Consider the following 72,089-nt stretch of genomic DNA (forward strand, 5'->3'; position numbering starts at 1 on the left):
CCATTTACATTTAACGTAGTTATCAATATGTATGTTCCTATTACCTTTCTTAGTTGTTTTGGGTTTGTTATTGTAGGTCTTTTCCTTCTCTTGTGTTTCTTGCCTAGAGAAAGTCCTTTAGCATTTGTTGTAAAGCTGGTTTGGTGGTGCTGAATTCTCTTAGCTTTTGCTTGTCTGTAAAGGTTTTAATTTCTCCATTGAATTTGAATGAGATCCTCACTGGGTAGAGTAATCTTGGTTGTAGGTTTTTCCCTTTCATCACTTTAAATATGTCCAGCCACTCCTTTCTGGCTTACAGAGTTTCTGCTGAAAGATCAGCTGTTAACCTTATGGGGATTCCCTTCTATGTTATTTGTTGTTTTTCCCTTGTTGCTTTTAATATTTTTTCTTTGTATTTAATTTTTGATAGTTTGATTAATATGTGTCTGAGCATGTTTCTCCTTGGATTTATCCTGTATGTGACTCTCTGTGCTCCTTCACTTGATTAACTATTTCCTTTCCCATATTATGGAAGTTTTCAACTATAATCTCTTTAAATATTTTCTCAGTCCCCTTCTTTTTCTCTTCTTCTTTTGGGACCCCTATAATTCGAATGTTGGTGTGTTTAACATTGTCCCAGAGGTCTCTGAGACTGTCCTCAATTCTTTTCATTCTTATTTCTTTATTCTTCTCTGCAGTAGTTATTTCCACTATTTTATCTTCCAGGTCACTTATCCATTCTTCTGCCTCAGTTATTCTGCTATTGATTAAGTTCCTTGTAATTTCTCCATTCTATTTCCAAGATTATAGATCATCTTTACTATCATTACTCTGAATTCTTTTTCAGGTAGGCTGCCTATTTCCTCTTCATTTGTTTGGTCTGGTGGGTTTTTACCTTGCTCCTTCATCTGCTGTGTGATTCTCTGTCTTCTCATTTTGTTTAAATTACTGTGTTTTGGGTCTCCTTTTTGTGGGTTGCAGGTTCATAGTTCCTGTTGTTTTTGGTGTCTGCCCCCATTGGCTAAGGTTGGTTCTGTGGGTTGTGTAGGCTTCTTGGTGAAGGGGACTTGTGCCTGTGTTCTGGTGGATGAGGCTAGATCTTTTCTTTCTGGTGGTCAGGACAACATCTGGTCATGTGTTTTGGGGTGTCTGTGAACTTATTATGATTGAAGAAGCCTCTCTGCTAATGGGTGGGGCTGTGTTCCTGTCTTGCTAGTTGTTTGGCATAAGGTGTCCAGCACTGTAGCTTTCTGGTCTTAACATTGAGCTGGAGATCTCTGAGAGACCTTTCTGTGTTTGATATTACATGGGGCCGGGTGATCAATGTCTTGAACTCGGCTCTCCCACCTCAGAGGTTCAGGGTAGACACCCGGCCAGAGCACCAAGACCCTGTCAGCCACACAGCTCAGAAGAAAAGGGAGAAAAAAAAGGAAAGAAAGAAATAAAAACTAACTAAATAAAATAAAGTTAATAAAATAGAAAAAAATATATATTAAAAATAAAAATTTATTAAAAAAAAAAGAAAGAGAGAAAGAAAGAAGAGAGCAACCGAACCAAAATACAAATCCACCAATGATAACAAGTGTTAAAAACTATACAAAACAAAACAAAACAAAAAAATATAAAACAGAGTCAGAACCCTTGGACAAATGACAAAAGCTATACAGAGAAAGTCACACAAAGAAGCATACACATATACACTCACAAAAAGAGAAAAAGGAAAAAAAAATATATATATATATAAAAGGAAGAGAGCAACCAAATCAATAAACAAATCTACCAATGATAATAAGCTCTAAATACTAAACTACGATAAACATAAAACCAGAAAGAAATTAGATGTAGAAAGCAAACCCCAAGTCTACAGTTGCTCCCAAAGTCCACCACCTCAATTTTGGGATGATTTGTTGTCTATTCAGGTATTCTACAGTTGCAGGGTACATCAGTTTGATTGTGGAGATTTAATCCACTGCTTCTGAGGCTGCATGGAGAGATTTTCCTTTCTCCTGTTTGTTCACACAGCTCCTGGGGTTCAGCTTTGGTTTTGGCCCCACTTCTGCTTGCAGGTCACCTGAGTGTGTCTGTTCCCCACCCAGACAGGATGGAGTTAAAGTAGCAGCTGATTAGGGGGCTCTGAGTCACTCAGGCCGGGGGGAGGGAGGGGTATGGTATGTGGGGCGAGCCTGCGGCGGCAGAAGCCAGCATGATGTTTCAACACCCTGAGGTGCGCCGTGTGTTCCCCCTGGGAAAGTTGTCCCTGGATCATGGGACCCTGGCAGTGGCGGGCTGCACAGGTTACCTGGAGGTGAGGTTTAGACAGTTACCTGTGCGTGCACACAGGTTTCTTGGTGGCTGCAGCAGCAGCCCATGTGTCTCATGCCCGTCTCTGGTGTCTGCGCTGATAGTCACAGCTCATGCCCATCTCTGAAGCTCGTTTAGATGGTGCTCTGAATGCCCTCTCCTTGTGCACCTTGAAACAATTGTCTCTTGCCTCTTAGGCAGTTCTAGACATTTTCCTGGTCTCCCTCCCGGCTAGCTGTGGTGCACTAGCCCCCTTCAGACTGTGTTCCTGTAGCCAACCCCAGTCCTCTCCCTGGGATCTGACCTCCGAAGCCGGAGCTTCAGCTCCCAGCTCCCACCCACCCCAGCAGGTGAGCAGAAAAGCCTCTCAGGCTGGTGGGTGCTGCTCAGCACTGATCCTCTCTTCAGAAATCTCTCTGCTTTGCCCTCTGCATCCCTGTTGCTACGCTCTCCTCCGTGGCTCCAAGGCTCACCCCGCCACCCCCGTCTCCGCCAGTGAAGGGGCTTCCTAGTATGTGGAAGCTTTTCCTCCTTCACAGCTCCCTCCCAGAAGTGCAGGTCCCATCCCTATTCTTTTGTCTCTGTTTTTTCTTTTGCTCTGCCCAGGTATGTGGGGAGTTTCTTGCCTTTTGGGAAGTCTGAGGTCTTCTGCCAGCATTCAGTAGGTACTCTGTAGGAGCTGTTCCACATGCAGGTGTATTTTTGATGTATTTGTGGGGAGGAAGGTGATCTCCGTGTCTTACTCCTCCACCATCTTGAAGGTATACCCCTGCCTTTTGGTTTTTAAAAAACTTCATTTTAATATATTTCTCCATTTTCATTAACCTCTATATTTGCTGATTATTGTAAGTACCATATGCTATATAGATTTCATATAATATATGTATTTATACTACTTCTGGATGAAGTACTTTGTAGAATTCACAAAATTTCATATATACATAAATAAGTTTCCTATGATGTTTGCCAAGTTCAGTTGCACTAAAACAGATTTTGTTTCTTTTGAGCACCTATTTTGCCACAGGCACCATCCTAAGTGATAGAGTTAAAAAGATAAGTCTCTGCCCTTGGAAGGGAAACATTTTAACCTCTAATGATAACATCATATATTATATTAAAAGACAAATAAAATATTGTGAGAATAAGAACAAGAAATGATTCATCCTTCCCAAATTGTTCGGAAAGACATTGCAGAGGAGGGGATATTTTGTTGAATTTTGAGTTGAGTAGGAGACCGCCTAGAAAATCTAGGAGCAGGGAATGAAGGTAGAAGAAACAGCTGAGCAGGGGCAAAGTTGCTGCAGCCCCAAAAGGAGGAAGAGGGGCAGGAAGTGGGGCCATGGATTGTTTTGGAGCCAGGTAATAATGAACCTGAAAGAAGAGGCTAGAAAATGTTAATCTGATGCCATGTGCATTGGGAAACCATAAAAAAAAATACATACCAAAATTCAATTAAAATAGCAAAGTATATTACCAGTATGCTTTAAGAATTTTATGTGTATGAAGAATAAACACTCTCTGAAACTGGCTTAAATCTCATGACCTTCCCCAAAACACACACACACACACACACACACAGACACACACACACAGACTCACCAAATATTCTTGCTGACCAAGGGCATCATAAAGCCTGGAAGGCTCTCAGGAAGCCAGGAGACTCTTGTTCCAGTCGTAGGAGCCTTATGTGTCTCTATGTTTGCAGATCTCTCCATCTGTTCTGTTCTCTTTCTCCACAGATTGTCTTCTTGACTATGGCAGAGGATGGATTCTCTACATTCCTGAGTTTTCATGTCCTCTTAATAGAGTTCTGTGGAATCCAGTTTGTGATAAGACACTTTGACTATGCTAGGTTGGACCCACTGAAAAAAATAACACTAGGGTGGCAGGACAGGACATAAGTTTGTCTTCTGAAGCTCCTTCCTGTAGTTGAAGAAATATGGGGCATGCTAGATTTTGGTTAAGAGCATAGATGCTAAACATAAATTGTCTATGTTCAAATCCCAGCTTCAGCCTGCTTATTATATAATCTTGGGCAATTTACTTAAGAGCAGAGACTATAAACAACATTACCACCATTTTACTTGTACAGGAGCACTGAGGCACAGGGAAGTTAAATGACCAGTTCAGTGCATGCAGGGATCAGAGCACAGATTTGCAATCTGGCCCTTGACGACAGGCTCTTAACCACTAAGATATTCTGATTGTTAAGGAAACACATTAAAATACCTTATTTTCTTTGCTAACACATTTAAAAATATTTCTTTGCTCTACCGAGGAGTTTAATCAGGCCAGTAACTATCAAAGACAGAGCAGGGAAGGGAGAAAAAAATTGAAAAAGAAGGTACTTGGTGTTTACCTATAAAAAAATATAATTTCTTTGAAAGAAAATAGTATAATGAAATTTTTTGCATCACTTTCTATTAAAATGTTTTTCCCCAATTCATATATTTCTGACTTCAGATGTATCTTTTCTGTGAAAATAGCCTTTAATATATTTCTAGTAAATGACTTGGATAACAAATTCTTTCCTTTACTCTCTTCACATCTGGAAGACTAGCTCACTATCGTATTTCTGGATAATTGTGAAAATATCTAGGCTGGCTTTATAATATTATTTGTCTTTCTTCCTGAAAACCCAGCAGGTGAAGAAAAATGAAGACAATTTGGTAAATAATGGATGCAGACATGACTTATTGTTTTTCTGCAATGAGAAATAAGCACAGTTTATTATGTGACCTTTCTTCAAGTGCCTGTCAAGAACTCAAAAGTAATAAAGCTTTACTTGCAAAGAGAGACTGATTTTAAAAAGCTATACACTTAAAATGTTGTATCTCTTTATTAAAAGCTAATCTTCCATTTGTGTGTCCACAGAAATAATGGTAGGTATAACTTACCCCAAAAAATACGCATGATTGTCTCCCACATAATATATGTCATCCACACTTTCTGATTGCATTTTTGGATATACTTCAGTTTAAAATGCATTAAAAAATAACATGTTTTGTAACATATGTGGTTTCTCTCCCTTCTGAAAGGCCATCTTAGATTCTGCTCTTTTTTCTCTGTGTGGGGCTTGAAGGTAGAAAGATCTTTTGACTTTTAAGGTTGCCGAGTGTCCAGCTTCAGGCTTTTATTTCTATTAATTGGCAAAGTCTTACCAGTTTCTTTTCAAATATTGATACTAGGATTTCCTCTAATTAGAACTTTTTGGAACCACATGTATATAATGCAAGATGTTAAGTGACCATACATATCATAGCATATTGTTGTAAATAAGCTTCAGTAATGCTGCATTAAGCAATTTGGTGTACTGAAAAGATTTTGTTTTGTTTAACCCTCTTGGTGTTCTAAATTTTTAATATTTTCACAAACAAGACAATTTTTTTTAAAGGCATAAACATTTAACACATGTTCCCTTTGTCAGGCCAAGTTTTTATTAAGATCTTAAATAAACACTTTTTTTTTTTACATGGAACGTTCTTATAAAATATAAAAGCAGAAATGCTTTATGAAATAAATACAAAATTAATAAGATTAATGAAAACACAAAAATTGTAACCCAAGTCAGAACAGCAGAGTTTCCTTATTATGGCATGTGGAAGCAAGCTATTTCTATTTTAATTTCTATAAAGACAATCACAATCTATTTTACAAAGTACACTATTTTAAATGTGTATTTTTGATCTTGGCTCTGTAATCAGCAGAATATTGAATTATCTTACTACACAAGAAAGAATGTACTAGGTTCCAGGAATCAAAATTATTGCCAGTCTAAACACATGCACACATACACACACATATACACACATAAAATGAACACACAATAGTAATATCTTTTAGTTTCAAAAACGTCAGAAAGAAGAGGAAGTTTGTTTTGAATTTTACAAACAGTAATCATATAACTTTTAAGTTTACCTGTAAATCTCATAATCTAAAAGAGAGGAAAAATTAAGAAAATATGCATAATCCTTTAATAAAATATGTTCTATGCCAGGTGCAGTTTTGTTTTGCTTTCATATTTTGATGCGACTCTTTGGCTTTGGGTTTAGATAGATTTTCTTAGAAGCTGCATTTTAATTCCATTCATTTGGAACAAACTGGGGGAAACAAAAAAAGAAAGAAAAGAAAGAATAAGGAAAAAAAATCCTAAATAATGAAAACTTCTGGGGATAAGTTACAAAACTTTAAAAAAAATTTTAGAGAATCTGTTTCCTAGCTCTTTTTTTTCTTCCTTAAAATGATCAGCATTTGCAAACCCTTCTCAGTTTCTTTAATAAGAGATAAATTGGCTTATTTTCACTCAGAAGAAAGCTTACATTGCACTTTATTTGTAAACTGACTCAAAACATTTGAAATAAATAATTCTTCTAGGACATCCTAGCAGCAACTGAAAAACAAAATAACAACAAATGTTGTTTGTTGTGTGCTCATTTGTTTTAGCAATATTAAGTTGCCCGCACAGGGTTGTTTTTTTTTTTTTGCTTTCAGAAGAGATAACCAAAAATTGCATTGTGTGTGTGTGTGTGTGTGTGTGTGTGTGTGTGTGTGTGTGTCTGAGAGAGAGGAGATAGAATGCATGTATGCATGTTTTCTCTTTACACACTAATAACTTACTTGGTTAGTCTGATGCCTAACATCGTAGGAAAGTCATATCAAACATAAATGAAGAACAAAGGAATTTACTAAAGCAAGTTGGAAATCAGGCATAAGAAGTCTCTTACAATCCACAGCCATCTAATCACAGAGTAGGTGGCTTTGTGATACAATTTTAGACCAGATATTTTAGGATATTAAAGGTTCAAAGATTGATAAAAATTATGAGTCTGTTTATGTCAATCTTCTTAAGCATATCAATCATTAGGTCTATCACTTTTTTTTTTGACCACTTTCCCCAGCAATGGTGGAAAGGGGTAAAATTGAAATTATAGGAACATTTTAAAATGCATTATCAATTTATATTGTAGCTCTCTGTATTTTCCTTAGTCTATTTTTCTACACCACTTTGTTAACACACACACACACACATTCTGACATCATATAAATAATGGTAACACATAGCCATACAAATTATTCTTAAATCTTTTCTCGATTTCCTTCTTTACAACTAAAAGACAGTGAATGAGACAGATACATAATTGTATTTGTGTCATTACTCATCAGTGCATTCAGTCTAAGGTCAGGAACACTTTAGAAGAAAACACACCTTAGAATTTAGAAACTTATGCCTTTGATATTAGAGCAAATGAAATGTGGCCTGTCTCTTTAATATGTAAATTGATTGAAATTCAGCCCTCCACATTGAGAGGGGCTCCCTGCTTATTACTTTATGACATTTCCAGACTGAAGGTGCAGGAGGGGCGCACATTAATTTGCTTTATGTTTGACTAGAGAGGCTTCCCATACCTATTAGAGCCCACTTTGGGCCCACTTCATTTCAGAGTTGTTGTCAGTCATTTGAGAGTGATATGGCCTGTGGCCTGGGAAGAATAAACACATCATATATTAGTTAAAGCTGTGAGGTATGGGGGTTGCCGAATGCCAACACCTCTTTCTGAGGATAAGGAAGATCAGAAAGTGGGAGTGAGATTAGGGTAGGAAGGAGTATTACAGACCAGAACCCAGCCAGTTATCTTGGAACACCCTCTAGATCAGAATAAACTGAGCAGTCAAAGCCGGTATTTGCTTCATTTTTGTTTTGGTGTATTTTGTGGTGGTTCCTTAGAAAAAGGGAACAGGATAGGGCTCACATTGTTTATTTCTCTTTCCAATTATTACACACTGAAATGAAACAAAACACTGAAGAACTGATATCACAGGCGACCCTGGAACATTTCAATCTTAGCCAGTTTAAACAAATGGTCAGGAATCGACTAATTTCCCTGAGTCAGCATTTGAATCCACACATTTTGCTTTTTACACTCCCCAATGCTCCATTTTACACATTTTTGAAAGTCAATTTTTTTTTTAAATCAAAATTTAGTTTTAGAGAATGGAAGGTAATTTTTTGTTGTTGTTCCAGAAATTATAAGTATGTCTTTCTCTACTCCCTTAGCTACAGAATGAATTAGTGACTACTACATTTTCCAGTCGGGAAGTCCATGAATTACAGCATTTTATCTACTGAGAAGTTTCAAAATTTCAGAAAAAGGAAGTTTCACCCAGAGGGATGTGTTTTACTTTTCCGTATGTTCTACATCAACTTATTCTAGCTTCTCTGTACATCTTGAAGTGATTGCCGGTGAATCCGATTTGAACACAAGCATTTTCACTCATATGGCAGCTGGTTCTCATGTGAGGCTGCAGGATTTGTACTGAGAAGTAATTATTTCCTACAGCTTTAATACTGTGTGGAGTCTTGAGAATCTCAACAGATGTTGACGGACATCTATTATTATCTCACAAGTTGTATGAAGCATCCGTGGCTCACATGCTAACTGTGCTGCTGCCCTGCATGCCTTCCTTGCATTGGGTTCCCTATGTCCAGGAATGGCCTCCTCTCTATCCTGCCCATCATCTTGGTTAAGGAAACAACACATGGCCTGTTTTTATTCCTTGTGAAGGAATCAAGGGAGATCCATTTTTTAAAAGAAAGAACCGGTTTATGAAATTAGAAATTAAAATCTCATATTTCTTCCCCTAAGACTACAAACCTGAGCCTTCGGGAGGGAGTCAGCTACACTGGAGGGCTATTCCTCTCTTCTGCTCTTTGCCTTAAAAAAATCCAAGAGCACATTTTTATGTAGTTAAAAGAAGTGAGGAAAAAAAGGTAAGTTGAATTTAATGGAAATGATTTTAGGTCATATATACATATAATATATATAAATTTATATAAATTTGCTTGATATACACATATGTATATAATATAATGTGTATAAATATATATATATTTGCTTGATATACACATATTATAATGTTATATAACGTTATATAACATTATATGTGTATATCAAGCAAATATATATATATATTTATACACATTTATATATATACATAAAGCAAAAGGATATACAAATGTTTCTGTACATTTAAATAACCCCAGAATAACATTGAGCCACAATGATGAAAACTATTTAGCACTTACAATAACTAAAGAGTAAAACAAAACAGGTTCTCCTAGAAGAATGGAAAAATATAACAGTAGAGAACCCACATTTAAGTTTCATTTTTTTTTCAGATGTACCAAGAATAATGGTTAGAAGCCTAGAATCTTGATTCATCATGATTAATAAATAAATATTATCAGCCTTAATTTCTTTCTATGGATCGCTCCATGTTGGTTGGCTAGGGTTATCTGGAAATATCTAAAAGGGATAGGAGTAAACTGCGTACTTTAAAATATATAACACGCATGCCTGTGTTTGTAGCATTTATAACCATGGTTAACATTTACTTACTGCTTAGATTATGCCAAGTGCTGTGTTAAGGACTTTTCCTGCACCTTAGGGTCCCAACCACCTAGATGTAGTTACGTTTAGCAATATCCACTGAGTCATTTAGTTTTGGAAAATTAGAAAAATAAAATAAGATGAAGATGTCCACGAATGCCTCTCCATACTGACATAGTCTTATCAACATTGCCAATAAGGTTTTATCAGCTTCAGGCATGAGGCAAATCTATCTTATTAGTGTGAAAACTAATGAAAGATCATCCTGACAATGATAATTAATTGCAGTTGTTGACAAGGACTCAGTTCCTTTGCACTCCCTTTTCTGTTGCTCTTTCTTGGTCTTCAGTTCTCCTCTCTCAATCAGACATATGAAGAGTGTCGCCCTCCCTCCCTTTTGAGAAAGAAGCTTTTAGATTAATCATATTATCTTAAGGTTCCAAATCTCCATGCCTGCATGACCTTTCTTCCGTTAGAATCCATTATCTTAAACTATCACAATAATCCTGGCTTTAGGGAGGGAGAGAGGGAAGAGGAATCAAACCTAATAGATGGCAAATAAGATTAATCTATGATCTAAGTGCCGATTACACTTGGCCCTGCCCTTGAACACCCAGGTGTAACCTTGAAATTCACATCCGCTAAGACATGGCAATTGGATTGAGTGTCCCTGAAGGCCTTAAGGGCAGCTGGCCAAACTTCACCCCTTACTCCCCAGCGAGATCCTGAGCTGTCTCAACCTTCAACTCTTTTTTACTTGTGGAATTTGGCAGCTGTGCTTTTTCATGTTTGTTTTGGGATAGCTCACATTTTTTAGATAAAATACTTATTTTGGGTCCTTGATTTTTGTTTGTCAGAAGCACCCGGCCATGGAGGGAATGAAGTTGTACCTGGACCTCACAAGAGGAAAACAAATGATCCAGCTCCTCAAAATCTGATAACTGCACCAAAATAAATTCAAGTCCTTGCTTCTTTCAAAACAGTGACATACTGATCCCTAAAACTACATATGTTTAAGAACAACCAAGAGGAGAGAAAAAAAATCCCCCTTGTAACATTTGTCTTCTGAACTTGGAGCTGATTATTTTTCTTCCACATGGCCTGAGGTCTTAGAAAGGACACCCTTTTGGGAAGATGGAATATGACATTGGGAAATTCGAGCTACTGGTAACATGGACAGGAAAAGGGCTTGTGCTTCGAGAAAACAGTTTCAGCCAAAGAGAAATATCACTGGGTCACATAGAGAAAAGGGAAGCAAAATCGTAATGCATTCTCATTAACAGTTGGCCCTGTCTCTTGAAATGCAAATTGACCAGATAGAATGTTCTTTCATCATGAACCTATGCAGTACACAGAACATTCTGAAACTATGGAAGATACGGTAAAATTAAACCCAAAATGAGAGTGAGAAGGAAAGATAGGTCTAAGCAAAGAGTAACAAGTAGTCTTCAAAAATATTAGATGCAAAACTTGATGGACAGAAAATAGGACCATTTCTTCTGAAAAAGATACCAAAAAAAAAAAAAAGTGCTGGGGATACCCATTAGGGAGCGCATCCCCAAGCCATTCTCATGAGTGTCAACCTTATCTCAATATTATTTCTCTGGCATATTCTCAACCACAGTGTATCTCTCAAAACAGAAAAAAATTTGGCAGGATTTGTTTTGTAAAAGCTTTCTTGACTACTTTAAGAAAAATGGACATGGATTTATGCTCAGTTCATATGGAAACCTGTAGGATAAGGACCTCAGCCCATAGTTCCTGAGTAGTTATTCTGTATTTTCTTAAATATTTATAACTTGATTCCTAAGCTATTAAGAATAAATTCAATCTTATAAGTAATGGTTCCCTTATTTTCTTTCAAGATTAAATTACTATACATTTTTTTCCTCACAGGTTTAATAAAGCAGGTCTAGAAATAAATTTTTCCAGGTCTCACCTTTTGGAAACTTAATTTTGAAGCTCAGTTGTTTTGAAGACACAGCTGGGATGAGGTCCTGGATAGAGATGCAATGCAGGATCTTGGGGCTGTTGTGTAACATATGATTCTCAGTTTGCACAAAAGTAAAAAGAGATATGGGAATAATTCTGAGTTTGTCCAGGGTTGATAGCTGTATGTGCAAAAGTATGTGATGTCTGCTACACAACTGGGTTGAATCCCAGTTCTCCTGCTTGTTAGCTCTGTGACCCCAGGTCAGTTGCTGAACCACTCTGTACATTCATTTCCTCAATTTAGAGTGGGAATATCAATTGTTTTGGTATTCCCCGAGTTTTGAAAGTTTGCTTTACACCATTTCACTTTTATGAAAGACTGCACAAGTTATCTGTTTTTATTAACTGAAAGAAATTTGAAGAGAAGTTTTGCTTTTAGGAAAAAAAGACAGAGTGAAATTAGTATTCAGCATTTGTTTTGCAGAGAGCACTTCTGGAGGCAGCCCACACCCTGGTGAGAGAGAACAGCTCCCCCAAGCTCCTTCCGCAGGAACTACACACCGCATCTCAGCATCCAGGCTCCATAGCTTTGAACTGTGTCTGTGAGCATCTGTGCTTTATCTCGATGTATTTTTGTACATCCGTTAGCAAGTCGTGTTCTAAGGTAATTGCCTCTTCAGTTTACACTATTTCAGTCTACAAAAGTTTTCATAGGAATGCTCTACTTTCAGATAGTGGGGTAAACCAGTATTTACCTTATAGTATTTTTGTGAGGGCTTAAATGAGTTAAAAGAGATAACTTGCTTGGAAGGTATTTAATAGGTAATCTGTAACTGTTTGCTATTGTTATAGTCCTTGATATGGCCATCATGGGGTCTCAGCTGATGATATTATTTTTATTTTAATTTTTTAATTTTTTTGCTGTGAACTTGAGGAGACTGGGAAACAGCAGTATTACTGTTTTTTAGATTTTTGTAAGGCTCACAGCTGAAAAAACATCGAAGAGATGAAGGATTCTGGATGCTCTGCTGAAAACACAAAGGATTCTTCGGGGCCTTCTTTCTCTTGTGTGTTAGGACACTGGCGTTTTGACTGAATGGAGGCTCCCTTGTCAGCTGTCCAGGGAGGGTTAACTCACACCTCGGCAGGAGCCTCATGCCATTAAGTCAGGGAGAGTAATGAAATTTCATTTAATTTGTCAGGAAGAAAGTGCTAATGTTAAAAGGCATTTAATAAAAAAGGGAGAGATTCTTTGAAAGGGAGTCCTTAAGTAATTACTTCAAGTGTCTTAGGCCTCCTCACCAGAATATTTACATTAGTGTCTTACAGAGCCAGTGTGTAATTAAATTAGTGCAGCATTTACATTCCCTGTCTTTTTTTTTTTTTTTTAAGGAAGGATGATTTTATGAGTAATCCTCCTTAAAAGAGAGAGAGAAAAAAAATGACTCGATCTAATAAAATTAGATGTTAGTGTGTTTTTGAAATGTTTTAACTGAAAGAATTGCTGAATGAAAGTTTCGTGTGTGTGTGTGTGTGTCTGTGTGTGTGTGTGTGTGTGTGTGAGACAGAGAGAGAGAGAGAGACGGGAAGAAGGTGGTTTCAGCCTGGGAAGGCTGTGCTCCTTCCTCATTTCCACTTGGAAGGGTGCCATCTTTTATCTTCGCAGACCTGACATGGAGAGTCAGGTCAGCATGGGCTGTCAGCATATGGCTTTGGCTAGCCTTGTCTAGGCCGGGTTCTCCTTTCAACTTCTCTGGGAGGAGAGGATGGAGATGGATGTGTGAGTGAAAGGAAATGCTCGTGAAGCAAGGCGAGGCTGCTCCATCATCACCACGGCTCCTGTGTGCACGGGAAAGCTCAGTCCTCTCACCGCCAACAGCTGGAGGAGATAATTCATGTGCCAGGAGTGGTGGGCAGCCCGTGAGCCCACGGGTGAATGATGGATTTGCACCTCCAAAGCAGGTCATATTTAGGAAAAAGATTCTTAAATATTTCTTTGGAAGTAAACTGGTGCCATTTCCAAATTGATTCATCAAACATTCTCATGCCTGAATTTGTGCACAAATATCACGTGAATGTTTTACTTTTATCAAGTCTGTCTTCTGGGAGGGAGTCGTGGTATGAACATAAGTTGCTAAGTTGAAGACAGGTAAGTAAAGATGGATAAAAGGAGATGTTATAGATCTATCTCATATAGTTTATTGGAAGATTAAATGAGGTCGGGTTATCAGAAAAGTTTAACTATAAAATGTTAATTGTTCTAGCTATTATACTAACTGCAGTTGAAGTGGTTTTACTAAAATGCCAATCTGATCACATATCTCTCCTTCTTACTGTCATTTCAATGGCTTTCCATGGCCCTCAGTGGAAGCTTGAACTTTTCAGTAAGCCATGCATTGCCTCTGCTAATTTCCAAAGATCTCATCCTTCATGAATCTGCTCTTCAAAATATCAGGTCTTCAATGTTTAAGAACTCCCTCACCTCTGGACCTTTACATATGTTTTCCCCTCTTGTCTAGAGCTATGCTGCTCAGTACTTAAGCCACTAGGTACAAATGACTATTGAAATTGAAATTAAAAAATATAAAATTAAATGACAGTGAAAATGGAGTGTGCACTCGGCACATTTCTAGCACTCAATCATGTTACGTGGCTAGTGGCCACCATCTTGGATGGTGCCACTATTGATCATTCCATCCCTGCAGAGATCTCCCTTGGACATCACAGGTCTACAGTGAGCAGAAGATCACTACCTTACGACTTCATTAAATTTTCAGCTTAGATATCACCTCCACAAGGAAGTCTTTCTTACCCCCACCCAGAGCCTTAAAGAACAGTGAGGTTGTCCTCTCCAATATCCTACCATATGGAAGTTGCCTGGGTGCTTGTCTGAATTTCCTGATCAACCATGAACTCAGTGAGGTCAGGGACTTATCAGAGTATTGACCAGCATATATTGCCCCCTTAGAGAACAAATCGTAACAAAAGTATTCATTGAGTATTTACTAGGTGTATGACCTCACTTAATACATGAGTAAGTACTATTTTTCTCAGTACGTAAGTGGGGACTAGTTGTTATCTCTACAGGGTAAATGAAGAGCCTGAGGCCCAGAGAGGTAAATCACTAGCTCAGGTCTTACAGATCTTGAGGAAGAGTGGGTGCTAGGCCAGGCAGCCTAATTGCAGAACTTACACTGTGCACCTCCCTGTTGTTAATGCCCACACAATTTTGTTGAAAGAATGTGGAGTACCCAGGGACAGGCATGAAAGTAGACAATAGTTACTCTTTCATAACAGCACTGTGTTTTAAAATTGTACTAATTTTCCCATCAGCCTGACTATAGAAAGTGTTGTTTTCTTTTAATAAGTTCTTTCCACTCTCTTCCTTCAGCTCTTCACTGGAGTGAGAAGAAAGAAGGCAGAGTACACCTGCTGTACAATTAAGAAACCTAAAGTTCAGAGGGGAAGCAAGATGAAAGCCTAGTGGGTTAACTCTGTAAAGTCAAAGTAAAGCAGTCTTGGCAGGTGTTCAAGTGACATGATGTACAGGAGCAAGGGATCCAAGTCATTGACTTGGATTTTTCTTGGCTCCAATGTTTTCATTTTCTGACTGCCCAAGTCATATTAATTAGCAGTATCAGTTATTTCTCATAGCTGCATGTGTTACTGATGTTGATTGTTAGATAATGAAATAACCAGACATTGTTTTCAACAAATTAAGACAGTATCTATAAGTAGGTCCCCACTCAGACATTAAGCCTCATGATTACTGTATCACTACAGCTACTAGCAAATCAGTATTTTAGTTATCCTCCTTGACTATTATCATTATCGTTGTTTTTGTTATTATTTCAGATTGAATGTTGATACCACCAAAAAAAAAGCTTCTTTTAAAGCAAATGTATTTAATACAAAATTTTGGTTAAGTGGGCTTCTCATTATGACTGAAACTTAAGACTTTATATCTTTCTGCAGAGTCCCAATACATGGGTAAATAGGAAAATGGAGGATTCATTGAGTTCCCAGTGGGACTACATTCTATTTTGTTAAAAAAACTAAAGTATTAAAAGGGGAAACTTTATGTTCTGGATTTTGTACATTCAGAGGATTTAATACTAGGCAAGTAATACTCTATGAAGTTTACATATATTGACCCATTTATTCCTGGTTAGAAATCTATAAGATTATTATGTTCATTATACAGATGAGAAAATTGAGGTACACGTCTATAACAACTTGCCCAAATCATATGGCCAGTGAATGACAGAGCTGGGATTTGAACTTATGCAATGTAGTTCTCAAGCCCACTTCTTAACCACACTGCTTTGTATTGACTCCCCATGAACAGGTCCAGACACATACACATAAGTACATACAGACATTTATAAACACAGGAAAAGTTAAGCATGACCTTTCTAAAGAAACAGGAAAAGTAGAAAGATCCTCCCATGTTTTTATTTGAGGATAGCATCTATGTTGCAAATGCAGTTTGGCTTGTTGGCACATTTAAAAAGAGAAAAACCGGTCCCCATGTCTAAATAGGAAAATACAAGAAGGGATTTCTAGTAAACATTGATGAATTCACCTGGTTCGATAAAGAAGGAGATCAGTAAAAACAAATATTTCTTAATCCTTTTATATACTTCTATTATTATTTTTTTTTCTCCGTAATATAACATCACTTTTGTTCAACAGAAGCAAAAAGCTTTAGTTGATGTTTAGAGAATTGTTCTAAGTTGGTGTCATTTAAGTGCATTTTGATCTTTAAGTAAGCATCTGTATTTGGCTACTGTCTAATATTCGTCTACATAGAGCTAAATTTACAGTCTCTTTTCCCAAACATAAAGAAAAAAAAAAAAGAGTAAAACTAAGGAGGCTTAAAAATATGTTCACAAGTTCCTATTAGCAACTGCTTCAATCAAAACCCAGATATCAGTTTTTCCTCCTCTCGTGTCACTAATGACACTTTACAAATACATGGATTATATTCTTTCTTCCGAGCAATCTATGAAGAGAGTACAGTGGTTCACCCTGGCATTTGGCCAGCTTAGTTACTTAGCAAGACTGACAGAAGATCCAACCTGATCAGGTTGGCTATAAACTGGCTTTTAAATGAGAAGGAATCGAAAACCCAGAGGCTATCGAAAAAAATCCATTCAAGTGAAAGGAAAACACATCCCTGCTTTTGAAGACCCTCAAATAGTTTGAAAAAAAAAGTGATCAGTGTTTTTGACTCTAAAGCTTATTCTAAGGTGGGGAAGAAAAGAATAAGAGCAGACCACTTTGCTTTTCCAAAGCACGCTTTTTGAAAAAGTAGCATTCCACCGAAGGACATAACCTGCTAAACCTTTTAAACACGACTCAAACAATTGCTAGCATTATTTAAACTCCTGTCAAAGAAAACATCAAATGACCAAAAATCATGTTTGCGGTATTTAAACACACACACATGCACACATATTGAAATGGGGGGAATAGATTCAGAAGAAATGATTTGTAAGGATGTGGTTAAAACTATTTATATACCGGGTTCTATTTGTTTTACAGCTAGTGGTGCGCGGACAGCATGAAAGGTTATCTTTGACAAGGTTTTAGCTATTATTTTCTTCCAGTGAAATGGTATTTCTTGAGAAAAAAGGTCTTTGGAACAAAATAACAATAAATCCTGATTTAGATACATAAACCTGCCATTGATATCACATAATATCAGTGTTCTTTCTCACTCGATACAGGCGTTTTAAAGATAAATGGTAAACCTGAACTGGAAATCCATCTGGCCGGCTGCCTGCTCTAATGAATAACCCCACTTTGGCGCATGCAATGTAAGCAGAAAGTTCTCTCCCAGCCTCTTTCGTCTGTCATGAATCTACGAGACAGCCGACATAATATCTGGGCGACAACGGTGCGCTAACAGTGCAGTGAGTTCCATTTTCTTTGCTTTCTATTGATTTTCACTTAATAACTGGCGAAATACTAAACGTCCGCCCTGAGTACCTAATAAATCCTGCCTGAGCTTTTTATTGAGGAGAATTTAATAAAAACAACCATTGCGGCTGAGGGATTTTTCTTCTGGACAGAACATAGGGGTAGGGGACATCGAGGTTGGGGCAAGAGGAAGCCTTCTGATTTTTTTAAGGGACCTTCTCCCCTTTGGAAAAGCAGTACCCACGTCAAGGATGCCTGTGTGTTTGAACCGGGTTCCTTAGAGAAGATGCTGTAAGTTCTGTAGACAGGCTGTCTAGTGAACAGGAGGAAAAGGGATGCAAGGCTTGGCAAAACCCATCCTTCTGGTCCCCTGGTGTCCTTTGATACTGGCCTTCAAGCTTCGCCCAAGGACTTCTTCGTTGTTACCAGTGGCTGTCAAAAATCTATAGGAATATGCACTTTACTATACTAAGTAATCATTATTTGGAACTTGATATTAAAAATCCAAAGCAAGCCATGCTTGCTGAATCCTCAGATACCTTTAACAGAATTCTAGATATTAAAAAACATGGTAAACATCTGAAGGGAGAAGGTACATGCAAATTATTCCATTTAATGCTAATTTGAACCTCACAAATTCACTTTTGGGGCAAAGAGCTGTATTAGAGGTTTTTTAAAACCCAAAGAGAATTGGAAAGTATGGGCTTTACACTCTTCACTATCTTCCTCTGCGTAACTTCTAGAACAATTTCCATTGTTGATGCTTAAGGAAAACCTCTTTATTCTGTTATGTGGCCTTTTAGAGGCATTTCACAGCTATGGCTCCCCCTGCCCCAAACCGTACCCTTTATATTTTAATTGACTTTGAGGCTAGGCTATTTTCAAATCACCAGGCTTAGTGAATAAGTATTTTAGAATCTCTTCCTATGTATACACTCATTCCATTCCATCCTCAATAAAATTTCTAACCAAAAATCCACATATTTAGAAAAATTAAAAATAGAAATCTACTTTAAAGTTGTTGTTGTTGTTGTTTTTTAGATAAAATTTGTGGATTTCTGGTTTGGGTATCAACGTTATAAAAAACACAGTCACTCCAGCAAAGCAAGCCATGACTCAATTATTTGTCAGCAGCTCCATGGCAGCTTTTCCTGCAGAATCCCAGTGACAGAGGCAATATGACATAGTGCAGGTTCATGTCAAAGCACCTTGATTGAAATCCTGGCTTCCCCTCCTCTGAGGTTTGGTTACTTTGTCTATGAAAGGAGGATACTGTTGCCCAACAAGCGTGGTTGACATCACCTTGGCAAAAATCAATAAATGTATGGGTGCTGGACAAATGATGTCCATTTATTTCACTGTTACCTCAATAATGAGCAGTGGTTAATCAATCGGGGTAGGATTTGAAATTGGCAAAATCTCAGAAATCCCCCTTTTTTCCCTCCACAGTTTACAGCTGACTTTACTCTTCTGTGCCTCTGTGTCCTCTTTTCTAAAACGGAGCTCATCTCAAAGTTTTTGCTTAAAAGAAGTCCTGATGCAAACGGTGTCCTCTGGGTGATGATTGTATGTCAATGTAGGTGCATTAATTGTAACAAATGTGGAGGCTATTGATAGCGGGGAGAGGCTGTGCACCCTGTGAGGTGCGGGGGTGTGTGGGGACTTCCTCTCAATTTCGCTGGGAGCCTAAAACTACTGTAAAAAATCAAGTCTACTTAAAAAAGAGAGAGAGAGGGAGGAATAGCAGCAAGAAAACCGACAGTTCCTGCAGGTAGAAATACTCAATAATATTTGCTTTTATTATTTACAAGTATTGTTTAGCAATAACTGAAATCAAGTTGTGACTCTTTACAAAACAGAGCCTGATCATTTTTATGATGTGACTTTCACTTAATTTAGATATTGATGCCTTCTTGTTAATTCTAATTTTGGGGGTGGGGGATGGGGCAGGGTGGGATATTGGAAGCTTTCGTTGTCCAGCTCTTCCTAAAAATAGAGTTTAGTAAAATCTTTAACATTTTCCCCTTTCTGATCATTTTGCTTTGCCACTTTTTCAGAGGAGAGCTTTTTTTTTTTTAGATTCTTTTGGAACCTAGCCTATTCCATCCTCAGCAGAATGTTTTGGTTCCATCTAATCAGATAGGCTGACTGCAGGAAATTCAGCAGGGCACGTGCACATCCCCAAGCTGACATTTTGGGGAGGTCATTTCAGACTTGAAACTCAGGGATTTGCAGGGCGCTGGGTGTTAGCTTCCTCTAATGGGTCCACATAAAGGTATATTGCTATTGGGATAATGTCTTCCACTGCTCAACAAAAGGTTGTTGTACTGAGCTGTGATTGTGACAAATGATTTACTATTAGGAACATTCTGTAATTATTGTTCGGTGGGACCGCAGACCAATACATCATTAACATGATAGACGGCCTTTTATATCAGCAAAAATAACTAAATTAATAAAAATGGCTTCATTCCAAACCCTGTCAGAAAGCCAATACTCAGAACAATCAAGTAGCAGTGATACCTGAGAAAGCCATAGTTTATATCCCCCAACAAATCATGTTTTATGCATAAGTAATAAAATATTTGTATATATAATCTCTATAATATAGATCTGTGTAACAGAACTGATTTTTATAGATATCAGCACTAAACAAAAATAGAAGATATTTAAATATTTTGTCCCAAATGATTTAGATTTAAATTTATGCTTTTATGCAATTGGATTGCAGTTTTAGAATATTAGAATCTGCCTATGATGTCTTTTTTTCAATTCTCAAGCATTGGGAAAAAAATTTAATGAGGATCTTGGAGACTGGAATGTCTCTCCTTGATCTTCCTTCTTTCCTTTCTTCCTTCCCTCCTTCCCTCCTTCCTTTTCAACAACAAACTCCTAATTTATGCTTTCAGTCCTTAGCCTCACGTTTTTTACTCTTTTACACAGAATTAAACATTCAACATTTTATGAGGAAGACAATTTTCCTACACCCAAACACTTCAAAGCCTTCAACATTGCTTCATTCAGAACTGTCTCCCTAGCACCTGATTTAGGCCCTCTGAAAGGACTAACCTGTCAGTAATAATATTTGTAAAGAAAATTAACATAGTAACATTTGATGAAATTAATTGATGGTCGAGAATTTTGGTCTCTGCTAACCTGGCAATTTCTATTGTGCAGAGGCTACCAGAGATGGAGGTCTCCAGGAAATTTGCCTGATAAATTTCCTGTCATCTTCTCATTAGTTCGGTGAGGGAGTTATTGTTACTACCACCTTACAGAGAACGACACTGTGGTTCAGGATGGCTGGAAGGGAACTTGTCTAAGTTCTGTCTCCCATCATGTTCCCACCACATAAACACTCGGGTTTACCTCAAAAACCACAACATACGGAAGTTATCATGGATGGAGAAGGCTATCTCTCAGTTTTGCCATCTCAAACAACCACCGATTCAAAGAAATAAAATCTACCACTTCATCTTTCAATATCTTTGCCCATATTGCTGTGATTCTTATGTTCAAAAACACGTACTAATTGTTTTATTCACTATGATTAGGTAAATAAAAGATTACATTTCTTTAAAAATCTAGATTGGTAAAAAACTCTAGTGTCTTTAAAAATATTATATATTTTTTCAGCATGTTGTTAAATGCAAAATGCCCTTTGTCTTGAATTGGATGAGATTGGATAATTAAGAAAACTGCCTCACCCCTCAAGCATTGTTCAGTGCGTATGGAGTGTATGCAAGTATATGGAAGAATCCAATAGTTGGCAAAGAAAAACAGGAGATATTTAAACTGAAGACTGGGGCAAAGGAGCCAAAAGGAGAGAAAAGAAAATATTTCTAAAACTTAAACTTAACCAGTCACGCCTCATGTTTGAATGACTACTTATCTAAGACATTCTTTCAGAGTTACAGGTGTAATGTTACTTGGACCTCCATCTATTGGCCGGCAGTATGGCTTGGAAAACTTCAACACACAATTAAGTGTCTGGCTTCTTTATTTTAATGGGATCTTAACATGTTGAGGTACGTGCATAGGAACATAAGTTTAATGTTTAAAATTTAAACCCAGAAGACATGATTAGTTGGGCTATTTCCTTGGGCCTAAGTTTGCTAAAATTGAATGTACACTTGGCTTTCAGACATATTTGTTGTCGTTTTATTCTAAAGCAATGAACCATACAATCATAGACATCAGTGGATAAGAGGAAAGAAGGACATGTTTCCAGGTACTCTCTTGCAATAGAACTATAGAAACAAAATGTGGGCTATAAGCATTCATATAAAAACCTCTAAGATATATATGTGAGTAGAAAACACAATTATGTTTCTAGGGTTTTGTACTTTATTACTGACAATAAATTTCAATAAAAAGTGACCATTATAGTAATGGAGATCTGCATGGACACCTAGGACTCAAATCTCCCAAAAAATCAGGGAAGGGATAAAATAGAACTCAACGGTTCCCTTTTCTGCTCTTTTCTTCCTTTCCTACTTTCTTTCAATGTATTTTGTCCACAATCTCCTGTTCAAAAGTCTTAGGGTAAAATGTGTTTCATAGGTCAGAACTGTTAGGATTTTTGGAAGTAACGTGGTGCATATATCCATACATTACCCCCCATCACCAGTGGGGTCTGGCGTGGCATACATGAATATGTCTGCAAAAACACATATGAACACTCACACTAAATGGACATAAAGACTACACAGACCTTATTCAGCCCAGGTTACATTTTGCAACATATGAGTTCAAGTCAGTACAGGTTGGCTCCCATAGAGAGGCAGCCAACAAAACACACACACACACACACACACACACAGACACACAAATAAATAAATGTTGATTTCCTAGAAATTCTTAAATTAAGAAATCACAAACAGGAGATTGTATAGGAGATCTATACAAACCAACATAGAGCATTCTGTTAATATAATTTGAATTTAATTTTGGATAGTTTTTTTAAAGATTTTAATATTTTTAGAGTAGCGTTAAGTTTACAGAAACGTTGAGTGGGATGTACAGAGATTTTCCACACATGCCTAGCCTCCCTCATTACCAAAATCCCCACCAGAGTGATACATTAGTCACAATCGATGAACCTATGTTGACACATCATTATCACCCAAAGTCTATAGTTTACATTAGGGTTCACATGAGTATGCCTTATCATTGCACATTTGTCCTTTTGCATATTTTTATAGGGCTTTTCCATTCTCTGTAGTAGCTTAAAAAATTAGAAGTTGCTGTTTAGTATATGATCAATAAAATACAGTTTATTCACTGAGTAACTGATATTGCAATACTATTGATACTGCAATACAATTGATATTGCCTTTTAGAAATATGCTCTTGTTACTTCATTCTTGTACAGAAATTTTGAATGATCTCATGCTTCAATCCCTGTTCAACTCTACCCAGTGCCAACACTATTTTCAGAAGTGTTCTTGCTTTTTGGGAAAAGGTGCAAACATAGTCTATATTTGCCTACATACAAGATATTTTATTAAATAAAGACATGGTTTTAAAAGCAAGATTTCTATCTAAAGATACTTTGAAAAAGCTTCTTATGATAGCTCATTTCTTCAAATTCTTACAGCGTAAGTGAAATCAGTCTCAGAGGCTGGTTGTAATGGACAACATGGTCCAGAATTATAACTCAGAGACTCTTAGATGATATTAGAAATCATCTTAATTCTGAAAGCAAAATAAGTATAAAAGTAATCCAGTCAAGTACTGTGCAAGGTGAGGGGCAGCATGCAGGTAAAGGATGCAGAGAGACCTTCTCTGGACAGACAGGGGGAGAATCAGGCAATTGTTTTTATCGCTAAAGCTTGATTGAGACCTATTTTAAACCTTGTCTTTTCTGTGTTGGCCTTCTCTTAAAGGAAGGCAAATGCCCTTGAAAAGGCGTCTTAAAAGTATGATTCACGGACTCGGGAAGAATTACAGGATGCAGACAGCCTCGAGTGTGGTGCCTCCCCCGAGAGGAGTTCACATTTCCTTCCTCTTAATCCGAGTGAACCATTAAAAAGTTACTCAGTTCCCTGGAGGCCCTTCCCAAGGAATCTCCTAAAAGGAAATACCCTGCACTGGAAAGGTAATTTACCTAGACAGGATTTAAAAAAACAGGTTCCAGCTCAGAGATAACCAGTGACTTCACATGGGCTGGTGTATTGTGCCTTTTAAGGATTCTCTGTGAAGTTAGTTTACAAATCAGAGGTAGGCAGAATAATAAAACACACACACACAACTACTCTTGTACACTTTATTTATTGATTCCACTAAGCCATTAAATCCAACATATAATAGTTTCACAGCTGTTGGAATACCAAACTGTAAATATGCAATAAATTGATTATGCCTGAAAATAGGCTCATGTCCAAGCCATACATGTTTTGTTTTCTATTCTGAGAATGCTTTTAATTATTTTATCTAGTGGGAAAACTCTTTTCTTAGGGATAGGCATGTGGGAGGGGAGGAAAATTCTGTACTCTGGACCTTAGGGAGTGCTGTGGTAATTTCGTGTCTGAGGTCTTTGGGAAGCTGGACTTAAGAACTTATTCCCTTTTATGGCAAAATAACATGAATTTTTCTTTTAAAGTCCACTGGAAAATGGAGCGTGGCTACAGAAAGCTGCAGCTGTGAATATTTGTGAAGCAGCATGGTTTCCCATTTCTGGCAATTCCCTGTCTCCTGCCCACATTTTCAACGAGTGTCTTACCCAACATTAGAGTAAATGATAGAACAGAAAAGAATGAATGAGAACGTTGGATCATATCAATTCCTAGCAACAAACTCATTTCTTTTCTAACATTTCATAGGCAACAGATAAGAAGTTGAGCCCTGTCTGACATTTATTAGGGATTTTTGCATTTCCTAGGTCCAGTCTCACATTGGACAGAATTTTACTGATGACCATGAGAACTCTGTCACAGTTCCTTTGCTCAAATGGTATCAGGATTCAACATTTACACTCTCAGCTGATTACTTAAAAGTTCTCTCAGCAGAAAATAGAGAGGAATTATAAGCAGAAATGTGGAGAAATTAAAATGCTGGAGCTGCTCCCATGTAAAGAAGACTCTACATGCTGAAACACACAGACAAATCCAGGAGACTGGGCAGGGCGAAGCAAGAAAGCACATTCTCTTCTTTCACTAATCTTTTCTGAAACTGAAGGACTAGATTTTGAAATGTTGGTGGGTTTAAAAAGCAACAACCATAAGAATCCTGTTTCCTCCAGGAACTTCATGTTTCTCAGCTAGGGCAGGGTTCTGATACCATACGTATTTACAAACTAAAGTCAAGCAAGAAAGAAATGTTGGGAATATTTGGGTCTGCATACCTTTAATAAACACAAACTCTTCAGCATAGGAAATGAAATGTAAAATCATGGGAAAATGTATGATTCTATTGATCAAATAGTCACATTTAAATGATCTGATTATAGGGGAAAATGAGGAGAGACATTTTAAAATTGTCCTCGTAGCATCATTAAAAATAGTAAAGCTATTATATTTGATAAGCCATTTGTCCCATTATTTCTTGTCCAATGAATTTTGAAAAAGAGCTAAGAAAAATTCCCCTCCTTATTTTTTTCTTTTCATAAAACTCAATCCACAGGCCTGTATATTATATTCACTTTTTTTTTTTCTTATGTGCTTCCTTTTGTATTTTTTGGCTGCTCTGGTGGAATTTTCTATGATAAGAGGACCACCAATCCAGTGTGCATAGTGTGGGGTTGGCCCAGTTGAGTGGGTCCCACTGGGCCTTCAAGGAAAAGGGCCAGGAATTCACAGGGCTTGATTACTGCCAGGGCTTTTTCTGCTTTTAAGTGAACTATGCTCTTCCTAGTAAATCAACGCCTGGACATTAGAGGTTTAACACCAACGCAGTGAATTGAGCGGAAACTCTCTAAAGAAGAAGCCCCAGAAATGCCTACAGGATATTTCTCCAAGCTTGTTTAAAAGTGAAAAGAAGGTTATTGTGTGAGCTACTATTAGGGCCTTGAACATTTTTAAACCAAGTTCCATAGTGAAATATGGCGTAAAAGTGTCTTCATTCATAAAGGACAAACATTTTGTGTTTAAAGCTTTTTGTTTTGTATTCATAACACATCTGACCACCATACCTATTTTCTTTAATTAAAAAAAAATAAAAATGAAGATATCAGGATTCTTCCAATTCTGATTACTCAATTTACTGTCTATGATCCAATCTAATTAGGTAAATATTTATGGACCACATAGGTCATTAAATGGTTGGGCTATGGGCTGGTGATATGAGAATAAAGGAGATGACACTGGAGTTTGGCCAACTGGCTTTAATGATGAGTAACCAATTTTCTATTCCTATCTTAATATGATTGTCAGTATTTCCTTCTTAATGGGTTTGGATTCATGACTGAGACTGATTTTTCATCTCTCTTTGTACCCATACCCTTTAGTATGTGACCTTGTCATGTGACTAAAGGAGAAGAGTGTATCGACTTGTCCTTTGACTTAGGTTCCCCATGTGGCTTGCTGTGGCCAAAAGAACAAGATGGAAATGATAGTATGCCTCAACAGGCTTTGGGAGTTTCTGCTTTCCTTCTTGTGCTTCTGCTGTGGCCTTGAGGAGCACATACCAGGTTCCAAGAGGAAACTGAAAAACACAGATAATGGAGTCATCCCAGCCAAGCTCGGCTTTGATCAACCAAGCCCCAGGTGACCTACAGCTTCACAAGTGATAATAAACAATGGCTGCCTAAAGCCACTGCCTTTTAGAGTGGCTTGTTTTACAGCAATAGTTACCTGATACAGTAAGACTCATTCGTTATCCATCCTCCAGCATCAGTTGGACACCTAATAAGACCCAACTTCTGTGGCAACAGCCTGAGACACAAAGGGTGAACTTCTAGGGGAGTGAGACAAAGGAGTAGCATATCATATAGATTTGCAAAGTGCTGAGATGAAAGTATATTCTCAGTGCTATGATGAAACCCATAGGGTGTTATGGAAGGCATTCTGGCAGAGGAGAGATAAGTCTAGAAAAATTTTAAAGAGTAAGTAGGGATTAGGAAGCCCCTAGGTTTGGATTTTGAAGGGGAGAAAGATGGAAAGGCATTCTATGTTGAGAAAGCATGCAGCATTTGCAAATATCCTATTGCTGAGAAAGATCCTGCTGCTTTGAGGGTAGAGCGAGGAATCTGACATGGTCAGGAACCATATCTCGCATTTTCTTATACTCCATGAGGTTCTTAACATGGCAAACTCAGGTATAGCTCAAGAATGGCTTGGTGATTTTATTGGTCACTGTCTTGAGGAGACAATGCTTAAGGAAAGTCACCTTAAAAATCACCCAGTTCTCTATCTAAATTCAGACCTCACTTCTTGAGAATGTCAAACTTAGGCAGGAAGCCTTTTGATTATTTGTGGTGTTTTTCTCTTTGCTTCCTGCTTTAATCTTATAGCACAGGGACCAAACTATTCTAAGGAGAACTACTTCCTTGGTATTTTTGGCTTGTCTTTTACCAGGAAACTGGTGGAAGTGTCAGGGGTACCCTTTTCAAGAGATTTCCACCTAAACCAAGGGGGGCTGCATCCACTTCCTAACCATTCAAGGCTTTAGCCATTTGTGGTTTACTCATGTTCACTATTATGAAGTTTTGTTGACAAAAACTCAGGAAGTCCTTAAAGGCACCACAAACATGTTTTCTTAACTGCCAAGTTATAACTTTGCTATTTACATGAAAGAGTTTTTTGGGATTTTTTTTCGTTTTTTTTTTTTTAAGTAGAGATATCTTGAAAATTAGTATGTTTCAATTGAAAAGAAGCTTTGAGGTCACTGGGCCCAGTCCTCTGCATTTACCAAGTTGGATGAGCATGCTCTGGGGGTTAAAAAAAAAAAAAAAAAGGCTGATTCAAAGTCTTATTAATTAAGGACAAAAATGGAACTGGATCTCTTGGCTCCCAGGCTAGTGAATTTAGGACTACACCCTCTTTCATTCCTTTTTTTTTTTTTTTTTAAATGAGAATGTTTCTAAATATTTATTTGAGCAACAATTTTCTTGGTTTTCTTAGAATTATTACCCAGCATCACTATTCATTCATTCTGTTTTTTCCGTTGATTGTATCTATATTGTCATTTAACACAGCCCAAAATTTCCTTACCTATATCCATTCTTTATTAGATTCTTCTCCCATATAGGCTATTATAGAATATTGAGTAGAGTTCAGTGCTATACAGTATACAGGTTTGGTGTTCTAGATCATATGCATTCTTGATTTCTTATATAACTCATATTATCTAGAACACCAAACCTGATCCACAGAAAAAAACTTACACAGAGAGAGAAACAAAATGTTCTAGCGTCTTAAGAAAGAACAAGTGAAAAGAGAAAATGGCATTCAGAATTCCAACAAGAACTGAAGGAATGCGTTTCACAGGTAAGGTGGTTATTCTGCAATGGCAAAACAATTCAGAAATTTGGGATGGAGGTGTTTGAAGTGGGGAAATGGACAGGAAAGGAAGGAGAGGAAAGAAGACACTACGTCTTTAAATTGAATTGAATGTTCTGTGACTTTAAATGAAAGCTCTTCTGTTGTTGCGCAAATAAATTTAAACCACTTAACATGGCAGAGAAGGTCAGGCAAGCTTATTATAGTGATCATAGCGTTACAGCTATTGCCATTGACCGCTGCTCTCTGGAATCACCAATAATCAGAGACCGCAAGCTGTGTTTGCAGAGAAAGGTCATCATTCATTTTTTTCAAAGCATTAATATCTTTTGTTTGTTTGGCTCAACATGAAACAGGAATCGATAGAGGTAATTCACAGAGCAATTAGCCCCTCATCTGTCAAACGGCATCTGGGTGTATTTAACAAAAAGACCTTTGGAAAGGTTTAAAAAGGAAGAAAGTGCCTATACCATCAACGATTTATATTTTCTACATGACATGTTGTGTATGCATCTGTGAAAAGGGGGGCCCTGGGACTAAGAAAATATACATAAAGCATGCTATAAATCTACACTTCAATGTTATGATGTCTCAGTGTTGAGGTAGACCAAGAAAAGCTCGGATTACTTTCTCTCCTGGTTCCCGTGAAGAGGGCAAGTGGCATTGGGGTTTTGTATCAGGGACACACACAGACCTAATACAGAGATTTCACAAAAAGAAGACCTCAAGGAAAAACTTGTTTTGGGCAGTGTAAAGAATTGGAGAGTAAGTAAGTAATTGGAGTGTAAAAGGAATTCTGCCTTCTGGCATCAGATCCTATGACTTTTGTGCTACTCCTGAGACCGGCCACAGCCATGCTGTGTGACCCATTGCAAGGAGACGGCTCCCCGCCAGGTCAATACCAGCCATGCCACTCTGGCATGGCCTTGTTTCCATATCTAATTTGCCAATATTGAAATAAGAAGGGAAAATGTGAAATAAAAAATTAACTTAAGAGACTATAGTATTTTAAAAAATTAATTCTGTTCTGGGTCTATTTTTCTTTATTGAATGTCAATTGCGTGGACCATGGGATTAATGCAGTGAGTATCAGAGAGGTAGGCTTTAAAACAATTCAGCTTAGGGAGTTGTCTACACATTTATGCAAACACTATTACTCTCAGCAGGACCAGATGTATTTCGGGAATGGCATATTTTCTTTTCAATTCTTTGGCTCTCTTCCTTTTCATTTTTTCTTGCCTTTTTTTTTTTTTTTTTTTTTTTTTGGTTTCTCCCCATCCTATTCCTCCCCCACTTTTTTGTTTTGTTTCGGTTTGGTCTTCACTCAGACTGTAAGATCTTGGCCAAAAAAGAATTCATGAGATAAAAAAAAAAAGTTACGAAAGTTTTGCTTCTTCTGTGATTACAGAAAATGTGCACTTTGGGTATTGAATTTAGTTTTATTCTTAATATCTAAACATTCTAATAGGTTGCCTATCCATCCCTAAGGCTTTTTCAAGATAACTGTAAATGTCTTATATGGAAATTATGTTATGCAGTTAAGTGAAAAAGCAAGAGACTACACTGAACTTTGAGTATAATTAGAACTGTGAAAAAATATCACAGCGAAAGACTGAAAGGAAGCACTCCTTAAGTAACGTTGCCTTTGGGTAGAGAGATTATGGAGGTTTCATTTAAAATTTCTTTTTTATTAATTTTTCTATAATAAATATACTACTTTTTTAATTGGAAAAACTAAAATGTCACTTAAATTTAATGCAGTAACACATACAAGGCAATTGTGTCTTTGCAAAGTCATTACATTTCATACTGACCTCAGTTACCCAGAATTTTACTTATTGTAAACACTGTCAAACACTCTTGTAGAATTTGTTTTCATGGCCAGAACAAAAATCAGTTCTTAGAGCCTCATGAGTTTGTACAGAGCATGTACAATTCCAATCTGACTTTAAAACTGAAGTTGAGGACAGTTGGGGTAGCAGGAAGTAACTCATGGTACATCCAGATTTCTGTAATAATAAAATCCTATTATAAGAGAATTTCATTATCAAATATTTGGGCTCATCTTATTTTTCTGAATGTGGAATTTTATCCTGGAGGCATTTTGACACAGTGTTCCCTTCCTCTCAACCTCCCAACATTTCTGTTATTTTTTTTCTGTTTATGTCAGCTGTGCTGGAAGTTTCCATACATTCAACATATGGCTTCCTTTATGTAGAAAGTTTCTCTGTAACCTATAGACATTAGCTAATAATTATTTCCCATACTTCCTGTTACTAAAGCAAACATCACAGTCAGCAGTTACCTAGGGTCTATTTTGCTTTCACGAAAATCTTATAATACACTTCAACCACAATCCAAATCATCCCACCTTCCAAATGGTTATTCAACAAGCAGGGGTTATAGTTCCCTTGTTAGACTGTCTTAGGGGTGGGTCTGGCTTCCATGGACTTTGCACATTCTTCTGATTTGTAAGTCAAACCTGAGTTAGAAAGATGGACTGCCACCTCCTCCAGGCTCTGCTTAGTGTCACAGGGGTACAGTTCATCAGACAAACACCTCATAAGCATCAGTTCTGGCTGCTTTCCAGGGAAAACCATGTCATGCCATTGAATAACACTTAGGACCCAATCTTTCATTCTTCTCCTCCATAACTAAATAAATTGGGTAAAGGTCTTGCCCTGTCTCAAGATAACAAGAAGTTTAAAGAACTTACTTGTGTTTCATGTGGCAGACACTAAGCTTTAGAGAAGTGAACAAAAACAAGATGGCGGCTTTCCTGAAGTTCAAAGGCAACTCTGATAGCAAATGAATACTGACAATCCTTATTTCCCTGATGGGAGCAAATAATACTGCTAAGTAAAAGGAAAGGGATTCAGAGTGAGGGCAGAAAGAAAATGAACCTAGACTTTTCTAATGCTACTTTACTCAAAACCTGATGATCATTTAGAGCAGGACTCTTTTTTCTGAAAAGTTTTTCTGTAAAAGACCAGATAGTAAATAGTTTTGTGCTTTGTTCAGAAGCTACTGATCTTTGCTGTTAATAGTGTGAAACAGCCAATGAAATATTTAAACAAATGAGTGTTGACTATATGTCAATACAACTTTATTATGAACATGAAAATATGAATTTCATATAATTTTCAGGCCTCCCAAAATATCATTCTTCTTTAGATTGTTTTCAACCATTTACAAATGTGAAAACTATTCTTGTCTTATGGGTAATACAAAAGCAGCCGTGGGCCTGGATTTGGCCCTTGGGCCATAGTTTGCCACAGAACCCCCTGTTCTAGAGTTCAGAAGTTCTAGTTCAAGTATGTGAATCATCGTACAGAAAGACAGACCCTTCCTAGCTGCTCTCAGTTTAGTGACAGCTGTTGTTTACCATTTAACTATCATCTCCTGTGAATAAGGTGCTTTTCTTTAACTTGAATCTTATCTTTTGTTATTTCGGAAAAGGCTCATTAAACTTTTTAAACTCATTGAATTTAGAAGAGAATCTTAATTATGTGTGACTTAGGCATGGGGTGGGGGAAGGAGAATTTGTGTAACCAGACCAAATTAAACTGCATAAAATCATATCTTTCTATTTTCCTATGTTAGGTTTTTTTTCAGGTAAAAACCCAAAATAGTCTAAAAGTCAATATCAATTTAAATTATGGTTTATTCAGACAATGATATAAAAATGATTCTTAAATAATTTTGAAAACTCTTTGGTGACAAAGGAAAATATTCTCTTTCTGATGTAAGTGACAATAAATCAGAGTACAAAACTCTACATTTGTGCATGTTAGCATTCATAACAGAAAGATATAAATTAAAATATTAAAAATATTTATGAGGAGGTTAATTACTTTTTTCTGCTTTTTTTTTCTACTTTCTAAATATTTCACAATGTGTGTACTGCTTTTATAATTAGAAAAACAATGTTATAAGGATGATCTTTGCTCCCAACTTTTAAAAGTATTTCTACAGACTGATTTATGCTTCTGCAGCAATGCTGCATGAGGAATCATGAAATATTCTGTATGATTCATTGACCACTGGAAGGCTTTGTGATAGCACTGAAGATAACCTGCAGTGAGCTCATAAAAATAATTACCTGAAAGTTGTACAAATTCAGCATTTTTATGACATGCAAAATAAAAAAAGCAAAGAAGAAACAGGCAATAATACAAGTAAGGGATAGGGATAGCTATATGTAAAAAGAAATAATAGAAGCTTGCCTTCCTCTTCATTTGCAAGTTTCCTAAAAAATTAACTGAGGCCAAACAATTCAACTTTCATTCATGGGGATAATGTAATGAAAAGGGATTATTCTTATGTACCGCTTAATGCATTTTTATTTCAATTTTTGAAGAAAAAAATCAGTCTCAACTGACAACACAACACATGATTCCTACCTATATATTTATTCCTATTTACGTTCTACACACCAGCAGGAAGAGGTAAATATACTTTGTTTTCTCCTGAATATAAAAAATAAGACCTTGAAAGAAAAGAAGAATGTTATATTAAAGATATATTATTAAGTGATGGTTTTAAATTATCAAATATAAAAATAGCTTTATTTATGTTGTTCGCTGCTTGGAAGACAAGTAAGTGTATGAGAATAAAAGAACTCGTAACTTCTTATAAGTAAAATACGGGCATTTCAGGCATTTGGACGTAAAGCTTGGGATTTAATCATTAGATTTGGCATGTCAATAATTTTAGACAGAAAAGTACTAATAGAAACACACCTTAGACAGATATTATTGTGTGCCTCTGTTCTTCTCTCTCTTTTTTCTGCTTCCTTACCATAGAAACCCAAGTAATCTACTTGACTGATGGACTTGTAAGAGAAGAAATTATAGCTGTAGGACCCAAGTACTTCACTTTACCTTATCAAATGCTCTCACCAATTTATGTTCTTAGCACTTTTCCACAGTCTGACAAGAATCAGGACTATTCCTGGGCTTTTTGAGGCCTCTTGTCTCTCTGGATGGTGACATCCTATCTTGACAACTCAGATACAGCCACCAGGTACCACCCACGGGCCACTGATAGCTTTTCAGCTTGTTCCAGGTGAAACAAGAAGAAACATGACTGCAGACTGCAGTTTTTACTATTCTATTGCATATTATGACTCATAAGTTTACTTTAGCATTCAAAACTCAACTTGATATGATTCAGCTCTGCATCATAAGCTGCTGATTGAAAGTTTATAATAAATGAGAGCCTTAGATGCAATGAGTGGGCTGCTTCTTCTATTTGGGTGGTGAGACCTGCCATGTACTCACTAAGTGCATGAATCTGTGTATAAGTGCTAAGTGAGTTGTCCAGAAAACATAATTAGAAATTGACATCATGCTGCCCAGGGAGAGTCACGAAAGATTTTGAACTAGAATGGGAGTTGGAACTTGAAAAATCAGTAAGTTTGGAGAGGTGCAGAGAGAAGGAGAGGCAGAAGGAAGTAATGACCTGTGTTAGTGACTAATGCATTGTATTCCAGGGCCTGTGTTGGTTGCTCTGCATATGAAACCCTATTTAATTCTCACCAAATCCTGAAGCTGAAACTCAGAGAAAGTAGAGTTTTCTGAAGATTACACAGCTGAGAAATATGGGAAAATGGATTCAGACTCAGATCTGCCTCGTTCTGAAGCTTACTTTCTTTTCAATGCACTGAACTGTATCAAGGATGTTTTTTGGAAGGCAGACTGATGGGTGCAAGAGTGAAGAGGTACGAATAAACACTAGCTACAGGATGACAGAGATTCCTTCCTGGAAACCGTGGTTGGGATGAAGCAATAAATACCAAAAAAATATTTTAAAAAATTTTTTTCTAGGAGGAATTGCAAGATGAAATTCCATGCGTTTGACAAGCATTTATCAAACCTGAATTTATTTCCTGATTACAAAAGAATTCCATGTTACTGGTAGAATTAGGAAACTGTATAGGAATCACCAGTTACACAGTCAGACAGAGCTAACTACTGTTAATGTTTTTCTAATCTCTTTATCTTTTTCTTCAAATATATACATATATATATAGTGTTTATCTAATTAAAATTATGCTTTTCATATGTTTGTAATCTGATGTCTGAATTAATAACATATCACAACATTTTATCTCATGTTCTCTTTGTAAACATATTTTGAATAAATATAGAATATTCCATATGTATAAATTATCTTAATTTATTAAACTCTTATCATTGAACATTGATTTTTTTCTAGGTCTTTAGTTTTTTAATTAGTTTTTCTAGTTTAAAAAAATATAAACAATGTCTAATTTTGCACGTAAATCATTTTGTTCATTTCTGATTTTTCCTTAAAAAAACAATTTTTAAACAAAATATTCAGCTTGTTTTATTTCCTATGATATCAAAAAATTGAAATTAAATTTCAATCTTGTACCATCCTAGCAACTGAAGCTCAGGGCAGACCCTTTAGGGAATAAACCAATATCCTAGCATAAGCTTGACCCAATCATCATCATCATCATCATCATCATCAACATCATCATCATTCTCATCACCACCATCTTCACTTGAGGGAGTTAATCCTCCTCTACATCAAGAAGAGAGAGAGAGAGAGAGAGAGAGAGAGAGAGAGAGAGAAACTGAAGAAGAGATGGAGGAAGAGGGCAAGAAAAAAAAAAAAAAACACCTGATTTCCCTTTCTCAGGAACAGATGCATTTATTCCAGGTAGGCAAATTTTTTTAAAGAGCAAACTCCATGGTGGTTTTGGGGGTGGTAGGAAGCACCCATTTTAGAGTTTGCCAAAGTGACTATTGACTTTTTAATATCGAGTAACCCTCAGAGGTGGTGCATCTATGTCACTCTGCTGATGTATCTCCTTATTTGAGAACATCACACAGTGAAGGAAACCACCTGGGTTCAAATCCCAGCTACTCAGTTTAACAGCTCTGTGACTTTGGATAAGTCATTGAATTTCTCTGAACCTCAGTTTCCACAAGAGTCAAAGGAGATAATGATGCTAACTGGTAATATTTGGATCATGACGATTAAATCAAATCATGTATCATCAGGCAATCACACACAAGGAGCTCCTTTCTTCCATGTTTTCCTTTTCATAGATGGCAGGAAGCTTCATTTTCTTCAAGAAGTTTCTTCATTATAAAAACTAAAGTTCATTATAAAAACTATAAAAACTAAAGTTTTCCTTTTCATAGATGGCAGGAAGCTTCATTTTCTTCAAGAAGTTTCTTCATTATAAAAACTAAAGTTCAATCATTCCACAAAGTTTTCTATCCCTGGGCACTGAGGATTGAAAGACTGGAACTGTAGCAGAGTAATGAGTTAAAATGTCAAAGGAAGAGAAGTGGATACAAAGTTGTGTGTGTTCCCAAATGGGGGTGGGCCAAATCTATTTGGAGAGGTGCATCAGAAGAATAACCCTTAAAGTGAGTCTTATAAGATGAGTACATGCTTGCTAGGCAGAGAAAGGAAAAGGGACATTCAGGGCATGGGTTAATGCTTGGTCCATTGGTGGTGGGGTAGGAGTTGGTGTTTGGCATAAGAGTCCTTAATAGAACCTAAAAGTTATTCAAATGCCACTTCTGCTGCAGAGCTTATACAGGAAGCCCTCTCTACTGCCTTAGCACTTTAATTGCACCACATCTGTGGATTTCTTTGACATTTACTACTTCCTGCTTTGCATTAGAGATATTTGTGTACTTATTTTACTTTCATTACACACTAGACAAACCAGAGACTGCTTTAGCCTGGTATTCTCCACAGTGCCTTCAACTTAAAACTATATATATGTATGTTTTCTTTTTTTTTTTTATTTTTTGAAGAATGAAAGCCAGTGTATTTCACATTCACTCTCTCCATCATGGTGGGGTTCTTGGTCATTTTATCTATGGGCTTTACCTGGGTGAAAAGAGGCTTGTCTTTTTTCTTATACAGCTTGATGTATAATAAGCATTGATAGATGTGCTACAACTTCCCCATCACCCAGGAAACCTGGCTGAACTGGTTTTGCTCCTGCTATTAAAGCAATGGATTTCTTCTAATACCATTGATTCTTCTAGAATAGAAAAAAAAGAGTTATCTCCTCTTTATTACTCACCCAACTTAGAGGTCCTCAGGCAGAGGATGGGGCCCGACAAGAAACCCCCATAAGATGTGATTTGCTAAGTTCCCAGCAGAGATGGAAAGTGGCTGGGATCTTGAGTGGTTACGGGGCCAATTTAGGGACATTTTGTTTCTCAGTCTTTTGGCTTTAGACCCCCTTCAGTAAACTAATGACTTATGGTTGGCTCCAAGTCAAAACTGCTAAGAAGATTATTAATATTCACCTCATTATTTTGATTATGGGTAGTGATACAAATAATAGTATATTACAATAATATCATTCATAATGGCTTACACTTATTGAGTATTAACCATGGCCAGGCACTTTCTAAACACTTTGTCAATAATAACTAAATTCATATCCAAAGTGTTTCAATGACTTGGTTACTGTTAGCATCCTCATTAAATAGATGATGAAACTGAAACAGAGAACTCAATGCCCATGGATCACACCTGATTAGTGGTGATCCTGGACACTAATCGAGAGCAGTTTACTATCTAGCCTGGGCTTTTATCTTCTATGCCACCTCATTAATCCACTTGATTGAGGAAATATTATTTTTTTTCCATTTTACAGAGAAGGTGCAGAGACTTTAAGTGACTTGCCTAAGTCTACGCATTGGAAAAAGGTAGAGCCAGGATTTGGAGCCCATCCATCCAGCTCTAAAGTCTGATTCTGGGACTCTATGGTTCTCACTCTTGGTCAAGGTTAATAACACTTTTGGTTATAACTACATGGTATCTTCTCCAACCTATGGGCTCTATCAGGTGATGGCTTCCTAAGAGGAAGGAGAGGTGAACAAGTTGTCTTCCTGACATTAGTCTAGTTGTCACTGAGGTCAACTGAAAGAGGATGGAATGACTCTGCAAGTGAATTAATTTCAGGATATTTGAGCTATTAGGAATGTTTCCTATAGGATCTGCTGAAGATGACTTACTCTGCTATGCTGTGCAGTGAAAACTACAGTCACTTTACTATATTTTGTTATGGTCCAGTCTTGAGGCTGTGATTTAGGACAAAAGAAGTCAAGCATCCAGGTCAAAGAGTGAGAAAAAGATAACTCAAAGGATAAGATACAGGGCACAGTACATCAAAATCATGTTCATCTTTTGAAATACTAAATGAATACAAGCCAAAGACTAGGGAAGCCATGCATGCCTTCATTTCAGGAATCCAGGCTGGTCTAGGTGCCTGAGCCCACGAGCCAAAGTAAGTAGAGCCCTCTACACAGAAATGGAAATGAAGGCTGCTGTGGATTGTGAGCTCAGGGTTGAGTTCAGTAGGAAATAGATGGAAAATAAAAGGGTTGATTGATTGCTACCAGTATAACCAATTGTTCTGGAATATTAAATGGACAGCCTCCTGTTCTTTCATTATAGGTGTTGTGTTTATACCCATCAAATTTGTGGAGTCTTGAAAATGAAATGATGAATCACCATAGGAAACTTCTGCTAATTAACCTGAAGTATCTATTTTATATGTTTATTCCTTCAATAATATAAGATGAAATCACTATGTTGTCTTTTCATTCCCTGAGATGCCAAAAGCGACAGTGGGATGCATAAAGTAAGGTATTTCTTATCTATTCTGAGGGTGAAATCAGTGTTATCAGTGTTTATTTATAAATGATTCTTACAATTGTCTCTCTTAAATGAAACCTTACAATTGGAAGTGGCTGCCAGAAATGGCAGTGAATGCTCCCAAATAAATAAGGTTCTAGAGAAGCAAGGAACTTTCTTCCTACATATGTAATTAAATTTGACAAAGCAGTCATGGTTTGCTTTAGAATCATCAACAACTACTTATATGACAGATAACCCCTTAACAATCTCTTTAGGTGTTCCTGTTGCTTATGTTAAATTATTAATCAGGTCAGAAGGTGATTATTTTGGTCAGATAGACAGAGAGTACAATGAACACCTTAGCAGTAAAACTGGTTTATCAAATAACCTTAAATTGAGTAAGAAACAAAATGGGTCCTTTTTGTTGTTGTTTTACTTTGTTTTCTAATCCTGATCTTCAACCATGCTATGCAAAAGCGTCCCTTTTCCATTCTTTAAAAATAACTTGGCAGGCCTCTATAACTTTCCTTCTCAGATATTAAAACTCCATTTAGCCTATTTTAAAACTAAAATCTCATATTGGATTCAAATTTCTTCTCCTCTTTCCCCCAGCTGACCCCATGACAGACTTGATCATGGCTGCTTGGATTGGAAAATGGAGGCAAGTGTTTTCCTTGACACTCTCATCATTCTCCCTCTTCTTAGTCAAGCTCTTCTGGCCTTCCTGATCTGACCTGATCAAGAAGAACTAAATGCATATTTGACTTCCCCTGTCCTTCATTGACTTTCTGGTGTTAAATGGAGGATATTGGGGAAGAAGTTAAAGGAGGAAGGATTTATCTAAATTGGTAGAAAAGTGAGATTGGGGCATGGTCCTTAGCTTCAGCGATTCTCTTTGCAACTAGTAACCACCACTCATGATGTACTCTTTCTCCCTGAGGTGTGTAGTTTAACCTCAGAACATCTTTCTGAAGACCTTACCTGTTCCCTTGATGTCCCCAGAGGTTCTTAGCCTGCTTCTCCTTTGGCCAATTAGCCTCCTGGGCAGCCCTAAGTCTCCAGACCCCTCTTTAGTTTCGGTGCTTGCTCACTTGGAGATGGAACCACTGAGTCTTCTTTTCACCCTCTGGGGGCAGGAAGACCACTTAGGGTGGGGGCAGTGGCTCTGTCTTCTTCCCAGGCACACTGCATCACAGTCCCAGCAAGCCCCACTCTCCTAGCCATCTTTAATCTCCTTCCTAGTAGACTTCCTCCCTTTGAAGACCTCTTTTGACCAACTTTGAGTCCAGTCTCATGGGCATTTTGCCCTAAAACACAAGTAGGCACTTGTTTAGGTCACACAGAATCTCCTTCACCATATTCTTCCACTTGGTCACAGCAGCATTAGGATATGCTACGGTTTCTTGGTTCCAGCAAACACTCAGCTAAAGCATAATAAGTCAGTTCCCTTTCCCACAGGCACCTCCAGATTCTACAAGTTATCCCCTTGAATCTCCCATCCTGCAACCAGTTATTTTAGGAATGGGAAGAAAATAGCCTCTCCCTATGAGCCTGCACTCCTCACAGAGCTGAGAGATTTTCTGCTCCATGATTTCCTCCATCAGTAGACTGGGAATGAGGTGTGAGGTTGAGTTGAATGAGGTATGGTTGATGGTAGCAGATTCCACTCACATCACCTGGGGGAAATGTCTGGCCCCAACTGCAGTTGGCTCACTGGTGACTTGAGAGTGTGGGGTACCCATGAGTCTCATTTTCAGTTGTATACCTTGCTTATTGATTTCAGGAAAATATAAAAAATTAAGTTTTATGGAGTTAGATTAGTCATAAAGTAAAGACAAGTCTACACTGACCGATATGTATATGAAAGCCAGGAAGGATTTATTTGCAAGGGTAAAATGGATGCCATGTCACTTCCACTTTTCCTGTCCACTGCTTCCTCTACTACCTGAAAAGCCAATGCCTCTATGACTCTAGGATCTCCAAAATTAGAATGCTAGTCCTAGAAAGGAGTTGCCAAGATCCTCCACCCATTAACAGTGACAGTGTAACACTTGTCCTCCTTTTCATCTGAGTTCTTTTCAGAAGCAGTCATGCTTTTGACCACAATGTCCACTTGTGATCACTGATTTGTCCTTGTTTCTAATATTTTGAAGACAAAGGCATGAAAAGAAGCACTGTGGTAACCAGGGTGGATTTTGTTTTTGAGAGTCAAGTGGGTACAATGTCACTGCTACTCCTCCTGTCCACAGCATCCCCTGGCTCCTGAAGAGGCAACATACTTCCTCCCTCTTCCCCTCCAGTGTCCTTTAGATATGTCCACACTGCTTCTTAACAAGCACAATTCCGCTCCTTGCTTCTTACTGGAAATAGGCTCAGTGCTGACGGGATCTGATCTCTTGGTGGGTGGAGGGGAATGATGGGTCAAAGCTGCATCTGACCCTTTGTTCCACAGCCTTACTTCATAGCTGAGCTGTCAGATTCTGATTTAAACTTCTTTTTTCCTAGGCCCTAGATCAGTTCCTTACCTTGGAGCATGTCCCCTTTGCTGATCTCATACATTTTTATTTTATTTGATACTTGATGTTATGCTTGGATTATAAAACTTCCATTCAGTAAAGGTTCTGTAACAGATTGTTCTTTTGTACAATTGCCAACTCTCCCAGACTAAAAACATATTGGGGGAAAAAGCCAGATAAAAAATTAAATGGAGTCCAAATTAGGGGCCAGCTAATAAAATCAGATTTTCTTGACACTTTTAGTCAATGCAAAAATAATTGTGGGAATATGAAAGGTATATGATGGTCAATTATTCTTGTCTTAGCAAGTATCTATAATCATAGCCACCTCAGAGTAGGTAATAATCCTCCACTGAGAAAAATGAGACTTCCTACATATCCATAAGAATTGTAAAACATTATCACGTGCATGCATAAAATATATTAATATTGAAATGTGCTGGCTTTAAGGTCAGGTAGGCAGACATCCTTTTTTCTATGCTGAAAAAAATATATATACTATCTGACTTTATCGGACTGCTGACATCCAATTGATCTGCATTATTCTTAGCTGGCAAGAGCCTATATACCTAAATGCCTCAGATAATAGGTATTACAGTATTAGGTAAAAAGCTTCCATGCAGTCTATAGCAATATCAAAAAGGTAGAAAGTGTAAAATAAGGGAGATTAAGATGACACCAGAAAGCTTTGAATGAGGTGTCATTTTGCATTTAGAGAGACAACCAGGAAAGTTAAGACAGAAGAAAAAAATGCCCCTTTCTCACCAGCTGCCCTTAAAGGTTTACAAATGATCTGTTAACAGAAATGAGTTTCTCTTAGGCTTCAGACACCATTTATTATGCTGTGAGAGAGACAAAAAAGGAGATGGAAAAGACTGGAAAATTATGCTTATTTGAAGGCAAAATGCTTCCCATCAGCAACATGATGAAAATGCACCAAAGGTGTTAGCCAGATGTTGACATGTTAATATTTTTCATGAGGCCTTTCACTGAAAATGAGTACAAAGAACTTTCGGGGTGTTCTTTAGAATATGGATGGAAATACACTGCTAGGCTAGAAACCTTGCCTGGGAAATTGCAATGGTATTTGATGACGAAGAGGAAGAGGAAGTGTGTTTTAAATAGGGGGCTGGAACCTCGATTCCCTGGCTGCATCCCGGATGGTTACGAATGGGCTCATCTGATCTCTCCTAGTCAATTTCATTCTGGAAAGTAGCCAGTGGGCCTAGTTCACGACCCAGTGATGTCATTATAATTCATTCTCCCTCACCACAAAGACTTCGGAACTTTCCAATTTACAATGGGTCTTTTTAATAAAGAAGAGTGTCATGCATAGAATCTTTAAGTGTTTCTAATAATTTATCTTTTCTTTTCTGTTTTAGCCTCAAAATGGCCTATGGTATTTCTATGAAGACTGAACTCTCAAAACCATTCAAAGAATTTATATCTTTGTTAAACTACATGGTAGGTTTTATAAGCTGAACGAAGGTAATTGAAGCTTTTTACAAGAGAGCATCTTGTCCAAATAAACAAACAGACAAAAACTAACTTTATATCTTAGGCATAAACCAGAACATGTAAAATGTAATAAGACTTAACTGATGTTGCATCTTGAACACTGATGTACAAACTCTAAATAGGATAAAAGCCATTTTTAGCACTGTTCTCTGTGTTTTGAGCCTGGCTTTCCAAGCCAAGGGAGGGGCCGGGGACTGATAGAGACACATGTAAGCCATTTAAGAGCAGGGGCTATGGCATCATCCATGTGTTCTCTCAACACCCCTCCTGAGCCGTAAGGAAATATTCACTGATGAAGATCACACATAAATCGAACTCAGCATTGGGGAGTTAGGAACCCCTTCCAGTCCTTCACCTCTTTGAACTTGGTTAACCCTCCTTGCTAAAATAAAACTGGCTGAGATGACTTCACGTATCCTCAGCATGGTTCTTTAAAACCTTGGGTAGTACAAGCCGAGTGGATGATCAATGTATTTGTGGCCTGCGCTGTAAGTTAACTCGTTCTGTCTGACAGGAGATGTAGAATAGCTAAAAAGAGGCTTTACTTGTAATCTTCTTATCACCTTATCCTGGAGTGTTTGTGAAGAGCAAGGCCTTGCCTGAACTAACTCCCAACTGAGGGTTAATACTAAGAAAGAGAAATTGCCCTTTAGTGGGTCTGACCGAGCGCCCTGATAAAACCTTCTCATGACAGGTCGGGAACCCTGGCCTCTCAAGGCTGTATGGACACTGGCTTTCCCAAGCTATAACATGTTTGTTTTTCTTCTCTATGCTTCATGGAAATAACTTGCAGTAACTGTCATGTGCCAGGGATAAAAATCCATACATTTTTTTCATGCCTTTTCTAATGTTTGGATTCTAAATCAGATCTTCACTGCTGGACGATTATCAGGCAGAGACTGAGTGAGAAGAGAGAGGTGCTCTGACAACCAGTGCAGAATGAGAAGGAGATGGGGACCCCCTGAGCGTTGAGATGACAATATAGAAAAGGTCAAAACTGACAGAAGTAAGGGGTGAGGGGAGGGGAGGGGGAGAAGAGAGAAAAACTGGAGAGAGACAGAGGCAGAAAGAGAAGGAGAGAGACAAAGAGGGGCAGGGAGAGAGCTCTTCAATGAGAAATAAACACAATTTGGGGGAGTTTAGAAGAAAGAAACCTTTGGATATGGCAAAATTAGGGAGGTTTGCATGCAGAGGGAGGTTTGCACAGAGAAGGGGCATCAACCTTTTCAGGAGGTAGTTTTCCTGTTTTTACAGAAAGCTGAGCCACAGCAGAAAGCCTGTCAGTGTCAGGTTCTCCAGTGTCAGGTAATTCACACTCTTCCTGATGACCTTGAGGTGTATACAATTCTTTGAAGTGAGCACTTGGTGAATCTGATCAAGGGAATATTTTCTTTCCAAGGAGGAGATACTGGATGGGATGTGCTCTCAAAATGATCCTATGTTAGTGGGATGGTGGTTATAAAACACAGCAGTCACAACCCAGGGGACAAAAAGTTATCATAGCCATAGATACGAAGGGTTAGGGGACCCAGAGAATAAGTAGAAGGGGACACAGAACAAGCTTTACAGAGGAGCTACAATAATGATGTTACTAATAATAAGAATAAAAGCAACAATATTGATGACAAAATTCAAAGCAGCTGCTGATATTTTTTCAGCCCATATCATGGGTATATGTCTCCTGTAAATGTATCTGGATATGTTTCTGTAAATATATATGTATGTATGTAAATGTGTATGGATCTGTAAATACATCTAATGCTCACAGAATCTCTCAAGGTAAGTGTTATTATTATTCTAATTTTATAGCTGAGGATATTAAAGCTTAGAAAGCTTGCAAAACATATCTAAGGAAACATGCCCACATATTTCAAGTCTGATCAGTGTATACTGGATAAAAACATGAAGCTATATCTATGGAATCCATAATATACGTGACCAGAGTGAGAAAGAAGGAAAAGGGGGAAAGCGTTAAGTGAAGGAAGACACAAGAGGAAGATTTGTTGGAAACCAGCTCAGTGAATGGTTTATATGCTGCTCATAGAAAATTATATTGTATGTTGCAGGCAATAGTAAGGTAGAGGAATTTTAGTAAGGAAGTCACATGATTAGATTTGTATTTGTGAAAGATAACTGAAAGGTAGTTGACTAGAGGAGGGGTGAGAATTCTGATAGGGTGTCAATGAAAGGTTTATGACTATCATCCAAGCAAAGCATAATATGGGCGATAACCCAGAGAAACAAACATGGTGGCTCACTGAATCCTAACACTGAGAGGTACCACTCACTCCTAGTACCTTCTCCACCTCATGGCAAAGAGAGTTTAAATAATCTTCCCGTGGCAACACGATTAGTAATGACAGAGCTGGGATTCAAACCCAGGTTCCAGAACCTGTTATTATATTCATCACACTATATTTTTGAGAAAGATAATAAGATTAGGGCTGGAAAGGGAAACTATGAGCCAGATTCCAAAATCTTTATGAATTAGAGGACAAGATAAAGACATCTGTAGATAAAAGAGGAGAGGATGCAGAATCAGTGCAAGAATTTTTATAAAAGCACAAGGAAATTATTGTCAAAGGAGATAATGGGGATCAAGAATAGTGACCACAGTTCTGACCCTGAAGAATCTGGGAAATAAGTATAAGTCATCTTCTTCTTTTGGGGGCTGCAGAGGGAGCAGTATTCTCAAGGACCAGTTCCTTTCTACAAATTGGTTCAATTGGATTGAGGTGGATTACAGGATGTCGGGTTTTCCCTAGCTCTCTCTCTGATTTTAACATGAACTCTCAATTGAAAACCACTGAGTAACGTCAAGGAAGGAGAAAATTTTCTGACAAGCAGAGATAGAGGAAAATTTTCTGGACAGAGTGGGAATTCTCGTAGGATAAGTGGAAGTGTTTGAAGAAGAAGGAAAAGCAGCCATTGATGTTATTAATGCAATTGTATGTGTATCTTTGAACAACATCCTTCTCCATCACTTGATTTTATATATTCTGTGATAATGTTCAGTCAGATTGCATAATTCTTTTAGTGCAAGCATCTAAAAGTATTTTTTGTTAGAAGAGGAACGGTATATGAATACTAAAAAACTAACAATGACAATAAGATATAGGGATACATGACTGACTATTGACTTGTAAATACTTAGAAGATGCAGTTTATTAAGTAGTGCCAGGAGGGTGAGTTTTTCATTATTCATGCTGTGGGACGATGGCTTGGGTTGAATTATCTACCATGTCATGTGCCAACACCTTCCTCTATGCTTTCCTCTCTGACATATTAATTGCCCCATATAACAAAATAAGTCTCTGACCTCATTTAAACAAAGATTTATAGAAAAAAAAAAGAAGGAAGGAAGAAAAAAAGGAAGGAAGGGAAGAAGGGAAAGAATTAGAAACAGGAATCAGGCAACCCCTTACATGGCAAGGTAAGTAGAATGAATTTTATGGCATATGTAAGGCATAGGAAGAACGACTGGAGGAGGAAGGACTGTTCATGATTATTTATTAGGCTAATGGGAAGAAATAAGAAATGAAATCAAGCAGTTTCCAGAAACAAGGCAGTATATAGACATAATCAAATGATATTGCAGTTTCATATGTAGTGTGTGCACAGGTGACAATTCTAAATAAGAAGATGGAATTAATCAAAACCATTTTTTAAAAAGCTATTAAGGAATAGTTCCATGGTTTTTGTTATTAAGCACCAGTTTAAACATTTGATTTATATTATATTTGAGAATTATACTATAAGAATAGGGAAACAATATCTCGGAAACAGCCACTTACTCCAGGTACTTGAGTTTTTAAGTCAAATATAAACTCTACATTTGAGTCTAAAACCTCAGTAAAATCAGGATAGTATGAGTGCAAGTAGCATATGTGTCAGCTGTACAATATGGCTGCATAAGTAAGCAAAGTGGGCATGGCCACATAATAGATGATGCAAAGCAGGGAAGAAAATAATCCTGCTTACCTGTGGCTGTCTCAGTCACACCTACAGAAGAGGGTTCTGTTCAGAAGTTTAAGAGGAACATTGATGACTTTTTTCTTGGTTAGTAGACAACTTACAGAGACATAATAATAATGATCTTCAAAAGTTTAGTTTTCTGTTGTATGTAATTCTAGAAAGTCTTGTTAAAACAGTTTCAAGAAGGGCAACTTTCATCTGATTATAAGAAAGAACATTCTAATAACTAGAACTTTCCAAAAATAGAACAGACCTCTGTAAGAGGTAATGAGTTAACTTTAGCAGGAGAGATTGATCTCTCAGGACTGGGTAGTCATTTGTTGGACCCATTAGCAAAGAGATTTGGGTGTCAGGTGGGGAGAAAAAGTAATAATAATCATAGTAATAATAATAATAGGTGATAGTTACTGACTTCTTACTGTATGCCAGTGCTTCTTTATCATCATATGTATCCCAATAACTAGAGTAAGAGATTGATGATATTCTTCTTTTCATACAGATAAGAAAAATGAAGATCCAGAAAATTGCTACTAAAAGGCATAGCCAAGATTCAGCTCAACATTTTTTTTTTTTTTTTTTGCGGTATGCAGGCCTCTCACTGTTGTGGCCTTTCCCATTGCAGAGCACAGGCTCCGGACACGCAGGCTCCGCGGCATGTGGGATCTTCTCGGATCGGAGCACGAACCTGTGTCCCCTGCATTGGCAGGTGGACTCTCAACCACTGCACCACCAGGGAAGCCCTCAACTCCACACTTTTAACATCCACCCTATTCAGGTAGCTGTGTTAAGAGATCTTCAAGGTCAATTTAAATTCTGATGATCATTGATTTTGGAAGTTACCTTAAAAGGTTTAGAATAGTGATTTGGAGTCAGACCAGGGTTCAAATTTGAACTCTTTCCTGTCATTAATGTGTAAACTTAGGTGATGAACTTAAACACTCTGAAGCTCAATTTTTCATCAGCGAAATACAAATTACCATATTTAATTCATAGGATTATGAAAATTACATAAGGTCACGTATGCAAATTTAAGCACAGTGTCTGGTGTTAGTGATACCCTTAACAAACAGTGGCTAGTATTTTAGTGTTTAGTGTTTAGTATTTAGTATTTTAGTATTTAGTGGCTAGTATCTTAAATATCAAATATTTAAGATATTTGAATGGTGATATGCAAAGTTTTAGTATCATAATGTTTAAAATATAAATTCTAGACCAGGTTTGAATCCTCTCAGATGATAACCATTTGATTTCATTCTTGAACCTCTTCTGCAGTAACATACCAGTTTAAAATTGTGACAGTTTGGGGGAAATATTTGCAATATATGTAGAAAAAAAGACTTAGAATCAAGAATATGTGAAGACACATAACCTAATAAAATAGGCAAAGAACAAGGACATCACAGAAAAAGAGATACAAATGGTGAGTAAACATGGAAAAACATGCTCAAACAGTTATTTTTGGCCCAACCTTCTGGAAAAATCATCACCACCATCATCATAATTTTAATATCCCACACACTCTCTTATTCCCCCTTTACTCCACATCTCCCTCCAATTATCTCTCTATTACTCTGTTCCCTTTATAGAAAACTCTTCAAAAGTTTTGTCCATACTTACTCTTTCAACTTCCTAACTTCTCTCTTGTTTTTGAATCAGCTCAAATCCAGATTTCTCTCTCTCTCTCTCTCTCTCTCTCACTGTAGAAGAAAAAGTATGTTTCTCTTAGAGTTCTTGACTGCCATCTTGAAATCGTGGAGGAAGCTGATTCTACATAAATCAGATCAAATAGATAAGAGGTTCTGTAGTGACATCACTGAAATTTCTAACTAACTTTAAAGGTTACTCTACTTTTGGACATTTCTGTTATCATTTAACCAGTTTGGATGAGGTTTCTATTTCCTAGAATAAACATGGATGAGTAAGACCAACTACCTGAGAGAGTCCCTGGATGAAGATGGACTCCCTGAGAGGAGGGAGTATGTGGGGAGGCAATGATTGGCAGCTTCTAAGGAGAAACAAATGCCAGTCATTATTCAACCCATACAATGTTTGCAGATTTGTATCTAAAGAGTACAGGAAAATTCACATATGAGACAAGTCAAATAAGTGAGAGATTCAACTAAGATCTGAAAGGGTTTGTAAAAGGGTGAGTGATAAATTGAAAAATAAATAAAGAAACATTTTAAATTAAATATGATTGTTTTGTCCTAGGATTCAGACTAAAATGATTTTAAAGTCCAAGTTGTTTAACTTATTAAATTAAATTAACTTTGCCTCCTTTCTTCCCTTTTTGCTTTGTTTTGTTTTGTTTTAGTTAATTTAGCCAGTATTTAGCCATGACGTTGGTGAGCTGCTGGAGATGCAAGCATGAGTAAGATATTCCTCATGACCTTAAGTAACATTGCACAATGTAATGTGAAAGACATAAATGAAAGATTTTACTTTTACTTATTTTCAGTGTGGTGAGTGAATTTCTTGGGTTTGCTTTTCAAACTCTAATTAAAATTCTTTAACTTTCTTTAGGAACAGATTCTTTAAGCCCAATGTTTAACCAATAAATTTGCCTTTTTGAGTTTGTTATAGGTCTCACAACTTTCTGTTCTTTTTGACCTTAAAGAACCAAATAGGGAGACAGGAGAGAAAGAGAATGATGAAGCAGGACACTCTCAACAGGCGAACAGATCCAGGGACACTCTAGAGTACAAGGGAAATGAACAAGAAGTAGGGCCTGGTGAATCTCTGAAGTAAAAGTAAGCCATGAAGCTACTCCACCTTAAGGTGACTTATTCAAATTTTAATCATGACATGGAAAGTGACCACCAGAAACTTGGATTATAAATCTTGACTGTCAAAATTTTGCCAGGATACAAATCCTAGTTAATGGCCTTTGATTGTGGATCCACTCAAGTAATTTTCTCTGTATTTTGCCCCCTCTATTGCACTAAGTAATTTTTATATAGCATTTGTAGATAATTTTGCTATAGAAAATACTATCTCTTAACTCAAAATGTACTCTACATTTTTCAAGTAATGCCTGTGTAACTATATATATTAAGAATGTAACATAATGTTCTAATTTATGACCATGATTAGTGAACATCATTCTCATAAACAATGTTTTCATAATACTTCTGAATTTGAAGAAGAATCATTACAAGTATGCTGGATACTAAAAGGAGGGGCATCTGAGAAGTAGAAATTTGCTTTCAAAGAAAGACACACTGAATTGTGTTTGAATTTTTAAACAATATTTTCATCACTAAAAATTTTCTTAATATGTTTATAATGAGGATTTAATTTCCTAAATTAATTTAATTTCCTAAATTTCCTAAATTTAATTTCCTAAATGAACTAAATATAAGATATTTTTCACCATAATTTTATGTTTTTTATCATAATCTGTAAATTCTCAAAGCCTATATTAAACACTTGTACCCAGAATAAAATAAATGGTCACAGCATATAAGGTTATCTACACATTTGAGTATATTTATATTTGTCAGAGTCAGACATCCTGACTTTATGTTTAAAGATACTCATGTTTATGTTATAATAATGTATACACAGTAAGCATATGTGTATTTGGAGAGTGCTTCATTACATCTTTTATTGTGTCAATGAAGATTTATTATGTGGAAAAGCAACTTCATATCTCTTATTTCCTGCAATCTCAGACAAGAGAATTGTTGTCATAATTATGGGCACTGTTATCTTCAAACAAATTCATGGTTACTCTGTTGACTCTTGAGCTGCAATGAATTAAAAAAATAAAATAACAACAACAACAAATGAACAAACAAAGAATATGGCCCCTATGTTCAAGGAAGTAGAACTCTGTTGGGACAGGAACAGTTCTTGACTAAGAACTCTTAATTAAAAAACTCTTAAAAAAAAACTAACCATGAAGAACAGTCTATATAAATGCCAAAAGAATAATAACGCTGCTAAATAAGATTCTGTCAGAGGTGGACATGTATGTGTATATTTGTGAAAGATTTTCACAGAGAGGAACCTTAAACTGAGCTTTAAAGCATTGGTTAATCTTGAATTGTGGGAACATGGGGTGCAGAGAAATCTATTTTATATATTAAGAAGGAAAGGAAGGAAGGAAGGGAGGAAGGAATCAAAGAACGAATGAAGGAAGAAAAGAGTGAGACAATCTAGAATCTCCCACTTTTGCTTAGGATAAAGAAAGAAATGATAGACTTTAACTCCCAAGAAAATAATAAGAAATCACCAAATGAACAACAATTAAAAGACGACAACAAACAACACATACTTTTTAAAAATATCATCAAAGACCTGTGGACACAAAGAAATTCAAAAGAACTAAACTCTGGAAAGACAAGACTTTTCTTAGTAAATGAAAAATATAGAACAAACTCAAACCTTGGGTCAATTGCTGAAGGTGTTGGGCTGGTGGTCTGAGGAACAAATCTTTCAGAAAGGACAGTATTTACTTAGACAAGAAGAAATAAACCAGATTTTTTGATGAATCTATGGGATGCCATGACAGACTGATCTGGAAAAGCCCAAAGGCAGAGAGAATCCTCTCAGTCAAGTTTTCCTTTACAGGGGAATGTAGACAATTAAGCAGAGGCTGGGAGTAAAAGCAGAAAGATTTCACCAACTCACAGTGTCACATTTGTCAGGATCTGTTTCCTGATATCTAACTGGGGTCTTACCGTCATGTAGCCTCATGCCTGTGGTCTCACAGTCCTCTGGACCTAAGAGAAATGGTAAATATAAAGACTACTTCCTTTACTTTCTTAAATTTTTTAAAAATCAAAAACTCTTTAAAAGACTAGTTAAAGAAAAAAATAACAATGTATTATGAGGTTTTAATATTTAAAATTACAGTATGATAAAAATATCACAAAAAGTAGGAGAAAGTATAAATAAAGTTACACAGTTATATGGTTACTTCATTATACACAGAATGGTACAAAGCTAACTCAAGACTGATTGTGATAAATTAAGAAAGCATACAGTAAAACTCAAATGCAACCACAAAAACAGTAATCCAAAGAAGTATAGCTAAAAAATCAATAGAAGAGATAGAATGGGATATTTTAAATTTCTATATTAATCTAAATTGAAAACAAAAACAGAGAAACAAAGTAACCAAAAAATGGAAAAAATAGGAAAACAGAAGAAAAATGTTTGACTTAAATTTAGACATATAGTTAAGTATATTAAATGTAAATAGGTGTAACACATTCCATGTAAAAAAATTTAAATTCAGAATGGATATAATCTAAGACTCAATGAGATGCTCCTTACAAGAGATGCACTTTACATATAAAATCACAGATAGATTGAAAGTAAAAGAATGGAAAAAAGTATGCCATGGGAAGAGTAATTATGAGAACGCTCATGTAATTTTATTAATATGAAACATAGTAGATTGAAAACAAGGAATATTATTACCGGAAATAAATTGGGTCATTTAATAATGAAAAAAGTATCAATGCTTATCTATAAAAATGGTACAGATGAACATATTTGCAAGGCAGGAATAGAAATGCAAACATAGAGAATGGACATGTGGACATGGGGGTAAGGGGAGGGTGGGATGAATTGGGAGATTAGGTTTGACATAAATACACTACCATTTGTGTAAAATAGATAGCTAGTGGGAACCTGCTGTATAGCACAGGGAGCTCAGCTCTGTGCTCTATGATGACCTGAATGGGTGGGATGGTGGGGAGGAAGTCCAAGAGGGAGGTGATATATGTATACATACAGCTGATTTACTTTACTGTACAGCAGAAACTAACAACATTGTAAAGCAATTATACTCCAATTTAAAAAAAAAAGTATTCACAAAGGTAAAACAGTCTGAAACATATACTCATCTAATCATAGTTTCAAAGTAAATAAAGAAAAAAGTAGACCTAAAAGGAGAACTAGATAAATTCAGAGTCATATTTGGAGATTTCAATATATCTCTATCAGTAAGTAATAGAAAAACTGAACAAAAAATCATTACATATATACAAGATTTGAACAATGCTATCAAAAACTGGACCTAATTGACGTTTATAGAACATTACACCAGTAACGGTAAATACATGTTGATATTTTTTTTTCAATTATACAGAGAGTGTTCAACAAGTTACATCACATGCTGGGCAATAAAGTAAATTTCAATAGATTAAAAAAGTTGAAATCTTGTAAACTATTTTCTCTGACATCAATGAAATTACATTAGAAGTCAGAAACAATAAAATAGATAAGAAAACCTAAAACATATGGAAGTTAAACAATAGACTTCTAAATAACTCAGGGGTCAAGTAAAATACTGCAAGTGTAATTAGAAATTATTCTAACTGAATGATAAATAAAAATATAACATATCAAAATTTGTGGGATGTAGCTAAAGCAGCTCTTAGGGGAAATTTATACTTTTAAATGCTTAAAAGTAAAAACAGTAAATTAAAAAAATTTATAATCTAGACTTCAACTTTGGGCTTTCCTGATGGCTCAGTGGTTAAGAATCCGCCTGCCAATGCAGGGGACACAGGCTCGAGCCCTGGCCCAGGAAGATCCCACATGCCGTGGAGCAACTAAGCCCATATACCACAACTACTGAGCCTGCACTCTAGAGCCCACAAGCCACAACTACGGAGCCTGCACTACTGAAGCCCACGCACCTAGAGCCCATGCTCCACAACAAGAGAAGCGACCGCAATGAGAAGCCCGTGCACCACAACGAAGAGTAGCCCCCACTTGCCACGACTAGGGAAAAGCCTGCATGCAGTAACGAAGAACCAATACAGCCAAAAATAAAATAAATAAATTTATTAAAAAAATAAAATAAAATTCCACTTTAAGAAACTAGAGAGAGAATAAGGTAAATCCCAAGAGGGTAGAAGTAAAGCAATAAAAGATCAAATCAGGGGCTTCCCTGGTGGCACAGTGGTTGAGGGTCTGCCTGCTGATGCAGGGGACACAGGTTCATGCCCCGGTCTGGGAGGATCCCACGTGCTGCAGAGCAGCTGGGCCCATGAGCCACAGCTGCTGAGCCTGCGCATCCGGAGCCTGTGCTCCGCAATGGGGGAGGCCACAGCAGTGAGAGGACCGCGAACTGCAAAAAAAAAAAAAAAAAAAAGATCAAATCAGAAATCAATGAAATAGAAAACAGAAGCAATAAAGAAAATCATCAAAAGTATAAGTAGCAAAAAGAATAAAATTGATAAACAGCTTGCTAGATTGATCAAGTAAAAAGAGAGACAATTCTAATTATCAATATCAAGAAAAATAAAGAGGGGCATCACTATGGACCCTATAGAAATTAAAAGGATAATAATAGGATGTTTTAAGTTTTTTTGCCAATAAATTTAATAGCCTAGGCAAAATTGACAATTTACTTTAAAAAATACAAATTTCCAAATGGTCAACAGGAAGAAAATGAAAATTTACATATTCCTATGTATTAGTCAGCTCAGGCTGCCATAACAAAATACTGCAGATGGCTGGCTTAAACAATAGAAATTTATTTTCTTACAGTTCTGGAGGCTAAAAGTCCATAACCAAAGTGTCAGCTAGCTTAGTTTCTGGTAAGGGTTCCCTTCCTAGCTTGCAGATGGCTGTCTTCCTGCTATGGCATCATGTGGACTTTATTAGGCACTTGGGTGTCTCTCATAAGGGCACTAATGCTATCAGATCAGGACCCCATCTTTATGACCTCATTTAACCTTAATTACTTCTTAGAGGCACCATGTTTAAATATAGACACAATAAGGGTTAGGAGTTCAACATATATTTTAAAGAACAAAAATAGTCCATAAAACTCTATATTTATTAAAATTAAATATTAAAATAAAAATTAAAATATTAAAATTAAATATAAAAATGTTAAATATAAAATTTAAAAGTTTCTTATTCCCCTATCCCCAAAACAAAGAAACAAGCAAAAAATGTCTCCAGACCCAGATGCCTTCAATTTTAACTTCTTTCAAACATTTAAAGAAAAAATACCAATGTCAGACAATGTCTTTCATAAAATAAGAAGGAAGGAAGCCATCTTAATTTGGTTTATGAGTTCAGCATAACCCTGATTCCAAAGTATTGAGAAATAGCATACAATAATACATAAAAATATGTTCTGTCTAAATATGATTTGTCCCAGGAAGGCAAGGTTGACTCAACATTCAAAAGTTAAATTCACCTCATTAGTAGCACAAAGGAGAAAAATCACATGATTATCTAATAAATGCAGAAAAAAATCATTTGTCAAAATTCAACAGTCATTCATGATAAAAACTCACAGAAAACTAGGAATATTCTCAATCTAATAAAGAGATATCTATGAAAAGTTTTTATTTAATTGTGGTACATTTAATATTTTCAACTGAGATCAAGACATCAGTAAGAAGTCCTATTTTATTTCATTTTTCCTAAAGGTTGAGCAAGTGCAATAAAAAGGAAAAATGACATAAATATTTAAAAGAACATTATTCATAGGAAGCAAAATTATTACATAGAAAATCCTAAGGACACCACAAAAAATAAAACACAAATCCTTGAATTAATTACAGAATATAACAGGATGCCAGGTTAATATATAAATATTAACAGTATTTCTATATAATAGCAATGTTTTCTAAATAACAGGAAAATAAAGTTTAAGATGCTGCTATGAATCCCACTACTGGGCATATACCTTGAGAAAACCATAATTCAAAAAGAGTCATGTACCAAAATGTTCATTGCAGCTCTATTTATAATAGCCCGAAGATGGAAACAACCTAAGTGTCCATCATCGGATGAATGGATAAAGAAGATGTGACACATATATACAATGGAATATTACTCAGCCATAAAAAGAAACAAAATTGAGCTATTTGTAATGAGGTGGATAGACATAGAGTCTGTCATACAGAGTGAAGTAAGTCAGAAAGAGAAAGACAAATACCATATGCTAACACATATATATGGAATTTAAGAAAAAAAAATGTCATGAAGAACCTAGGGGTAAGACAGGAATAAAGGCACAAGCCTACTAGAGAATGGACTTGAGGATATGGGGAGGGGGAAGGGTAAGCTGTGACATAGTGAGAGAGAGGCATGGACATATATACACTACCAAACGTAAGGTAGATAGCTAGTGGGAAGCAGCCGCATAGCACAGGGAGGTCAGCTTGGTGCTTTGTGACCGCCTGGAGGGGTGGGATAGGGAGGGTGGGAGGGAGGGAGACGTAAGAGGGAAGAGATATGGGAACATATGTATATGTATAACTGATTTGCTTTGTTATAAAGCAGAAGCTAACACACCATTGTAAAACAATTATACTCCAATAAAGATGTAAAAAGAAAAAAAGATGCTGCTATGTACAAAAATGTCAAAGTAAACTCTAGTATTGATTAAAACCTAGGCAAAGAGGTCAGATTGACAGACCTAAATGATAGAGTTTAATTTTTCCTAAAACGGAAAGCAGCATGTAGAAATAAACATGTCTTGCATCCTCTTATATAAACTCCCTTGGTTTGCTTGAGTCTTTATTTCTATCAAAGAAAGTTTTAGGGCAGAAAGAAATATCATCTCCTCTATATAGCTTATTCCACATCCCTCAAACTTCCTTCCTCTCCATTTCTATAACATGGATTTTGATTCTGTTTTATCTTGGGCTTCCTTCTTTCTCAGTTTTATCAAGGGACCAAACTTGAAAATTCTGCTTATTTTAGTCCCCTTGTATTTCATCAAAGTGTCCACTTGCACCACAGTGTTGGTGAGCCATATTTATTTTTATTTTAATGAAGAATTGCTGGGGCTTCTCTGGTGGCACAGTGGTTAAGAATATGCCTGCCAATGTACGGGACACAGTTGGAGCCCTGGTTCAGAAAGATCCCATATGCCATGGAGCAAATAAGCCCGTGCACCACAACTACTGAGCCCGTGTGCCACAACTACTGAGACTGCAAGCCACAACTACTGAGCCTGCATGTCACAACTACTGAAGCTGGCGTGCCTAGAACCCATGCTCTGCAACAAGAGAAGCCACTGCAGTGAGAAGGCCGTGCACCACAATGAAGAGTAGCCCCCGCTCACCATAACTAGAGAAAGCCCACACACAGCAACGAAGACCCAACGCAGCCACAAATTTAAATAATTAATTAATTTAAAAAAAATTGCAAGAAAGATGGAGAAGAAGTTTATACTGAGCAAGGCACAGCAGTGTAGTCTCTAGATCCCTTCACTATATGTCTTCCTGCATTTTTTTTTTCTCAGCCTCTCAGAACCCAGGTCTTCCCCATCTCACTTCAGCTCAGTCTTACAGTTTTCAGTCTTCTCTTCTCCAAATATTCCCTTCCATCTCTTATCTCCATAGAATGAAATTTATTACTGCCCCAAATCCTCCAAACTTGCAGATCCTCATCCTGCTCTGTAGCTATCGAAGGCCCTGAGAGTCACATTCTGACTTGTAATTATACCCATAGTGGACAAGTTTTATTAACCTTGAAGCTTACACAATGTTGACTGTCCTCTTTAAGAAAAAATATTAATAATATACAGCATCAGGTATTAAGTGCATCATTTATTTAAAACAAAAAAAGAAGCACAACAAATTGCAAATTTTAAAAGCTTAACAAATGCCACAAATATCACAAAATCCAGATTATTACCATAATAAATTTTCAAGTTAACAGTCTGGCATCTCTGTAATACTTTTCCCTTACATTTTTTCCTACATACTCTTTGAGTGCCTCTTCACATAACTAATTTCATAATATCTCATTCTATAGAGAAATTTGGAAAAAATTTAGTTTTTCTTTTTAACATGGTAAAAAACTATAGTTTTAAAACTATTGAACGTTTGGGAAAATATTTTAAAATTCACAACTCTCATTAATGGCAATTTTTATGTAAAATGTAGAATTATTGTCAAACATGGGGAAATCTTTCTCAAGTCTTTTTATATATGAGCTTTAAGATTTCAGGGCATTTCAATTTTTCCTGAGGAGTGAAATACTCTTCAACATCACTCATTAACCAGTTTGCTTCCTTCTAGGTAAGTGATATTTGTAGCTCTTTCAATATGAATGGTTTATGTCAAATCACCTAATACTGATTTTTTCCCCCAGTGTATTGATGTTATTCATTAATTTTGATTATTTGTAAAAGTGTACTTGTCAGAGGGTACTTAAGGCATTCTTACCCCAGAATTGCTAATAATAAATTGACTGTGCATAGAAATAACAGTGAACCATGTAAATAGATCTTCATAAACCCAGACTAAATAGATTCTCAATTCATCCTCTAAGGTAGGTTCCCAAAAAGACTGGGGCCACTGCACTGTTCTACCCAAAAATGTGAAAAAAGATGAAGCCAAAAAGAAAGAGACAGAAATCTTAACCCATTATGTTTAAAATATCTTCTGCACAAAATCGGATAACCATGTCACGCAGCGCTGGGACCCCTCCTTGGGCTTTCGAAGGCTGAAGCAAGTAAGTGGTCCTGAGACTTAAGCTTCCTCAGCTTCCCCAAGAATCAGTCTCTGATTTTGCCTGTATCTATGTTTTCATCCACATTGCCACCTATAGGCGTACTAAAAAGATATAGCATGTCTATATTTCCATTCACATTTCTGTTCCATAAATCCTCTCATAGCCAGCACAGTGCTTTATGCCTAAAATAGTTTCTTACTTATGGTGAGAGCAAGATAGAACTTTTAGAATTAGTTGGATTGGACTGAATTTAATTGGCAGTGTAAAAAATTTAATTGGGTTGGTTTTATCCTTTTTATGCCTTATGGCAAAATGAGAAGAATACAGGCTCTAAAATTGCTTACTAGCTTTTTTTTTTTTTTAATTTAGGGAAAGTTATTTTACCTTCCTTAGATTCTGTTTTCTAACCTGTAAAACAGAGAAAAATAATATTATGCCAGAGAGTGTTCATTGTCTCCCTCTATTCATTTTTGTCTTCTTCTATAATCAGAGGAACCCTGGTTTTCACTGGGTGCATGGCTGCCCAGAATAAAAGCTACAATTCCCACACTCTCTTGCAGTTAACTTCAGATGAATGAGATATAAATGTCATGAAACTACTTGCCAGAAACTTTCTGAAGAGAGCTGACACACGTCCTTGCCTTTCTTCATCTTTTCCTCATCTTGGCACCCAGAATGCACATGAGATGCTAGACCTGCCATCTTGGACCATGAAGGAGAGAAGACCACACCCTCAGGGGGGTAAGGTTCACATGGGTGGAAAGGCTGCTCATCTGGTGGGATTTTGAGAAGCAGAGTCTCAGTGGCAATACTGAGCTGCTCGCCTTTTACATATTTTTATTTCAAAGAAATACCATCCTGTCTTATTTAAGTCACTATTATTTTGAGCTTCTGTAGCTTGCACTGAATTTAATACTAATTAGTGCCTTGCAGGGTTTGTGAAGACTAAATAGGAAAGGTGCCTAGTACAGTGTTTGGCATAGAATTGATGTCTAATCTTAGTAGCTGCTCAGCATTTTTTTAATATGGCTAATTTTTGCTTGTCAAATAAAGTGACCCTCAGAAGTGTTATGTTCCTGATGCTGGCTAGTAAATATCTTCATTCCTTAATTTTCTAAAAATATGCCTTCTTAACTACATCTACGGATTAAATTCACTAGCCTGATCTCTTTTATGAACTGTTAAGAGGGGAACCTTCCAGGATAGGATTAAAATTTTGCTACGTGTAGACTTCCCAGAATGATCTGGTATATAATTTTTCCCAGTGTATAATTTTCATCTTATTTTCTATTTTTTCATCTTGCTGCTGTCAGCTATAAATTAGAAAACATCTTTAAATAGATATCTGGAATTTTTCTAAAAGCAGTGCAATTTTTTTTTTTAATTTACAAAACAAGCATCTGTGTAGACAGTTTATGAAATGACCAAATTTTGTCCTTTTAATGAAGGTCCATGAAGTTGGGTTGGAGGGGGCTTATGCTTGAATCCCTGTGAAACTGAAATAGAAGGGGAAAAAACAGCATTATCCTTTTTTTTTCCCAAGGCATTATTCACATTCCCAAGATGTGAATTTAATTCATACTATTATTTTTGAATGGAGGAAATTGTATACATGTTCAGTCCAACCTTCCCAAATCCCCATTTTTCATGAAACTCTTTCTTCAGTTACCATGCTGTGGATTATTTCTTTCCTTTTGGACACGTTGGTTGGTTTCATTATCCTGCCAAGTTCTTTGGATCATGACTTACAGCTCTTTTCCACTAAAGATGCAAAATGCAAATATAGTGTAAGGCAGAAGAATGATTTTTCCAGAAGGAGGGTGATGCTGCAGAATTGGAGCTCTCTGCCTTCCAAGACTTGGCTCCTTCTTCTGTTACAACCCCACCACTCGCCTCCTTCAGAGCCCCAAGAGGTGTCTTGTTAGAGAGCACACAACACACCATCGGCTCAGGAAAGGCCCCCAAATTAATCTCACCTGCTACATTAGGAAACACTTTGCTGACATTTGCTGTCCTTGTCAGCCCTAATAAAGAGATTTTTACCTGTATTTGCCTATTCAACACTTCAGCCCCTCAGCCAATTTTGGAAATTATTTCTGATTTATGGCTCTCTCTCAGGCGGGTGTCACCCTGCTTGTCAATTATGCCTCAAAGCAAATGCTAAGTGAATGCTGGCTGGTAAAATTAATAAGGGGAACCTCTACTCAAAAACCTAGAAAGAGGCTTGTAAAGGAGATCATTCAACCAGGCAGTAACTCGCTGGCTGCCTGTGATATTTATAAGCCAGACAGAGATACGTGGAAAATTTAGTCACACACAGAAGGGAGAAGCATTTTTCTCCCTCCGTATTTGGAGCTCAGCCACTCTGAAGACCACAAAACCATCATGATGGAAGTTCAGTGGTTCCAGTTCCCTCAGGTGGGGACCTGGGTCATGCCCAGGCTTTGAAAAAGGAAAAGAGTTTTGGTTTTTTTTTCAGTTTGTAATTACAAACTGTTCATTTCAGCATAAATCCCCAAACTGGAAAGACACCACCTTGTTCTCTTCTTCTTCTTCTTTTAAATTGAAGTATAGTTGATTTACAGTGTTGTGTTAGTTTCAGGTGTACAGCAAAGTGATTTAAATATGCATATGTATGTATATATCTATATTCTTTTTTGATTCTTTTCCATTATAGTTTATTACAAGATATTGAATATAGTTCCCTGCACTATACACTAAATCCTTGTTGTTTATCTATTTTTTGTATGGTAGTTTGCATCTGTTAATCCTATACTCCCAATTTATCCCTCCCCCCCTCCCATTTAGTACCCATTAGTTTGTCTTCTATGTCTGTGAGTCTGTTTCTGTTTTGTAAATAAGTTCATTTGTACTATTTTTTAGATTCCACATATAAGTGATGTCATATAATATTTCTCTTTCTCTGTCTGACTTACTTCACTTAGTATGATAATATTTAGGTGCATCCATGTTGCTGCAAACGGCATTATTTCACTCTTTTTTATGGCTGAGTAATATTCCATTGTATATATGTACCACATCATCTTTATGTATTCATCTATTGATGGACACCTAGGTTGCTTCCATGTCTTGGCTATTGTAAATTGTGTCACTATGAAAATTGGGGTGCATGTACCTCTTCGAATTAGAGCTTTTGTCTTTTCTGGATATATGCCCAGGAGTGGGATTGCTGGCTCATATGGTAACTCTATTTTTAGTGTTTTGAGAAACTTCCATACTGTTTTCCATAGTGGCTGTACCAATTTACATTCCCACCAATCATGTAGGAGAGTTCCCTTTTCTCTAAGATTACTAATATAAATAATATATCCCTCTGGCTTATATGGTTTTCAGATATTTGACACTAGAAAAATTACTGGTATTAAGTACATTCATGAGTGAATGAATGAATGAAACAAGTCCACTTAATTGCTGAGCTCCCCTATTTCTGTCCACATTTACACAATCTGGACCACTTGCCTCATCTCTTTGTACATTCCTGCCTCCTGCTCTTCTTTCTGGTCCTCAAATTTGCTTAGCCCTTTTCCACTCAGGGCCTTTGCACATTCTTCTGCTTTTTCCAGGAATGATTTCTGTCTATATTTCTACCCCTGGAGAGCTTGAACGTACTGTCCTGGCCCTAGCTCTGACAGCATACACCCAAGGAAACTTCCTCCCCCACTTATATGAGTTTTTATCCTTTATCTACTATTCCATCCTTTTCTTTTGCTTTATGGTCCCTATTGCAGTTAGTAATTATGCATTTTTTGGTAATATTATTGGCTCAATACTTATTGCCATCACTAAACTTTAAGGAAGAAGAAGGCAGGCACTGTGGTTCTGGTTCAGTTCTGTCTGAACCTCTAGAATATAGCACAGTCCTGGCTCATAATAGAATCTCAACAGATACTGTTGAATACCTGAATGATGAAGGAAAGGTGAATTTTTAAATATTAGGCTATATCTGTACGATGCTTAGTCACTTGGAATCTGAAAGCACATACTCCTATATTCTTGTTTTTATTTTCTGCATACATAATATGTTTATAAAATACATTCTATTATTATTGTCTGAATAATTCTTTCTATCTATATATGCTATTGGCAGTAGGTTGATTATCTCATATATATATATATATATATATATATATATATCTAGCACTTATTTTTCTGCTTTCATACATATCCATTAACGTATAATGTCCCCCAAGTTAGAGAACCACATCAGACTCACCCATGGTTCCTCCCTGGTGGTGTGCATACAAAGATGCTCAATATCTCCTAAAGCTCAGCATCATTTTCTTCTGCAGAGCTGAGTTGCAATGCTCTTTGTCATTCATTTGACAAGCAGCACTTGAGCAAGTACTTGGTGCTAAGCATTTAGCATGACCATGGGTTACCAGAGGTGAACGATGTGATGTATACCCTCAGGAAGCCAGCAATGAGCAAGACTACCATGAGAACATATACCAATACTTCACTGACTGCATTTATTTTTATGCCTAAGGTATAGTTATTACTTCAGGAAAAGATCCCAGTGTATCATAGGAATCTATAGTAAGCTCAGACCCTTCATCCAACATGACAAAATTCAATAATACCATGATTGTACTCACTTTTTGTCTAGTCTAACAGTCTCCTACACTTGGAGATAATCTTATAGTGACAGACCTCCATGCCAGCAATGTTTATCTTCCAATAAGTGCTGAATAACTGTGTATTCAATGAGTGAATGAATAATTAGAACATGTCACTGAATTATCAAAGTTATCCTCCAGATTGAACCTGAAAAATCTTAATGGACATGAAGGAGGTCATGGTTTTAGAGCTTCCTCAAGGAGATAGAGAGTAACTCCATGTGGAGGTTTATTTCCAGAATCTAACTTAAGTCTCTTTAGTTGACTCCTATAGACCATTTTTGAACACTGTATAGTTTTTCAAGTGTCAGCTTTAGAACACATCTCTTTCCTATTTTAATAGGAAGGCTCTGCTAACTTTCCCCAGTTCAGAGAGGAATGCATTGGAAAAGGGTATTGGATTTGAAGTTGTGACACCCACCACTCCTAACTAGATGAGGCACTTTGGCTGCTACATCTTAACTTCCTCATCTTTAAAATCATGGGTGATTATGAGAATCAAATAAGTTTCGAAAAAGTGTTAAAAAGTACTATATAAATATAAGGTGTTTTTACTATTAGCAATGTTTAGTGATTTTGGTTACTACATTTCTCACCCTAAATTGAGTATGGTGTTCTACCCTTTCTCTCTCACTCTCTCATCCATGAGGATACTTTCAATAATCCCTAGGGGTCAAGGAAAGAAAGAACTAAAAGAGAGAAATTTTAGCAAGTGGATTAAACTGGGGAGGAAAGGATGGAATAATGCTTTATTAATTCGTCCGATGCTTATTTTAGTCATTGATCACCTACTTTGTACAAGAGGTTGTTATAGATACTGAGGATACCAAAGAGAACAAAATAGAATCTCTCTGTGCTCATTTGCATGTTATTAGTGGGCACTGCAGAATGCAAATTCTGAATTAATTTGTATCCTCCAGCCTCTTGCTTTTCTCTTGGTTCACATAACCACATCTTTAGGTTGAAGATGCATCCCCTAAAATTGAGAAAATTGCTGCTATTGACCAGGCCAGGTTGAAACTAAGACAATGATATGCATGTAGACTAATGAAACATTAGTGATGAAAAGGAACCTAGAGGTAATTTTATTCCAACTCTTCATAGTAGAATTGAGGTCCTTGTTCCCTAATGTTTCCATATGAACAGTTTCATCCATATGAACAGTTAGGATATTTCTATATATTGATGATTACTACTAATCAGCATCTTACCATTTCTTATAATGTCTTGGAGAATATAGCACGTTATGATTTTACATTTTTCCCACCAAGTCAAATCATTGTGATTATGATCTCTCAGAGTTAATAAGTAGATTTGTAATGTATATGTTTATTTACAGAATGACTCCAAAATATGTAATTTCTGTAAATTCTAATCAAAAGGATTTATGAGCCAACTTGTGTTATATGACTCCATGAGACCAAGAGTTCCTTTGTTGACTTTTGTTATAGAAGAAGCCACAAGATTTGATGTTGGGTAATTCTGGCATCAAGTCCAGGTTTCACTGTTATATTATGTGATTTTGAGAGAGAATCACATCTGACACAGCTGGGGGAGAAACACAGTACTGTTCAAGCACACAGGTTTTGGAGTCAAATACTTGGGTTTGAAGCCTTTCTCTACCATTTTCTATCTCAGTGACCATTCAAGTTACTCAGCATTGCTGAGGTCTAAATTCCTCATCTGCCAAGGAAGCAATAATGATGCCTTCTTGTAAGGTTGTCATGAAGGTTAACTGAGATGATATTTGTCAAGCACTTGGAACAGAGTCTGGAAAATGGTAAGTCCCCAATATTTATGTAGCTATGTAACTACTAGTCAGGGTTCTTGAATTCAAATAACAGAAATTTACCTTAGTTAACTCAAGCAGAACTAAATCTACTGAAAATATATTGTTCTCTCAAAAATTTGAAAGGAAGTCTGATGAACTTCAGCTCAGAAAGGAATAAAAGGAGCAGAAGCCTAGTCAAGATATTGCCATGGGAGAGATCCCTGAGGAAACCATCCAAGTGCTATCTTCAGCAGAACTTACCAGCTCTGCTTGAGTTGTATATACTTTACTCAGCTGCAGCTTCCCCTGGTAATCTCTAAGGGACTGGGCTTGCTCATGTCCTAAGATTTCTGGCAATTCCAGACAGAAATGCCTTTTGGGGAGGAGCTTCAGTCACATGTCCCATGCCAGGTGACAGGGACATACAGCCATCTCTTATGAGCCACTCTTCAATAGTGTTGTATTGTCATCCTTCCATTTTGAAGATAAGACAACTGAGGCATAGAGAAACATTGTAACTTAGTCAGCTTTCAAATGGCAGAGCAGTCCATCAGGATCTAAACGCAGGACTAAGAATTGCAATACCCTATTGTTTTCACTGGGCTGTGTCTCCAAAGTTGGGATCTACTTCCTACATTTCATGTCCTACGTGCATTAGTCCTTACCGGGGGCCTGGGTATACTCATTCAGTGTAAGCAGAATTAAGTTGGAATCTGTTCACCTTTCCCACTAGAGCCAACCTCCCAACCCAAACAGATCTGGATTTATATAGGTTTGCCTGTGGCAGATGCATTTTTGAAGGGAAAGTGTTTTCAGTATACATGTATAGAAACAGGTAAAGATATGTAGATGGCTATCTAATTTGTGTGGAAAATAACGGGAAGTTCGTGTGAACAAGACGAGAAATGACTGGTTAAAGTGAGAATCCCCTTTGTTCTTTTTTTTTTTTTTTAAATCCCCTTCTGAATCCCTGCATCACAAACTTCTCATACTGAGTCAATGAGGTTCCAAAGATAAGTTTTGAACATTTGGAACAGATTTCCTTGCCTGAATATGAATACTAATCTCTTCCTCCCCAAAGAATGTTTATACTGGGACCCTGTGGGTTATAAGATTTGCCTTTGGGATCCATCTCTGTCATGATTGCACCTTCTAAACCAGAACAATTATAATTGGGTATGAAAACCATATAATTAAGATGCAAATTTTTTGAATGACACAGAGTACTAGGATGTCCTATTTTTGTATATTCCTGGAATGCCAGATTTAATTTTACCTTTGGAAGCCTTATTTGTCGACAAAATCCAAAGCTCTGGGAATGCATACCTAAGGAACACAATTATCCAGTTTTCTGGCACTGGGAAGCTTTGATGTCTCAACAGTTATATGGATGTTTGATCCCAAAGGAAAAAAAAAAGTAAAGTAAGATAAAACTCCAGATTTCTGTAAAATTTTAGATTAGACATCTCCTTTAATTGTCAAATTAAACAATATAACTAAAGCCTTAGATTATTTTGCCTTGTTCTTGAGTTTTGGTCCATGTTAGTCCCTTTAAATTGATAATTTCTCTGCTTTCCAAAAAGCTTTGGAAAGAATATTATTTTCACTCTTTTATTTGAGAGGAAACTGTCAGTCATAAAAGTTCAGTCCTTACCCAAATTCTAATACTCATCTTGTGGCTGAGCCTGGATTTGAACCTGTCTCTCTGACATCTAAGTTCCTGTGCACACACACAGGCATACCCATGTACACATACACACAGGAAGCAAGAACAGGGCTGTTTAGAACTTAATGATGTTATCCCTCCCTACAAATTAATAGTAGGGGAAGATCAAAGGAAATGCAAAAAGGAAAAGATCAGATATTAATGGCAAATTATGAAGAGGTTGTGGGAAGAAGAGAAATTTGGGGAAAAAACCTTCCCCTGAATTGTGTGTGTGAAGTGTATCACTCCAAGATGAAGTTTTGTCACATGCACATTTTAAACTATTTCTATACTCCCCATGTTGCTTGTCAGCAGGGACTTGAAAGGGACAAATCCTTTTGGGGTTTCACAGCTTTGCACTTTGAAGAAACCAGCAATCCTTCTCCAGTTATCAAAAGCCCAGCATTTCTCTTAGTGATGGATGTAGCATCCTTTGGAATTACACAAGTGGATGTAGCAAATGCTGGGATAAACTGGGGGCTTTTAAAAATTGAAAGCCTGATTTTATGTGGTTCAAAAGCTGCTGACATGAAATTCCCTCTACCCCTCTCCTCTTATTCCTCAGAGAACCTTCAATGGCACATTCACCTTCAGTCAGTTAGCTTATTCTGCTCTTGGTTGGCAGTATGCTTTCATTGGATTTGTTCTCCTTGGGAAGTGATGGTTTCTAAATACTCCTGTTGTGACCTTCTCTTGATCAAACTAGACATGACATCCAGGCTAGAGATGATGTTGTTCCAGAGATGGCTCTTCCAACTGATCAGAACAGCTTTCAGTTTGGGATGCTTTGCTTGGCTCTCTGACTCTCTGAAAATAAAGCCAGTTGATCACTCACGTATAGGTTCGATTTTGACCTCACTCATGGACCAGTCATATTCTTTGTTCCTGGGAGTTGATGGAGCCTCAGCCTGGTGGCTGCTGTCCTGCCAGCATTGGTGTCTCTGCCTCCCTGATCTTTTATCTTTCCTCCAAACCTAGGAAAGAAAGGGTAGAGGTGAAGGGAACAAATGGTACAGAGAAGAGATATAGATCACTTAGATATCTCTTCTTCAAGCCAAGATTGTTTCTACCTTAGGGATGTTGTAGTCAATTACAATTGCTCTGCTTGGAACCTTCTTCCCTTAGCACTTTGGCACCTCAGTCCTTCTTATCTCTTAGGTCTCAGGTCAAATGTGACTTCTTTAGAGAGTCCTTCCCTGATCTCCTGATTCCAAGCAGCTTTGACTCTCCAGGTCCATTCACCAATATCACCTTGTTTCTGTTCTTCAGAGCACTTATCACAATTGAGAGTCATAGTGTTTGTTTGTTTCTTGTCTATCTCACTATGAGGCAAGCTTCCTTAGAAGAGGAAATGCATCTTTTTTTTCAATGCTGAAATATATTTAATTTGTTGAATACATGATCAATGTTGGGTTCTTCTAAATAGTTCTTGTGACCTTTATTTGTTTTGTATATTTCCTCTCTCTCTCTCTTTCTCACTCTGTCTCTCTCTCTCTCTCTTTCACACACACCGCAATTATTATATAATCACAGAAGGTATGGTACCATGACTTAGAGTCACATTTTTTTGCAGCAGGTGTCATACTATTTCACAAATTCCGTGATATTAAAATGCTGATGTAGGGTTATGAAGTTTCAGCACCCTTCCCCCAAAAAAAAGTTATGGGTCAGTTTTCTTTATTACATGTCCTTACAGAATTAGTTCACTTCATCCTCAGTTTATTTGTATAAATAATTTATTAATTCCTGAGTTTCCTGTAAGAAGTAAACTCTGAGATAGGAGGAAATGTGTTCATTTTTGTTCCCCACACTATGCATACCAAGCTAGATTCCTGGAACAAGGAAGCACTAAACATATTTCAACATGTAGGAATGATGGATATAGGTAAGAATGCTAATATTTTGCCTGTTCTCCACTTCCAGTTGGGTTTTCATTTTTGGCCAGAACCCCTGCCTTAGTGTTCTGGATCCTCCCTCCTTCCAAAATAGGCATTGGCTTTCTAACTTGACTTTTGGAAAAGTACTGTTGCATGGATGAATCCCCAGGATCTGCAGCCCAAATTCCATGCTTGTCCTTGTACCTTTAGGAGCTCTGCTTCCAAATTCTGTTGATACCAAGCTCCATTTGCTCCCTTGGACAACCACATGTTGGCTGTTGCTGGGTTTTTCTAAAGAAGACTGTTGGCACATTAGATGAGATCAGTGCTGCTGATCTCTGATAGAACAGCATTGTGCTCTGTTCTATCAGCTCTCCTGCCTGAAGAAATGGATCCTGACCACAGTACGTACGAACAATGTTTCTTCTAAGAAAAGACAACCTGAGGCTACTGGCTTGTGTCAGCTACAATGCTGTTGCTCAGCTTGACACAGGGAGAAGAAATGCTCATCTGAAAACATTCAGTTACACTCAGTTAATTAAAAAATATTCAGTTTACATTCAGTGAATTAAATTAAGAAATATAATTCCCTGACATTGATAGTCAATAAATATAAATTGAGATAGGAAAATGAAACAATTTCAAATCACAGACAATATTATCTAAACTTTTATTATTGAGACCCCATCAGTAAATTTTTTTTAAGATTACCCATAATATGTATTTATTTGTAAATTATATACATGTATATTATAAAACATACATAAATATATACATTTTTAAAGGATGAGCTAAAAATAAGTAGGAAAAAGAATTTTATCCAGCAAAAGATCATCTTACATACTTGTGCATTCTCAGAGATGAACCAGCCATGCCCCAGAGATCCCTACTCTCAGAAGGACGATCACCCAAGAAAGTTCAAGATGCATTTCTGCTGCTCCTTGAACTCACTATTCAAACTTGTATCACACTACAGTTTCTGATCTGGTCATCACCCCAACTTAACTATGGTGAGAGATTACAGGGGCATTCAGAGAAATTGACAAGTTCTATGAATACATATATATATTTTTTTTAAATAAATTTATTTATTTATTTATTTTCATCTGTGTTGGGTGGGTCTTCGTTGCTGTGTGCGGGCTTCTCATTGCGGTGGCTTCTCTCATTGTGGAGCACAGGCTCTAGAGCGCAGGCTCAGTAGTTGTGGCACACGGGCTTAGTTGCTCCATAGCATGTGGGATCTTCCTGGATCAGGAATCAAACCCGTGTCTCCTGCATTGGCAGGCAGATGCTTAGCCACTGCGCCACCAGGGAAGTCCAATGAATACATATTTTAACAGAGTAAAATAAAATAAATTTTGTGGTTGTTTCTATTTGACACATAGGGGAACCCAAATAAAGTCTGCCTAAAAGAAAGAGAGAGAGAGAGAGAAAGTTTTCATGATCTGTAAGATCATTTTCAGAAAGAATGCAAGAAGTCAAGGGAAGAATATAAAACATGGTTGCCTGGTCCTGAGTAAGCAAGGCATGTTCCACTGGCAACATGTGTTAGTAAAACCTTTGTACATACGCCAAAATCCAGCCTGCCAGTGATGTTCATGGATTGTATCACCCAATGTTATTAGCAAATTGTGTAGTTAACCTAGTGCAAGAATTTTATTACAACCGTATATTTGGTACTTATTTATATATCAGAAAATTTTTGATACACAACCTCTATGCCTTTTGAACAGAGAAATTGGATTTTTAAATGTGTTTTTATAATTAACTGGGATTATCTTTACCCTGTAAATTCAATGTAGGGGAGCAGCCCATTGGGTTCATTTTTAGCTAGTTATGGCAATTGGTTGGGATTTCTTTTTTTTTTTTTCCTCCCAGAAAAGAGTTATGAACAAAGATCAGCAAGCTCCCAATCTATCTTTCTGGTTCAGAAACATGTCATTTTTCTCCTTGACCGAAATACTTCCCAGCTGTCTACTGATGTCCTCAACCCATAGAAATCTCATATAGTTTTGTTCAGTGATAGGAAGACATCCCTCATCTGACACTCTGGTATTGGTGTTAGGCTAAAAGCTCAGGATGGCATGAAATAGCCAGTGAGAAATGAAAATATCCCAGTGACAACACAAGGGAATATTCTATTATCTGAGGTACCAACTGAAAAGGGATAAAATACTAGTTCCAAGGAATGTGTGTTTCATCAGGCCATGTCTTTGCAATTGCCCTCTATGGTATAATCAACAAGGCAGGATTTCATTTCCCCTTAAATACTGTGTATATAATAATGGCTTTCAAAATTTCATAGCAGGAACCTATGATGTTTAAAGACCAGTAAGTTACTATTGAAAATTCAAGAGAGCTGGAGTTTCATTAAGAGCTACTTAAAGGATTTTGAGTTTGAACATGGCTCAGATGAGGTCACAAGATTGACTGTGGCTTTTCTCTATCTGCAAGATCACCACTGTCTCACAAGGCTGAAAAATTGGGCCAGAATATTTGTGGACACTTTTGCCTTTCCACATATCATGAGGTTAGGTAAATGCATTTGTATCTCCCTCCTCAAAGATATACACTTAAAATCTTGTGGAATATACAGTCTATATGACCAAAATAAGCAATGCTGGAACTTTATGTCACCTAAGAAGCAAAAGGAAAAAGAAGGAAAAGAGTTGTGTCATCAGGCAAGCTTAGAACTTAGCCAGGAGAACCATTTATAAGCTTACTTGAAAATGTATCCTTCATTTCAAAATCACTTAAACATACAGGAAAACTGAAAATCGGAGAGACTGAAATGTATATTTTATCTACACATTTCTGTACTTATGTACAGAATAATATAATAACATATATATGTTACATTATCATTGTAAAATTGTGTGATATATTAGCATTGTAAAGGTTCAAGAAAAAGACTTATAAATTTATATTTATAGTAATGTATAATCATTGTAAAAATAGAAAATTATAAGGAAGATAATAAATTATTCTTTATTCCAGTACCTGATTATAACCTCTATTGTCAGCTTTTCAGGTACAGACTATAAAATTTTGTTTTCTAATTTTTACAATCACTGTCACAATATAGGCCCTGAAACATACAATAAATCCCCTACATACGAACCTTCAAGTCGCGAACTTTGAAAGATGCGAACGTGAATCCAGCAAGGAACCAGCACCTGTGCCATCAACATCAGGCGTGAATGAAACTGCAGCTTGCCCTCCGTCTCCTATTGCTGATGATCCTTCAGCTCTACCATCTCCCACCTCCTCTCCCTCCTCCAGTCAGAAACTCTTCTCTCCTGTTCACTTGATGCCAGCCCCTGGATGCCAGATGTTGTACTGTACTACTTACTTTTCAAGGTCCTGTAATTTAAGATTAAAAACGTTGTCTTTAATTTTGTGTTTGTTTTTTTATGTATTTTTTTGTGTGAAAAGTATTATAAACCTATTACAGTATAGTACTATATAGCTGATTGTGTTAATTGGGCACCTAGGCGAACTTTGTTGGACTTAGGAACAAATTGGACTTACGAATGTGCTCTCAGAATGGAACTCGTCCATATGTGGGGGACTTACTGTACTTAATTTTAATCACTGCATAATACAACATTACGTGAAAATACCATAATTTATTTACTCAATACTTTACATTCCAATATATTTCTTTATCTGATTTCATAAATTATGTTACAAGGAAAACTTTAAAAAATAACATCTCTTCTATCTATATTTTAGATTATTCCTTAAGATAGACACCTAAGAATGTAATTACTTGGCTGATGGCTATAAGTATTTTAAGGCTTTTGATTATTAATATTAAATTGTTTTCAACAACAGCAAAGTAATTTTAGTTGCAAGAGTAATTGTTTCAGGGGGAGAAACAGTATATAAAATATTCAGAATGTTTGAATCAATGACCCTACTCCTTAGGGCTTTGACTGATGAATAAGGGGAAAATGGGAGGATAAAAGAAAGAAGGAGGGAAGCTGGAAGTATTTGAATTTCTTAAGCATTTATATTTGTCAGCTCACCTTATAGTGAATGGCTCTGTTCCTGAGATGCAGCATCTCTGCCTACCAGTTAAAATAACCAATCAAGTAGCAATGGTCAAAATGATTTCTTGTTACCTGATCACCCGGGTGAAAATATTTGGGGTAAATTCCAATCGCTAAATCAGTAGTTATTCCCCTTTTTATGACAGAGGGTACAGGAATATGATGAAAGCTATTGATTCTCCTAGAAAGTGCCCATACACACACACACACACACACACACACACACACACACACACACACAGAAATTTACATCTATTATCAGGGATCCACAGATCCCAAACTGGTCTTTCCATAGTTCCTTCAATTATGTAGGGTCTTTTGATTAAGAAAGCTTAAAAAAATAATTAGCTCATCTTCAAATCACTTGAAATTTCGGAAAACAAGTAGTGGCAATATTTTAATGCCATATCCAAATATCTTATTACTTAGAGTTCAAGAACCATCAAATTCTATTAGTAGAAAAAGAAATTGTAGAGACATTTAGTTAAGTGGTATACACATTTGGGGGGACAGAGATTCCTTTTAGAACTCAGTGAAAACAATGAACCTTTTTCCCAGGGAGAAGTGCTCAGAGCCACAGTCAGCCACAGCTTTGACATAGCACTGCTGGGTTCAAATAGTGGGTTCAAAGGTCTTCTAAATTCTCTCCTCAGAGTTCAAAGAGTCCAGGCTGAGAGCCCTTGAGTTCCAACCCCACCATCCCCTCAATTGTACAGATGAGAAAATAAAGGCTAGAGGAGTTAAAAGAATTGTCTCTACTCATAAAAGGAGTTGCAAGCAATGCTGAAACTATACATTTTATGACCTCCCGACTGGTACCATTTTAGACCTATTTTACAGATCAGAAAATTGAAATTCAAAGAGGGAAAATTACTTACCATAATCATGTATTATATGATAAACAGAAAACAAGGAAGAGACTACATTTCCAGGCTCTTGAGTTTATACCCGAGTTTATGTTCCTTCTTCTCA

The 72,089-nt window shown here is 36.9% G+C and overlaps 1 long non-coding RNA gene across 2 annotated transcripts; it reads left to right on the forward strand.

Moving 5' to 3' along the window:
* The first annotated feature begins 13,286 nt into the window (after positions 1 to 13,286).
* Positions 13,287 to 34,076, forward strand: LOC137201754 (uncharacterized). Of its 2 annotated transcripts, none has more exons than XR_010932311.1 (3): positions 13,287 to 13,749; positions 17,333 to 17,518; positions 33,459 to 34,076. It is a non-coding gene; the product is annotated as an uncharacterized lncRNA (long non-coding RNA). The 2 variants fall into 2 exon arrangements; XR_010932328.1 differs by lacking the exon at positions 33,459 to 34,076 and adding an exon at positions 21,435 to 21,534.
* Positions 34,077 to 72,089: the final 38,013 nt, after the last annotated feature.

This window comes from Pseudorca crassidens, chromosome 1 (genome assembly GCF_039906515.1).
Source record: "Pseudorca crassidens isolate mPseCra1 chromosome 1, mPseCra1.hap1, whole genome shotgun sequence".
NCBI lineage: Eukaryota > Metazoa > Chordata > Mammalia > Artiodactyla > Delphinidae > Pseudorca > Pseudorca crassidens.